At 40.0% G+C, this 72,089-nt stretch overlaps 5 protein-coding genes across 9 annotated transcripts; 4 read left to right on the forward strand and 1 right to left on the reverse strand.

Moving 5' to 3' along the window:
• Positions 1 to 2,280: 2,280 nt before the first annotated feature.
• LOC147850093 (uncharacterized) lies at positions 2,281 to 9,060 on the forward strand. 5 transcript variants are annotated; one of them, XM_087336911.1, is made up of 3 exons: positions 2,281 to 3,065; positions 7,691 to 8,227; positions 8,911 to 8,956. In XM_087336911.1, the coding sequence occupies exons 1-3, from the start codon at positions 2,447 to 2,449 to the stop codon at positions 8,919 to 8,921; spliced, it is 1,167 nt and encodes a 388-aa protein (XP_087193037.1). In that variant the 5' UTR covers positions 2,281 to 2,446; the 3' UTR covers positions 8,922 to 8,956. The 5 variants fall into 5 exon arrangements, with proteins under 5 accessions (XP_087193037.1, XP_087193036.1, XP_087193033.1 ...); XM_087336910.1 differs by lacking the exon at positions 8,911 to 8,956 and adding an exon at positions 8,386 to 8,580; XM_087336907.1 differs by having other exon boundaries at positions 7,691 to 9,060.
• A 3,807-nt stretch (positions 9,061 to 12,867) lies between these two features.
• On the forward strand, positions 12,868 to 16,073 carry LOC147850094 (uncharacterized). The gene is made up of 2 exons (XM_087337050.1): positions 12,868 to 13,057; positions 13,158 to 16,073. The coding sequence occupies exon 2, from the start codon at positions 13,239 to 13,241 to the stop codon at positions 14,550 to 14,552; it is 1,314 nt and encodes a 437-aa protein (XP_087193176.1). The 5' UTR covers positions 12,868 to 13,057; positions 13,158 to 13,238; the 3' UTR covers positions 14,553 to 16,073.
• A 4,304-nt stretch (positions 16,074 to 20,377) lies between these two features.
• Positions 20,378 to 21,260, forward strand: LOC147850095 (phytohormone-binding protein CSBP-like). The gene is made up of 2 exons (XM_087337009.1): positions 20,378 to 20,664; positions 20,751 to 21,260. The coding sequence occupies exons 1-2, from the start codon at positions 20,481 to 20,483 to the stop codon at positions 21,074 to 21,076; spliced, it is 510 nt and encodes a 169-aa protein (XP_087193135.1). The 5' UTR covers positions 20,378 to 20,480; the 3' UTR covers positions 21,077 to 21,260.
• Positions 21,261 to 24,860: 3,600 nt separating this feature from the next.
• LOC147850096 (phytohormone-binding protein CSBP-like) lies at positions 24,861 to 25,757 on the forward strand. The gene is made up of 2 exons (XM_087337008.1): positions 24,861 to 25,145; positions 25,230 to 25,757. Exons 1-2 carry the CDS (start codon positions 24,962 to 24,964, stop codon positions 25,553 to 25,555), a joined length of 510 nt encoding a protein of 169 aa, XP_087193134.1. The 5' UTR covers positions 24,861 to 24,961; the 3' UTR covers positions 25,556 to 25,757.
• A 22,993-nt stretch (positions 25,758 to 48,750) lies between these two features.
• Positions 48,751 to 49,509, reverse strand: LOC147850097 (phytohormone-binding protein CSBP-like). The gene is made up of 2 exons (XM_087336916.1): positions 49,250 to 49,509; positions 48,751 to 49,155 (listed from the first exon to the last, which is right to left on the reverse strand). The coding sequence occupies exons 1-2, from the start codon at positions 49,431 to 49,433 to the stop codon at positions 48,830 to 48,832; spliced, it is 510 nt and encodes a 169-aa protein (XP_087193042.1). The 5' UTR covers positions 49,434 to 49,509; the 3' UTR covers positions 48,751 to 48,829.
• Positions 49,510 to 72,089: the final 22,580 nt, after the last annotated feature.

A 72,089-nucleotide genomic window follows, 5' to 3' on the forward strand; every position in this document is an offset into this window, starting at 1 on the left:
CTAGTTGTTCGAAAAACCATTATTATATTTTGGGTTCCCAATATGGCACCATGTGCATTAACCAAGCTCAAGCATGTCATATGTTTAAACTGGGGTAAACGGGAGAGCTTATCCTCCCATACCAAAAGATGAGGTGTTGCCAAGACATCAATTGCAAGGAATTTGTATTTTCCTTTTCAAGTGATTGATGTAGTCTAAAAAAATCAAAACACTCTATCAAGAAGCCAATAAATATTGAGTTATCGATGACCTTGCACATTTAATGTCTATCACTATTTACCACATGCCACAAAGAGCCTATAATTTTTGTCTTGTGTTAACTACACATTGTACATAAGATTATTCACGAGGACATTGGCACCATTGTAAGCACCGAGCTCAATGGAACATTAGAGGAAAAGAGAATAGAACAAAAACTCATTTCCTTTCACAACTCTACGCCAAAGCGCCACCCCAATGTAAAAGAGGCCAAATCTCATTATAAAAAGTTATAAAAATATTATTGGTGACTTTTTAGCTCTTCTTCTCCTTGACTTTTAGATCTTGATATAGCTTAAGCGTAAGAGCTCTCCTCCTTAATCTTTCACTTAAGCGAGTAGAGTGATTAAGGTTAAGTGCCTATCTAGTTATATTGTTGTATGTGTGTTGTAAGCTCTTCTAGAAATATTATGTGTCATTGTTTTTATGTATGTGTGTTTGTTCCTTAAGTTAGTCTCAATACTTACTTAGTCTCTTAATCAAGAGTTAATAAGAAGAAATGCAAGTGAGTGCATTCACACAGTCAGGGCTGTGGAACTAGTAGCTCAAGAATCATTGACAAGTACTCTTGCTCGGTTCTCTACAAATTAGGTTTCTGGTGGTATGAATCCCTTGGCTCACAATATGGACGTGGAGGAAAAACTTAGTCGATTAATAGGCATACTCTCTTTATGTGCATGTCCCTCTAACAAAACCTTAAGAAAAGAGAATCTTCAAGCCACCACATGTTCATATAGATTTAAAAGTGCCACTTTACCATGTATTTTTTGGAGCACAAATATGAATCCATGTTACCGAAGTAAGGCATGATCTTTCTTTCCTCTTCCATAATGTGAACCACGTTGAGGTTGTTAACTTCTCAACATTCTTTTTTCTTTTTAGACCAAGGAACTAATGGTAAATAATATGATATGAATCATGATTGATTTGACAACTTTTAGTCTAGCATGAAACAATTAAGCGTGTGATTTCCAATACATAAATTTGTCTACAATTCAACTAGATATCCAATCTAGGATTTTCACATTTGGCACATCCCAACCAATAGGATAACCTAAATGCCGACAAGTCATGCCATGTTGTACTACCACCCTTATCAAACCAAGATCATCTAAATTTCTTTCTAAACATGAGATGGTAACTTATTTATCCATGTTAATCTTCAATATGAAAGATGTAGCAAACTATTCTAGCACCTCCATAGCCTTCATAATGTTCTCTCGCAAGGCCCCCAAAAACATAAAGCGATTATCAAGTAATGCTTGCACAAAACATGATTTTTCCAATGGTAAGGAAAGTCCCACCAACTCTCTATCTCTAGCTACACTATGTAATATTTTACTAAATTCGGACGAGTCACAATACCAAAGCGTAAATAACTTAATGGGCATCCTTTGGTTTCGTTTTCTTCCCGGCGTCTTGTCTTCTCTCATTTTTGTGAATGAAAAATGAATTTGTGGTTCATGAAATCTCGAAGAAAGTAGGAAGCAGCAAGGGTCTTTGAATCTAGCTTCAGAAATTCAAGATTCTCTTCGTTGATTCTTGGGTTTCAAGATATGAAGCATAACCATGACAAAAAACTATGCTAGCCTCTAGGTGTTTGTAAGGCACAACATCCTTAGCTCTAAGTTGGGTATCGAATTGATTTCAAAATTGGAATGGGTCGGGTAATTCCTTCATTAAACATTGTTGTAGAATGCTTAGCATACAATACACGCAGAATAAATATGCTAAGTATTCTAACATTTAAAAAAAAAACTTAGAACATGTATGTATTTTACTGATAAAATAAGTTAAATACTTAGCATACATGTAAAAAACATTAAATGTTAAAGGATGCTCAATTTGATCACTTATGTATTGAGTAATCTCTTAATTCTACGGTTGGTGAATCCCTCTGCATCAGACCCAGCGACCATATTCGGCGACCCTCCCCTATGTCTGAGCTTCACGGCCGCCGCAACAGAGGAAGGGAAGCAACCACTGGGCTACAAATTCGTTCTGCTGTGCTACAACATCTCTACCAACAGGTTTGATTTCTGCCTATATTAACTTTGTATCCATCGAAGCAGATGAAATTAGTGGTGGTGGTGATTGGGGAAAAGTAAGGAGAAAGATTTGGAAGAGAAGAGAGAACGATTAATTAGGAAGTAGGGAGTCTTACAAACTCAGGACTAGAAGAGAGTCGATGTATACACCGTCTTCGTCAATGCCCAAGGAGCGATCCAGCGAATCGGCCCCTGCTTCTCCTACGATTGACGGTACTATAGATGTCCAATTGGCACCGGAAGATGAGCTCACTGTTCTCAATGAAGTTAAACGATTGGAGCGGTGCTCTGTTGTTGCCCAAGTCCTGGGAAAACGACCGAGTAGAGGGGATCTCCGTCATCTTCTCCAGGCAGCCTTAAAGGAAAAATTGGATAAGATAACTGATATTCAATTGATGGGCCGAGGTTGCTATCAATTGGAGTTTGAAGATCATTCTTCCGTTTGCAATATCCTTTCCATCCACTCGGTAGAAATCTCAGGTGCATGGGTTCTTTTTTTCCCATGGACCCATGGTTTTGATACGGCAGCCCTACAGGTGGAGGCAACGGGATACTTTACGTGTACTGCTGTTTTTCCAGGTTTAGACAAGGAGTGGAGGGAGGTTCTTCACAAAATTGGGGCAGCAATAGGTAGAGTTTTACATGTTAACTCATCTACATTCAAGGATATTGTAGAAAAAGGAGGAGCTCCGTCGGTCAAGTTACTTTGCAAGAAAGATGTAGTGTTACCTAATTGGATTCGCCTTCCAAAACTGCAAGGTAATATGTTTCAAAAAATTCAGAAAGTACTTTACTTTGGGTTGCCCAACCAATGTTTTTCTTGTAAAAAAATTGGTCATTTAGCAAAAGATTGTTTGATTGTCCATGGGAAGCCTATTGTAGCTATGCATAAGCAAAATAATAATGTGGTCACTTCACTGGTGCCTCATGAAACTCAACAAGTAAAGGGTTTTGATATATTGTTAGCTAAAGTGGGTAAGGGAAAAGGTGTTGATATGAGTTGTTCCAATGTCCCTCAATTTGCACTATCGGAAGGTAGTATGGACACGTTGAGGCAAGATTTAGGAATGTCGATTTCTGCTCCATCTTTGGAGATCATTCCAGCCATTCCTCCTCCCTTAGTGTTGCCTGAATGTAGTATGGACGCTTTGCAAAAAGATGTAGTTATGCCGGTTTCCGTTTCCTCTTTGGAAATTGTTCCAGTCATTGACTCAATGCTAGAACAAGATCCGACGAAAGTTAAGGCGTCAGTTCAGAAAATGATAACATCGTTTCAACATAATGATGCAAAGGTAAATGCTCGATCATATTCAGATGTTTTGCAGACAGGGGTGGGGCAATCACCATATGTTTTTGCATCTGCAAAGGATACTATAGAAGCGCTTGGGAATAGCAAAAATAGGGTATATAAAGACCATCGTGTGTTAGTCAAGGATTTCCGTGTGGAAAAAAGAATAACAAGAGCAGTAACTTCATCTCAAAAGGAGAGACAAGTGGTTTTGACTGATAAGAGGTCTTCTCCATCTCAATCTTGATATGTATTATTTTAATATTTTATCTTGGAACCTTCAAGGGTTAGGTACGAGTCGTTGTAATAGAGTAAGATGTTACTTGAATCAAGAATTATCTTTACCTTCAATAGGTCAACTTGATATGCTATGCTTTCAAGAACACCATCTTAATTCACAAAGGATAGCATCGAATAGAAATTTACTACGTGGTAATTGGATTTATGAATGGGTTCCGGCTTTTGGACCATCTGGTACTCAAGGTGGCCTTTGTATCGCACTTAAAATGCAATGGCAGTCTAATGTACAAGCTAAAGGAGTATTGTTTGGTGGTAGAGTTCAATATATGCTTATTCTTATCTCCGGAAAATTGATTGGTTTTTTGAATGTATATGCTCCGAATTCTGTTACTGGAATAATTCGTTTGTGGAATAAGTTATTGCAAGATCTTCCTGTGGCACAACATTGGTGCATGTGTGGTGATTGGAACATGATTGAAAGCCCTAGTGATAGATTAGGTGGATCTTCTACTACTATATCGGGTTTAGAATTGCGTGAGTGGGAAAAGTTAATTTTCAAATATGAAGTTACTGATTTGTGGCATATTCCAACCTTCTCTCGCATGCCCGATTCCTTATTATACTCACGTTCCAATCGAAGAAGTGTTGCTCTTAATCTGTCGAGAATAGATAGGTTTTATGCAGATTCTTTTTTTTGGGATCGTGGAGGATATGTGGGTATTATATCAGGCACTTCGTTCTCAGATCATGCCCCGATTATGCTCAAATTCTGTATGAACAGCCATACTTCTATTTCTCGATTGTATGTGCCAAGGTTTATTGTTGATGATATGAGTTTGCAGAATACAGTTTTGTCAATTTGGAGAATGGCTGTAGGGGATTCTAATTGTCAAAAATTACAGAATGCTCTTCTCGCAGTTTCCAACTTCTTTATACAACAAGTTAAGTTAAAACAAAGTAGCTACACTAGAAAATTGCTGAATGCTAAGAGAGGTTTGGCTTCTCTTCAAATTTTGCAAGAAAAACAGCCTCATTCTCAATATATTCATTGTGAATTACAGAATGTTATGATGCTTATTTCTTTTCTGCAGCAAAAACGTGCTCAATTTTTTCTTCATGCATCTGCAGCAAGATGGTGTACAAAAGGAGACACCATGTCAAAATTCTTTTTCCAACATGTTACGCCTAAAAGAAATAAAATTCAGATTGTACAATTGAAAAGATCTGATGGTACAGTTACTATGGATAAAGATGAAATGAGTAACATTGTTGCTACTTATTATGAGTCGTTGTTATCAGCAGATACTCCAAGTGTTGAAACTCAACAAATGCGCCAAAAAGTATGGGCTGTTACTGTGGTTAAGGTAACATCTCGGATATCTCTTCAGCTTCTTCGTCCATTTTCATCCTTTGAAATATTACAAGCTATTAAAGGTGTTGGGCCAGATGTGTCCCCGGGAGTAGATGGAATGGGAAGAGATTTTTTCATTACATATTGGGACTTGATTGCTGAAGATCTATTGGCAGCATTTCAAGAAATGTTCAATACAGGTATTATGCCACAAAAGTGGAAAGAGGGATTAATATGCCTCATTCCGAAAGGTGAGGTTGTTACGGATGAGGTGAAGGGTTGGCGGCCCATTACTTTATTGAATACAATTTACAAAATCTATGCTAAGTTATTGGCTTTGAGATTACAACCTTTTCTTTCAGAGATTGTGCATGACTCACAGACGGGATTTATGCAAGAACGTAGTATTTTTGACAATATTTTTTTGTTTTGGGAATTAACAGGGATGGCAATGAAAACTAAAGAAGATCTAGCGGTACTTTTATTAGATTTTGAGAAGGCATATGATAGAGTGGATTGGGACTTCATGGAAGGTTCATTATTGAGATTAGGTTTTCCTGCGCAGTGGATTAGGGCTGTAGCTTCCTTGTATCGTGAGGCCTTTAGTTCAGTGTTGGTCGCTGTCGTAGTGTATTTCGTACACTACGTGAAAAAGTAAAAATAATATAACCGATTTAATTACATATAAATAAATAAAATAAGAATATCAAGATATTTATCACCAATAAATAAAATAAGAATATCAAGATATTTATCACCAATAAATAAAATAAGAATATCAAGATATTTATCACGTGCATAGGGCAAGATTTGAACCTTGTACCTCCACATAGCCAAACCTCAACTTTACCATTATGCTACCTTATCTTTAGTGTTCTATAAATAGATTTAATAACTATAAGTGCTTTATTTACACCTACCTTTATTAAAAGGTAAATCGTGCATTTTTAGAGTGCGTGAATATTTTATAGAAAAACGCAAGCAACTAAAAAGTGACTCATGCACATCTAGCGTGCATGAGCACTATATTTAGCAAATAAAAGCAAGGATTAGAAAAGCATCACATCCACATTTAGTGTGCATGAACATATTAGAAAAAAAGCATGTAGCTATGCTTAGTCTCTCCCATCACTACATAAGGATGGGGAGCACAATGTAATAGGTGTGTGAAATATTTGGAAATTGGATATATTTCCGAAAACACCAACCGATTAATATAATCGTGGGATTCACGAAAATAATATAATCTATACTTGTGGGATTCACAAGTTTCTTATATCTTTCTTTCAATCTAAATACATATTCTTATCTAAATATTGATTAATCGAATAAAATACACTCGTGGGATTCACGAAATTTCTATCTCTCTTTCTAATAATCTATTCATTACTAGCCTCATCTCATATTCTTCTTTCTCCTAGTCCAAAACCTCAGTGGTTCCCACCCGACTCACGCAACGATCCGGAGCCGAAAGGCACGACATCGCCGGTGGGCAAACTAGAAAATTTTCTATCTCGCGTTCGGTTCGTCAAGGTTGTCCATTGGCCCCATTCCTGTTTTTGCTAGTTATGGAAACATTCTCAATGTATTTAAACTCCTCTCAAGTTGCTTTGAAGGGTTTGCCTTTGCCTGCCACGCAACAACAAATGTTGGATGCAGAATTTGCAGATGATACTGCAATTTATGTTCAAGGTAATGATGAAAATTTAAGTAAATTGCAAGAAGTAGTGGAGGAATTTTGTTTGGCCTCTGGAGCAAAGATAAATTGGCATAAATCTCTTGGCTTTTGGGTGTCACAAAATTCCTTGCCTAATTGGATGCCTTCGCAGGAATTCAAGTGGGTTCCTAATGGAACCACTACTCGTTACTTAGGCTGTCAAGTGGGACTTCATGTTACTGCAGATATGTTAGTTGCTCCTCTACTTGTAAAATTAAGAAGAAAATTGTTGCTTTGGGATTCGGTTAACCTGTCACTTGCAGGTCGTATACTTGTAGCTAACCAAGTGTTGTTAGCGACTATTTGGTATGTTGCTTCAACTACATTGTTTGCTAGATCATGTATTTTACAGGTGCAACGCCTCATTCGTAACTACATTTGGGGAGGGAAAACAGGTCAAGGTAAAAGGCCTAAAGTAGCTTGGGCAGTATTGATTGCTCCACGACAAAATGGTGGGATGGGGCTGGTAGATCCAGATGCACAGTGTAAGGCTTTGCTTTCTAAATTTGTGTGCAGAGCTATGCTGCCAATGCAAGGTGTTTGGAGTCGTTTGATGATGCATAGGTTGTCTACTATGTGCCCATCAATAGGAGGAAAGTGGCAACCATCTTTAAGATGGGGTTTTATTCAGAATTTTCATTTGTTTAAAACAACCTTATTAGAAGATAGGTTTTTTAATGGAATTCTCACAAGTTGGTCAGCTGTCAAAAAGTTTCTAATTCGGAAGGTACCTTCGACAACGGATGACTTGTTGAGACAACCCTTGATCTGGAATTTTCTCTTTTCAGATTCAAGGGGTTTTCTGCTTGGTAGCCGTCCTCGGTTGAATTGGGCTTCTATGGATGCATCAATAGCAGGTAATGTTCAAGCATGGGGATGCTATGTTATGAATCAACAGTTACAACCTTTGTCGAGGCCTTCAGTTCGAGGAAGTGCTATTATGTGCGATAATATGCAAGTGGCATTGGGACAATTTATGGCTTCATGGTCCCCCTCTAGCAATCAGATTTGGTTTGGTTATTTCTCTCCTCTAAAAGTGATTTTAGGAGCTAAAGTAACTAACACTATGGGTGATGTAATATACTTTAATGTGGATGATGATGGTAGGTTGTGGCATGTATTTTCTGAATCAGATGTGTGGATATCCGCCAATGTTTCAGCGATTCGAGTAGTTGCAAGATCGGGAAAAAAATGGCTCTTGGATCCACCATTTCAAGAATGCTTACGGTGTTGTTCGTTGTGGGTTTTTCAAAAAAAGCCGCTTTATAATTTGGATTGGGATCCAGCTGATTATCAATGGAAAAAACCGAATGCTAATGGAAATGGTAAACACTTAGAGTTCTTTCAGTATTCAGTTAAGTTAGGTAGAAATTTATTATTGCAATCAAAGTATAAATGCCCGGCTGCCATGAAGCATTGGATTGCAAATAATGTGAATGAACTACAACTTACAAAATTTTGGAAATGGTTGTGGAGTATGCAGTTGCCGAAAAAAGTTATTTGTTTTCGTTGGTTGTTGATACATTATGCTCTTCCTGTTGGTGATTGGTTGAGGCAAAATCAGCAATATGCTTGTGGAATGCATTGTGGTGAATCTACGGAATCTATTTTGCATTTGTTTTGGATGTGTCCCAAAATCAAGCAATTCTGGAGTAAGTTGTTTTTATTACTAAGAAACCACTATGCTCGTTCTACTTTCTCGTGGGGTGCAGTATTATGGGGTGTCCTTCATGGAGATGTTATGAATTACGAACGTATGCATGCTTCTCATGTTTTTTACTTTTCCAATGGGTACATCTATCTCACTTCATTTCCATTTGTTATTCCTCGGTTTAGAACTGAAAATCTGGTTATTTGGCGTACTGGTACGTCACTAGCGCTGTGGACAATATGGAAAACGAGATGCGATGCTGTTTTTAATAATGCTCACATACATCTCAATAATATGCTTATTGAATTCTGGTGGTTATTTGTCCACACCATACGTGGACAATATGATGATTTGCAGGGTACAACTGATGCTCAAAGGCAACGTCAAGTGGACTTTAAGAAACGGTGGCGACGGCTTCACTTATTTTCAGATACGTCTCCTGGTATGAAGTGGAATTATTCCATTCCTCCTTTTTTATTGCATAGCTTGTAGATAGTGTTCCATTTGTTCCTATTGTGATATCATCTGTATCATCAGATGTTGGTATGAGGTTTTGTATTACAATAGAGGTGAGATGAAATGTCTCCCTCTGTTTTCTATATGTACATTTCTCAAGTAATTTACTAAGGTGTATCTTTTTAACAAAAAAAAAAAAAAACATTAAATGTTTCTTAAAAACTATTATTTTAAGATTATAAAAATTTTAAAACTTTTTTGAAATGTTAAATACTTGTTAAATATGAAGAATATGCCAAATTCTTAGAATATGTGAAAATTTGAAAAAAGCCAGTTCTAAAATGTAGAATACGTGAGAATACTTCAAAGTATTCTAAAACATATTCTAAACGTAGAATATGCGTTTTTTAACAACTATGCCATTATGTATTATATGAGAAATAGCACCCATCCCCAATGTGTATATCAATCTTGACATACGTTCACTAAATCCCATATGGGCCAATGACTCCCTGACAAAGAATCCGCATTGTCATAAGTCATTTCTAGATCTAATTGTACCATGACCAACACATGTATGATGTACATTTAGAATATTATGTATCGATTCTCATGATAAATCCATATTGTGTGTTGTAAATAAGTGTGGGCTAATTCTTTTGTGACCTATTAACAATGACCTTGGCAAATAACTTGTATACTCCAACTTTATTTATTAGAAGATGATAGAGAAAGGAACCTTCGGCAACAACTTTATCAAACCAACTTTCCAAGATTGTGGCATGTGAATTCCAAACTTGTTGAAACATAATTGCAATTGGTCCCTTCAACTATTGTACATGTTGTTTAAAAGACTCATTTGTAAGTCCATCCTAGCCAAAGCTTTTATGACAAGACAAATGCAACATCACTTTCCACCTCATCGTTTGTAAAATTTGCCTCAATGACTTACATTATCTTGAGACGTATGACCTCACATACTCCTAAAAAACATATTATGAGCATTTGTAGCACTTATCGTCAATATTTGTTTCTGAATCAAATAATTGTGTAAAATATTCCTTACACCTTGTTACAATGAATTATGGATCTATATGCATTTGTCCTCTCACTTCTAGCCTTACTACATTGTATCTAGCATGTGATACATGCAAGGCATGAAAAATTTTATGCAATTGACAATTATTATTGTCTAACTCTCGCATCATCTTATAAACTTGAGCTTGTTGATAGTTAATTGTGCATTGCAACGAGCTTTATATGTCTTGAAGCACCGCATCTTAGGGCCAATAATTCAACAAATTATTACATTTGTCCATCAAATCAGTCATGTCAATTAATTTTTGTCTTCTTATTGAAGTATGTTGATCCCATAATGTCTAGCCACTTTTTGCACATTGGTAACAAATACATCCCATGCAACACATCCTTCAAGTTGAAAAATGTTCCATAAATGCAACCAACAATTTTTCCATGTGTCTATAGAATGCTTCACAATGGGGAAAGATTAGCTAAAGCTCATATAGGTTTTTGCTAAATGTCATGAAATTGAACCACCGAATGTTGCGAAGATTCAAATTCAATTGGGAAATGATCGGACAAGACTTGACCATGATAAATTGTAATATCCAATATACTTGGTAATAAATCAAAATTATGCATTATGTACATTCGATTTAATCAACTCCATGTAGACCTATATTGCACATATTGAAATGTGTATCTAGGAATCGTCACATTTCAAGACTTCAACCTCAAATGCTTGTAATTCTAGGGCATCCGTCAAAGACTGTGGGGATGTGGATTACTCTACTTGGCAACATACATTAAAATCCCCCATGATGATCCCTTTGTTGTCTATGTCAAAGAACAAGAGCTAAAGATTGCCATAATAACCTCTGGACTTGAGATGCATTCCATGCATGTATAATGTATTCCAACTAGCCGTATTAATTCTCCTTCGTATGAAAAAATCTAGCACAACATATCAGCCTTGAACATCTCATGCTATGACATGTGGTTGAAATTGATCCCGTATCATCTCTTAAAACTTATGAATAATCATCAAGCTTTACCCCACCATAACTTTCTATAAGGTTACTTTCAACATCAGTTTGTATACTTGTGGCCAATGTGGAAAGGCTCCCATAAAAGCATAGTGAGAACCATCATGAGCATATCCTCTTTTCCTTACATTGTAGACATTTGTGGAAGTCTTGGGGGGGGGGGGTGGGGTGGGGGGATATTTTGTCATAAATATACGAGACACTATTTGCAGACACCAATGCATTTGATATGATTTTTTGGCTTGGGAGGTGAAGTTTTGTAATCAATAGATTTGAGATAGGCGAAAGCTTCAGTTGTTTGTACACAAAAGATGATTGTATCACCAAACAAAAACAAGGAACCATAGTTTTGCTAAGTTGGGGTTTTTTTTTCATATGAATAAAGCAAGGTGGGATTCTAGAGTCCGATAATAAAACTGTCGCACTATTATATACTCGATCAAAGAATTGTATTTCCCGATGGATTCAGGCACTCAAGGAACACTTTTTCCAACAAACACGGGGCATTACAACAATGAACAATGGTGCGAGAAGGTATCCAAGAGGAGAGTGCGAGGATGCTAGGAATTGAGGGGGTACGATGATTTTCGGAATGAATCCGAGATGACCACGAGTTTCGGCATAGGACAAAAACAACACCACCACAATTCATTGATAATACACACAAAAAGAGTTTCGTGGATTTGGAAAGCTTTCTCAACACATTGTATGTGGGTGTGTAAATATTCTTAAATAAATAAATAAATAAATAAATAAATAAATAAATAAATAAATAAATAAATAAATAAATAAATAAATAAATAAATAAATAAATAAATAAATAAATAAATAAACAAACAAACAAACAAACAAATAAATAAATAAATAAATAAATAAATAAATAAATAAATAAATAAATAAATAAATAAGTAAATAGATACCCAAATAAATATAAATAGATAGCCAAATAAATATGAACATAAATAAATAAGTAAATAAATAAAAAAGTCTGTAAGTAAATAGCAAATAAATATCAATAGATAACCAAATAAATATAAATAAAAAAGTAAATAAATATAAATAGATAAGCAAATAAATAAAAAAGAAAAAAGTAAATAAATATAAATCGATAAGCAAATAAATAAAAAATAAAAAAGTAAATAAATATAAATCGATAAGCAAATAAATAAAAAATAAAAAAGTAAATAAATATAAATCGATAAGCAAATAAATATAAATAAATAAGTAAATAAATATAAATAAATTAGTAAATAAATATGAATACATAAGCCAATAAATGTAAATAAATATAAATAAATATAAATAAATATAAATAAATATAAATAAATATAAATAAATATAAATAAATAAAAATAGATAAGCCAATAAATATAAATAAATAGTAAGTAAATAAATAACAAACAAATTTATAGATAAATAAATACTTACTTACTTACATATTTATTTATAAATTATTATTAGACTTGGAGATATGTATGTAAGTAAGTAAATAAATAAACAAGCATAAATAAATACTTAAATAAAAGAAAAAAGAAAAAGGAAAAAGAAAAAACCGGGATTGCCGGTGACTTAACCGACAGCTGTCACAGACATAAACCTTAAATAAACAAGCCAACAAATGAATGCATAAATAAATAAAAGAAAAAAGAAAAAGAAAAACACCGGCCGTGCCGGTGACTTTACCGACAGCTGTCACAGACAGAAACCTTAAAAGATGAACTGCTGGAGCTTCCATGTCCTGTTTGCTGTGTGTTTGCAGAAGCCTGCTTTTCCAGGAATTAGGGTTTCTCCTTCTCCTTCCCTACCTCTTTGAAATTAGGGGTTTTATTTCCTCTTCTGCCTTCATGGAACAAGTAAGCAGAACTTGTGCAGAGATCATCCCCCCCTCCAGATCTAGGGTTTGTGGCTGGAAATTCAGGTTCCACGATCCTTAGTCTTCCTCTTTGAAAAATCATCAATCGCGGGCTCTGTCAAATCTACAGGTTAGTTCTTCTTCTTCTTCTTCTTTACAGATCGTTCCTCAGAGCTACAGGTCTGAAGAAATATGACCATTTGTTTTCTTCTTCTCCTTGTTTTTAACAGGAGACAAAGATCTTCAATTTTTTTTAGGTTTTCCTTTTTTTTTTGTGTGTTGGGTTACTGTAAATTCATTTTGTAAAGTTCATGGGGACTGTGGTCTTGCTTCCTCGAGATGTCCACCATGTTGATCGAGATGCACCAGCATCATCATCATCATCAAATAATGTACCAATTCATGCAACAAATGATTATGCATCAAGGCATGCAACAAATCATCATGCATCAAATGCTCTGATTCGGAGGGGCAATGAAGGAAAGCGACCGAAGATGAAAAATTTGTACAAAGTTGTCAAAAACTCACCCCCGAAATCCAACGATGTCCAAACCCTCACAATTTTGCAAAGACCCAAACTGCCAGATGCAGTCGATTTTCAGATGATTTCCAAGTTCATGGTGAAGACCGATAGTGCAGATGCATCCAGTACTTCAAATGGAGTGAAGAAATCAGATCCTTCCCTTTGTAACGAGAAAGAGGAAACAAGGATACTTGATGGGTCCAAAAAAGGTTATGGAAAGGCTCATCCTCCAAAAATTGCAATAGAGATGGAAAAGGATGGGATTAAGGCCAAGAAAGTCATTTTGGATGTGAAAACTGACAAATCAAAGCCATCCAAAATTAGTCATAATTCGATACCCAAATTTCAGAAGGATTCAATGCTGAACAGTGGAAAATCTGACAACAGCAAAACAAACTTTAATGTTCTGGAGAATCCTGAAAATCTGCCTATTAGCAAGAATACTCTCAATTTTGTTGAAAAGAACCACCAAAATACATCGCAAAATCTGCATCTTGCAAAGACGGCTTCCAAAGTTGTGCTAAAAAGTCAACAAAATGCACCTGGAAATCTGGTGAAGCTCCGAGGAAATGTTTCAACACCTTCAACTGAGGTCAAATTAGAGCAAGAAATCTCGAATAAGAAAGTCAAAGATGTGGATTTAACCTACGATTTCCTTTCATATCCACACATGGTTGGGGTGGGCTTGAGACGTGCCTCGACAGACCCTCAATCGATACAACGTTTGGCTAGGGAGATGACTAAGATCTCATGCAATACAGAAGCTAATAATTATGAACCTTCATCCCATTCGACAAAAAATGATTTGGTCACTAACTATGAATCATACAACGAGAAGTGGGCGGGCCCTGCATATTCATCATCGCCGGCCCCAAGTGCGTTACCCCTTCCCAAGTTCACAATGTCAAATATGAGGTTACCATTGCCAAGTATGAAGGCATCTTATGACTTTAGAGACAGTAGAATCATACCAAAAATGCCTGTTGAGCAAAGTAACACTTCATATGGTGTTGGACCATCTATCTGCTCTGCCTCTGTAGGGGCATATGATGTGGTCCTTGCCACAAAGAGTCTTCGAAAAATGCTAAATTTGGACCTCTGACATCAAGAGGTTGTGTATACTACTATTACTACTATTTTCTACCATTACTACTACTACAACTACAACTGCTACTACTACTACCACTGTCATCACTAATATTACTACTACCATAACTTTTACAGATGTTGTGATTACTATTACTACTACCACTATTACCACCACCACCACCATAACTTTTACAAAGGTGTGTATAAATTGGCCACAATCATAAATATATATTCTCTAGACCCTAACCTTAACTATCATCATAACTACCAACCAACCCTATTGCATAAATAATAAATCTTAACACTATAAACCTTAACTTATGATAACTCTTCTTTGGGTTTTCTAGGTTGAACTTCGTTACCATAATAGCTATTTTTTTATCATCGACATTGCCAGTGTATTATAGTAGTTTATGTTATAGAAAGAAGTAATTTGTGTTTATTCTTAGCTATAGATTTACGCATATGTACTATAGTAGATATTATGAGTAGGTATTTTTTACCATTTCTGTTCTTTGGTTTCTTACTGTAGAATCATAAGTCTAGGGTTCTTCTTTGTAACATCCCTACAAAGAGTAAGGTTTCTCGAGCAAGTTTGCTTTTTGCATGAGTTTTTGTGACATGCATCAAAGGAAGAAAGTCTCTTCTTCTTGGCTTGCCGAGTACCTGAAAATGTGTTATTTTGCTTCTTTGGGTAGTATTCTCCAACCACTTTCCTATTTTGGGGCAATTATTCTGCAATGAATTGCATACCTACTTTTTTCTTTTCTTTTCTTTTCTTTTTTGGGTTAGCAATCAAATTAATAATTTGTGTAGCTACTCCCCTCTTTTGGGGAACATGATCATTACAAAACAAAAATGTTTAACTGAAAGGACACGGACATGGAGAACAATAAAAACTGATGAATGGACAAGAATTTGAGAAGGCCCTGAGGTTGGAAGCATATCGTCCATTGGATCTTGGATTTGATCAAAGGTTTTTGGAGTGCATCAGCCATCAGATGTGGGCTGTGATCAAAGGTTAGAATCATCTTGGCCTATGGGTCATCGGGTTTGATCAAATGCTAGATATTTATTTTGGCTGTTGGTTCGTCGGGATTTGTGCAAGAGGGTAAGACACTTGCTGGCCTGTTGGATCATCAGTTTGGAGCTCAACTGGACAGTTTCATTATGTGATGTTTTGGGCTCTTCATAAATGAGTGGCTGTGCAACTCTCATCTCTTCAACTATTAGTTTCTAATAGTTTTATTGATTTGTTTCAACTTAATCGTAATTGTATTAGTTCCGAAGGTGATTAGTAAGTAACGAATTTATAATAAGCATATGAGGATCTATCTACCTCATATAAGAATAATGATATGCTATTTACTTGCTCAAGAGACATGTTTTGAAGTTTGCATTATGTGTTTTGGCAAGCTTAAATGTATCTCCTTAGTATCCTCAAAGCATTTGGCATTTTGTAAACCTTCAGAACTTGTTAGTACTACAAGACTTGTTATCCTTCTCTTTTTCTGTAAACCTTCAGGAAGTTGTTGCAGTAATTATTCTTTACCTTACTGATCTCTTTTTTGTTTATTTGATTGTAGCTTTCATCACTAATTGCTGAATATGTCTCAGACCCCAAATTCCCATTCGTGGGTGACCTGTGTGAGTATGCAAGTATGTTTTGTGCTAACAATCGAGGAAGGATGAAAGGAAAAACTAGCAAAGAGTATTGTTGATATGTGAAGGTTTGCTTCCTACTATGCTCATTATAGGACATGGGGATTTATTTACAATCATTACTAGAGTTGAATATGGCCCATTTTTATGGGATAAAAACTTGCATCCAAGCTATGAGGTAAAGGCTACCTCTTCCTATTCCAAGGTGTTGAAAAGGCAAAAAATGAATAAAAGAACTCGTAGATCTTAACATTTGGTTTGTGCTAGCATTGTGATGTGAAGACACCCATGAACAATTCACACATCCATGGTGTAGTAGAACATGTATGTGCATGTTGACAGGAAATTTGTAGGCATCTTGCCCCTAGTGGAACTACCTTTATGTGAGGTAGTAGAACAATACCTTAAGAGGGTGATAGAGTTAGCAAAAAGGTTTTGTATTGTCACATTGTTCTAATGTATGTATGGAGAGAGAGAGAGAGAGAGAGAGCGAGAGAGAGAGAGAGGTCTCGACTCTCAATCATGGCCCTTCCATCTACAACTTAAAGTGGTGCAAAGAGGTGCAATGTTTCTTGATACCTATATATTATTATGTTTTTTACCACTAATCCCATGGATCAAGAAGGCATTACAAACATTGTCGCAACCTCTTTGGTTTATGTTATGGTGGAAGGTAGAAACCATTGGATTTACATGGATTTCATGGTACCATTTGGCTACTCCAAAATGTTTAGTTGTATGGCAATATTGGATTTGGAAATGCGTTTGATGGCTCATAGTTTTGTATTATTGCGAGATATATGTCAACAAGATTAACTATGGATATTTGTGATGCAATATTTTATTGAGCATGAAGGATTGGTGCATGGGAAACAATGATTTAAGTGTTGTGGTGGCCATTACTCAATGAGTATATTTCTCTAAAGATTCAACATTTTGTATGCGGGCAACAATTGTTGAGGTTATGGAAAGATGCATTATCTTTTTTTGAGTGGGCACCATCAACTGATCAAGAATTTCATAATTCATTGCAAAATGAATTGCTCGTTTCTTCTCTAGTGTTGCTTTGTCATGGAAAATAGAAGTTGAGATCTCAATTCAATCATTTGTTTCGATTGGGGGTTGTAGATTTAGGAGATGTGGTTAATAATGAATTTTAAGATTGACAAAATTTGAAGATGTCAAATGATGCTATGTTCTTGCAAATTATAGATTTATTTAGGAGAAATTACAAGATATACCATGATGTTTGCCTTTAAAAACAAATATGCACCTTTGGTAAACTCGTGGTTATAGGATGGTACATGCTTGTTACAGGTCATTACAAATATGTTGTGTCATCATGCAATGACATCATTATCTTGGTTATCGTCTAAAGCAAAAAAGGTGTGGAATGTATATAAATCGAATGTAAGGTAGTGGCAAATATTGCAATGTGGTTGGCACTTCCATTGCCATTTCGTGCAAAGGTATTAATATGGAGTCGTGATTGGTGGGTTCCCATTGTGGGAAATGAGGATTAGGGTTAGATAGGTACATATTGCTTTTGCACCATTCCATTGGAGGACAATATACACAGATTCATTAAATGTCCTATAACATGTATAATTTGGAAGTACTTATTAGACGTTTGACAAGTTTTAACTAGTTGTTATTTGAGGCCTCAACAATGGGTTTTTTCTCAGTATGTTCAAAATGTTCCAAATGATGAGCTAGCGATATTGTTCCAATTTTTATGATATTGGGACTCCAACACAATTGGAATATGTGTAATACGTTCATGTTTAATGATAGATATAGGGTGAAAACTTATATGAAGAAGTTGAAAAGTTATTCTTATGTGGAATTTCTAAATGTTAGAGCATATTCAGCTTTTATATTAGCTTTATAACATGTATGTCCCCTACATAGGTTAGGTAAGGAGACTAAGAAGTTGTAGAAGTGGATTTTACATACATTTAATATAATTGTGTGCTTTTACACACACACACACACACACACAGTCCTAACATTGTGGCTAATGTATGCCTTTTGTTGTAAATTCACGATATCATTTGTTTAGTTTTTTTTTTCCCAAAAAACACACTACTTCACATTAGTTAGCAAACAAAGTACATCATAGACCAACAAATTTCAGCAACCCTGACACTGGCCTTCTCACCAAAATGGTCATAGTCCCCACCTCATTTTCAACAAAAGTATCCCAACAATTCCTATAACCTAGTAATTTCCCAAAAAAAACACTACTTCGCATTAGTTAGCAAACAAAGTACATCATAGACCAACAAATTTCAGTAACCTTGACACTGGCCTTCTCACCAAAGTGGTCATAGTCCCCACCTCATTTTCAGCAAAAGTATTCCAACAACTCCTATAACCTAGTAATTATTGTACCATATCTATAGATATTTACAACACTTGGTCACTAATGGAAGCCATTGGCGGAAACGGCCATCGGGGTGCTTGGTAGTTCCATTTAGGCAACCCAGATTGTTAATTGTCATAGCAAAGTTTCATATGTTTGGTTTCTTCATAAAACATGACATTGAATTTCTTTTTTAGAAATCACAATTTCATCTCACCCAACAACATGTAATCTTATAGTTTCTTTTTACAATGGGCGTATTTATCAATTTGCTTCTTTTTTAATTTAGTGAAAATTTCCAACAGGAGTGTCAATATGCATTAGATAAGAAATAGACCCACGTTTTTTGGAAAATCAAGGTTATGAGGATTGGGCCACATATAACACATTAGAAATGATTATTTGACAATGTGCATACTCATAATAGTCCTCTTAAGTGTCTTTTGGGATGCAATCCTCCATTTGGCATGACAAATGCAAGTTATGTAAAACCATAGGACCATGCAATCCTCCATTTGGCATAACAAATGAAAGTTATGTAAGACAAAACGTAGGGTTGTAATAGGGAAAACTTGAATAACCAATGTGGATCACACCAAAATAGTTGATTGTGATTAGTCCATACAATCCTAGAGCCTATTATTGGACTATGGAAAAAAAGTTTCAAACTCAAATGGTGAAAGGACACCGAGATGGAAGACTTCTATAATTAATGATTTGTGAACTATGTATTGATAGTAGATAACTTGTCGTAAGAAAATTATTGAATGTGGACAAGTCTACAAGAAGGGTTTCATTTGTGAGTCCGCGCACACACATACTACAAGTAGACTTACAATGATTCCTTGATTGTGATCTTAATAACAAACCAATAAGTTCTAAAGAGATTTGGGAGCCTCTAGATTAAACAAAAATTTCCCTCTAGCTAACAATTCACTTCTCATTATTGAAGCCATATTTTAGTGTTAAAGATACTCTCTTAATAGAGAGGAAAGATAACAAATTCTTCCACACCGTCTCCCCATATGACTTACCATGTCTTCCTAATAATAATATGCATATGGTATAAGTCAATCAAGATATTTGCTAAGTGTAATCAAATGTCCTTAAATTTGTTTCCCTTATCAATGGCTCTAAAAAATAGTCATTGTGTAATTTGGCCATTATTTTGCGAGTAACAAGTGATGAAGCATTTATTCATGTTGATTCCCTTATTTCTAACTATTCATCTCATATAACAATATGCTTATTTCTTGTGAAAGTTTCATTAATCATGTTAAAGATTCTAAAGAAAAACAAAGATAAGTCCGAAGGAATGCAAAAGAAAATATTCTTTTCACGTTCATTTATATTTTATTTTTGATTGATTTAATGTAAAACCATATGTATCATCATAGAAGAAGAATATGCTTCGGAGACTTGTTCTTGCATATAAAACAATGCAACAATCTTATGCCTTAGCCTATTCGAGCATAGACCAAGTATAAGTTGCTTCATGAAGAATGTGAGGCAATGGTGATGTGTTAAAAACCAAATTTAAGGTGAGTTAGACATTGTTATCAACATATCTTTCATTTATTGGAATCAATTTTCGCCCTTTTCCTCTTCCTTCTGTTTGAACATTATTTAGCACAAAATGTAGTCTTAGAAGGCTCAACTCTCCCCACTTGTATTACACTTTTGAATTAAATTACAAAAGCACGATTCAAAATAGTTTCTTCTAGAAAACTCTCAAGTCACAATATTTTCTATGTTGAATGCTTTCAAAATTTAGAAAAACTCAAAAGTGATGTGACTATAAATGTATGTTAAGGGGAATGAGAAGATTAGAATTTGTATACATATTTTAGCAAGAAAGATCGAGTAACACATACTAATACAAAAACTATTAGACCATACACATTAACACATGAGATGGCCGTAGAGGTGTATAGCGACAATGTGGAGTTGAAAGTGTCTGCCAAGAGGGTTTGGAAGGCTGCATTTGAGGATGCCCATTCAGTTCTACCCAAAGCTTCCCCTAATGTCGTAGAGAGAGTGGAGTATGAGGGCGTCAATTTCGAAGTGGGCTCTATTCGTACCATCCACTTCGTGAAGAGTATGTTGTTTATTTATAGTTTACATTTTTTTTCGCTCTTTAGTTACCAATTGTAACACCTTCCCTTGTTCATCTCTACCCCCTAGGTTTTGTCGAGAAGAACTCTGTGGAGAAGCACCCTGGGCACACTGTCTTGTTCACTAAGGAGAAGATCCTCGAACTCGACTCACACACCTTTTCTGTGAAGGTTGATATAATTGAAGGTGGCTTTGTTGGTGTCCTTGTTAAACACTACAAGGGCACATTCCATGTCAAAGAGACTGGACCTCACACAAGTAATGTTCATTTTACCTTTGAGTATGAGGCCCTCTCGGAGACACACAAATCTCATGTCCCAATTGCCCTCAAGGAAGCTGTTCCCAAGAGTTTCTTTGATATTGAGGCATTCCTTCTTGCCCACCCTGAGTATTGATGATGCCATTAACACTTCCTTACCATCAAACATCAAATAATACCGAAATGAAGAGTGGAATCATTCACCACTTCTTGGCTTTTCAATGTTACAAGTGTGAGAATACATCGATTGTACTCTACGAATTGTTTTTTTTTCATATGATCATATGTTAATAAAACCATCTTAGTGTCAAAGAAACAAATGGTATTAATGGGGTGCCTTTATATATTTTTATGCAATATGTTGACATGAGAGAGGTCTTACACTAATCGTGCAAGATTGTTAGTAATTAAATCGTGAACAATTTATTCCTTTAGGATTGGTTGTATAGTAATTAATCGGTTAGGATTGGCCACATAGTAATAATTTATTAATATGATTAGAATTGATGAAAATATCCTAAAATCTATGTGTATGTATCATGTATTTAACTAGTTCTTATATAAAATTTAGATTTTTTTCATGTGTTTATGACTTCATGTGAAGGAAGTGCTCACATTATCCCGAATCCACTAGATTAGTCCATTCGTTGTCGTAGTGAAATAACCCATTCACAGTAGTAATTAAAAATTTCAGTGTTATTTTGTGATTGGAAATACTAATAATGACAAGAATTGCACTATAACATTTAAACTTTGTACTACAAATGATCCATCTCTAATTTTACACACATACTCTAGTTTCTCAAACATTTCAAGGGTTACTTTGGGTAAAACCAAATGAGCATCCTCAAATGTTTCATTCAGAACAATGTTGGGAGACACTCCAACCGTTATCTTGCCATACATCTATGAACATGTTTCCTTCAAATGGAAATCATGACTTACTTGTTCATCAACAACATACATACCAAACTCTTTCTTGCTAGAACATGCGTATATGATTCTTCTAATCCTCCCATGATTTGAATTATTTATAGTCATAATCCCCATCTCATTTAGGCACATCACTTTGAGAGTTTTCATACATTGAGGAGCTTATCGTCATTGTAGAAAACAAAAGATGAAGAATCCCATTTGTCTTAGTCACACATCACTTCGAGTTTTTTTTACAATTTGGATAGACCCTTAGAAGAATCTAATCCATTAGCTAATACATCCCCCCTAGTCTCATTGAGAAGAGTAAGTGAACCATTCTCTCTTTCTAACCGATTGTGTTGATATCCACCCTAATTTATGAGCACTCATTAGTGGCCAACTCCAACTCAATAAATGTCATCGAATTCGAATGGAAAAATATAATTAGTAAACTTTTAAATTTTATACAAATTGAAAACAAATATAAACAATTAAAATAGTGTGATGTATCTAACAAAGTTGGCTAGTTTTGCTCATTCTTACTATGACCCTAATGGTACTGGGCGACAATTGTGCATTTCTTAACCCACCAAAAGGCCAGGATGTCTATATCAATGTCTTTAGCCACTATCTTGTAGACATTCACCTATCAGGATTGCGTCTTTTGTTTCGGTTTGCTTATTATATAGATTTAGGTTTTGTAATTGTGGACATGTCAATAGATTCAATCAATATGATTATTTTGAGCATCGAATGGGTGTTCTTCTCTTTTTCTTGTAGCCTCAAAGTTTCCATAGGGATTATGTTAGTAAGAGTTAGGGGACTAGGTACTATGGATTGGATTTTACACTCAACTATTAGATCATGCACGAATAATGCTTGCTCAATTCCTTCTAGCATTCAAAAATATATTGTTTGGGTGGTAGCTGCGATCATACATTGGCTATTGTTGTAGCAATCTTATCTTAATTTATCGATGTATTCTTTTTTACTATAGTAAGAATTCCTAGAGTGAAGCGTCGATATGTAAGACATAAGGCACAACCTTACATTTTGTGAAAGTAATCTTCAACCCATTGAAGATAGAAAATTTGATTATAAAGAGCGGGACATATGAAAAGATTATTTGACGATGCATATATTAGCTAGTCCTCTTCAATTTCTAGGATATGCATTAAATTATCCCATTACAATTTACCATAGCAATTAGCAAATGCAAGTTATGTAAAACCAAATGCTCATCCCTTTCTTTTTACCACTACTTTATCACATTATTGTTACATGGTTAATCTTGTATTAGCAAGGCATTAGATTGCAAGTGGGAACCTAAGGTCTTACCAAATTAGAAACATTTAAAAAATAAGGCATCAATTTTATTGCCAATGTCATATCAAACATATAAAAAAAGGTTGTTTTAAGGATAACTCGAATAACCAATGTGGATTGGGAGATTGTGAAACATTTAACTAATTGCAATTAGTCCATAAAATTCATAGAGCCAAGTATTAGGATTCAAGACCATGCAAAAACAATGTCTAAAGTCAAAGAGATGAAAGAACTTCTAGAACTGATGATTTGGAAAATCTTAAGTGTAGGCGACAAATAACCCGTTGTCAAAAAATTATCGTATGTGGACTAGTCTAATGTAGACCAAGAAGAGTTTCATATGTCAAAGCACACACACCTCTAAGTGGCTAAATAATTATTCCTTGATTATGCAACATACATATAGGTTCTAATGAGCTTGAGGGGTCTATAGGTTTCTTGTCAACAATGAACCAGTTAAACTCAACGATTAAATTATTCTTTCCCTCAAGAATCCTTCTTTTGACAAAGGATACGAGGAAATTTTGATTAGTGATTAACAAACCTTAACCTATCATAAAGTTTTGGCAAGGGACTTTGATAACTACCGTTCTCTAAAGAAGCAAAATGTTGAGAAATCAGCGACGATACTTCTTGTTATCTTGATTGATGTTGTTGACACTAGTACCATTCCTACCTACAACTTTGCTTCTCTCATTTTGGATAGTACACAAATCAATCTATCTTAATCATACTTTGGTTTTAAAGATACTCTATCAAATTAAGAGATAAAAAAACCTTTAATTGTATGGACCCATCTAAGGCGCACAGTTGATTACAAATATCCCGACAATAAATCAAGATATTTGTTAAATGTAATCCAATCTCCTTCGAGTTGTTTCCTATATCAATGCGTCCAAAAAATAGACATTGTGAAATTTGCACATTATTTTGTAAACAAGTGATGAACCATTAATCATATTGATTCTATTGTTCGTAAACGTCTTCTTCATGCAACAACACATTTATTTCTCTAGAAAGCTTCATTAACCATGTTGTAAATTCTAAAAAGAAGCCAAATACGATCGAAACAATGTAAAAATATGGTTCTTTTTACACTCATTTATATTGCCATTTCCATTCATTTGATGTTAAACCATCCATACTTCATGAAACACTAATATGTTAAATAGACTTATTCTTGCATATTGCCATTTCCATTCATTTGATGTTAAACCATCCATACTTCATGAAACACTAATATTTTAAATAGACTTATTCTTGCATATAGAACAAACAATCAATGTTATGGCTTTTTATATTTGAGCACAAAACACGTGTAATAATATACAATGTGTAGTAGCAAGGTGTCGAAAACCAATTGTTGTGTAAGTAAAATGTTCCTATTAGCAAACTATTAATTTCCTGGAATATTTTTTTGTCTTTTTCTTGTCCTTCCATTTGTTTGAACGTTATTCCACCAAAGAAACGTAGTCTTACAAGGCTCAATGCTTCTCACTTTATTAAACTTTTGAATTAAAGTATGAAAGTGGATTGTGGGGGTTCAAAAAGTTTCTTCTAGAAGACTCACAAGTCATTATGTTTTCTATGATGAAGGTATTCAAAACATAGCAAAATTCTCAAAGTGATGTGACTAAGTGAGTGGGAATTGTTAGTATAAATGTGTGTAGGGGGGCGAATGTGAAGATCAAGAGAAGTTGTATACATATTCCAGCAAGAAAGAGCGAGTAATAAAAACACCAACAACAAATCTAGTACACCACATACATTAACACATAAGATGGCGATAGAGGTGTATAGCGACAAGGTGGAGTTGAAAGTGTCGGCCAAGAGAGTGTGGAAGGCTGCATTCGAGGATGCCCATTCCGTTTTACCCAAAGCATCCCCTGACGTAGTGGAGCGAGTGGAGTATGAGGGTGCCAGTTTCGACGTGGGCTCTATTCGTACCATCCACTTTGTGAAGAGTATGTTGTTTATTCATAGTTTACATTTTTTTTCACTCTTTAGTCACCAATCATAATACCTTCTGTGCATTACCTCTTCCCTAGGCTATGTTGAGAAGAACTCTGTGGAGAAGCACCCTGGGCATCATGTCTTCTTCACCAAGGAGAAGATCCTCGAACTCGACTCACATGCCCTTTCTGTGAAGGTTGATATAATTGAAGGTGGCTTTATTGGCATCCTAGTTAAACATTACAAGGGCACGTTCCATGTCAAAGAGACTGGACCTCACACAAGTGTTGTCCATTTTACCTTCGAGTATGAGGCCCTCTCAGAGACACACAAATCTCACGTCCCAATTGCCCTCAAGGAAGCCGTTCCCAAGAGTTTCCTCAATATTGAGGACTTCCTTCTCGCCCACCCGGAGTATTGATCATGCCATAAATACTTCCTTTGTTTCAAACATCCACACTAAATAAGTTTATTGCATCAAATGGCACCCCAATGGTATACTAGAACATGGAAATTGAATAAAACATTCACCACTTATTGTCTCTACAATGTTAAGTGTGTGAAATACATCGATTGTGTTTTCCACATTGTTTTTATTAATATGATAATATGTTGTTAAACCATCTTAGTGTCAAAGAGAAAGAAATGATATCACAAGAAAATTATATGATAAGGATTGTCTATATTGTAAATTTGTAATTATTGCAAAAACCACGCAATGTATGATTAGAACTTTGGAAAATATCTTAAAGTCTGTGTCTATGAATCAAGTAATTAACCACACTTGGTTATAAAAAGTATGGTAGAGACTAATTAGACTATCATTAATTATAGCTATTTCTTTAGATAATTTTAGGATCGCGGCATTTTGTAGAATTCTTGCATGTGCTTATTTCTTCAATCAAAGGAAGTTTTGATAAATCATACTATGCTAATATGGACAATGTAATCATATATTGCCTTTTTTTTTTGCTCTCAATGTTAGAGCTTTAAATACGAACCTTGTGAGTGCTTTTTACCATTGCCACTACATTTCAAAGCTATTGCAATGCATGTAGACACTTGATTTCCATTGCCACTACATTTCAAAGCTATTGCAATGCATGTAGACACTTGATTTCGACTAGATATGAAGACATGTGTTCTTTTCTGAGATGTTTTTCAGCCTTCTAAACTTTTCACATGATGTTTTCACACTTAACGAGCTTTGCTTGTTATTGAAATACTCGTGTCTAACTAATAATGCGTGTGTCTAAAATAACCCGTTCATGGTTGCCGCGACAAGTTTTCGATGTTATTTTGTAAGTGTATATACTCATAAACATTGCACTATAACAATGAAATATTTTAAGATGGATTAGGTTCTAACTGGGTGCACGCATACTCTAGTTTCTCAAACATTTCAAAGTTTACTTTAGGCAATACCACATGGGCATCCTCAAATGTGCCATCCCAAACCATGTTGGCAGGCATTTTCAACCTTATCTTGTATGATAAACCTCAATGATGATGTGAGTGGCAATGGTGGCTTACATGTTGGTCACCAACATATATACCAAACCATTTGTTGCCAAAGCATGTATATATGACTCCTTTAATCCTAACATGATCCCAATTATTTATAGTTTATCGAGACACACCTCCACTACCATGTTTCCTTTCAATGGATATGATAGCTTACATGTTGGTTCACAACATATATACAAAACCATTTCTATCTAGAACATATATGATTTGTCTAATCCTCACATGATCCCAAATTATAGTTTATCGCCGTAAATCCCTCTCACTTAACCACATCACTTTAAGAGTCTCATACACTTACAGTTACACCTCCACTACAAAAAACAAGAGATGAACAATCCCAAATGTCTTTGTTTCACATCATTTTTGAGTTTTTTGTACAATTTGGATAGACCCACCTTAGAAGAGTCTAATCCATTCTTCTAATACATCCCCCCTAGTCTGATTGTAAAGAGTAAGTGAACCTTTTAAGTCTAGTTTCGTTGTACTAAATGTGCACATGAAGGGGGAACAAAAAGGGAAAAGACAAACCCAAACCACGTGTACCTTAGAGGAAGGATTTGTTTCTCACAAATAACACATAGAGAGAAAGTAAAATTTTGTAGCTTATATAAGATACATTCTCTCTTTCTAAGCCATTGTAATGATATAGCCATAATTTACGAGGAATCGATGGTGACAAACTTTGTTAGACTATTATAATGTCTTCTAACTATAGAGAAAAAAACTAAATTAGCACACTTTTTAAATGTATATAAAAACTTTTTCTATTGTGAGGTATGTAAACAAGTTGGTTGGTCTTGTTAGTGGCTTCACGCTTCGTTACCTAAAATTCTTTACCATAAGCCTAATTACACAACAAAGATAGCAAACATGAGCCCAAATAGATAAAAATAAACTCAATATTAGTTGGAGATATTGACATCATCTTGATTATTTGAGGCTCACAATATTTAAAACTTTTGCATCAAATAATGTTAACTAATTGGAAACGGTTTTTTTAACAAACATAACAACTAATTTGCAAATGTTTTAAAAAAGTAGAAAGTAAGGAAATTAGGGTCCTCAATACAAGCCTAGGCTTGAGAGAAAAACATGTATCATTTTGGATGAAAAAACTCAATCTAACCAATTTTGGGCATGGGCATGCATGCACATTTTTGAAGATTACATGACCATATACTCTAACACAAACAATAGTGAATGAGGTATATAGCTACAAGGTGAAGTGGAAAGTGTTCATCAAGATTTGGTGGAAGGCCGCATTGGGGATGCTCATTCAATTCTAACCAAAGTTTCCCTAAAGGTGTAAAAGAGTGAAGTATATGGTTGTGTATTTTGAAGTAGGCTTTATTTGTTGTGTACTTTACATTGAACTTTGCCACTCCCTCATCACCAATCATAACACCTTCACTTGTTTGCCTCTTCCCTAAGCTATGTTGAGAAGAACATTGCAGAGAAGCACCTTTATGACCATGTCCTGTTGATCAAGGATAAGATCCTTGAACTCGATTCACTTGCACTTTTTGTGAAGGTCATTTTCATTGAAGGTGGCTTTCTTTGTGCGCTTGTTAAAAAATACAAGTGCCTACTTCAAATTGGACCTTATACAACTGTTGTCCCTTTTTTCAAGTATTAGGCCCTCTCAAAGACACACAAATCTCACATTGTATTTGCCCTCAAGGAAGTTGCTCCCAAGAGTTTCTTCTCTACCATGTTGTTTATTGGTAATCCCATAAACATTTAATTACCATCAAATATACACATTAAATAAGCTTTGTACATCAAATTACATCTAAATGACATACTAAAGCAGAAAAGTCTAATAAAGAATATTCATCACTTCTTTTGTCTGTCGATGTTAAAAGTGTACCAATGATTCTATTGTATTGTAGTTGGATAACAATGTTATGTTTATATCTACAAATGACCCCCTATATTTTCCCCAAGTTAGAATGTAATGTAACAATTGTTATGTATTCTATCATCATCTTAGGTTTGAGTTGTCTATGTTGATTTGATAGTTGGGGACTGTTTCACTCTCCTTAATTTGCACAAACACACTTAATAGGAAAAATACACCATGCTTCCCAAGGCTTAGTTTAGACTACTTGACGACATTTTACTTGACTTCCCACTCATACGATATGTTTCACGAGTATGGGGCGACACTCTAAACAATATTCCTCCTCAAATACCCCTACTCCAACAAAAACACTCTTAATGGACAAAACACATTATGCTTATCGAGGCTTCAGTAAGTTTAGACTACTCGAAAGCATTCTACTTGACATCCTACTCTTATGGTCCTTTGTGTGAGAATGGTATGATAAAGTAAGCAATGTTCTTCCTCAAATGCTCTTGCCCTCAACCATTGGTTATAATCTCTACTGTACATTCTTTACAAACCAAAGAATGGTACATGGAAGTGTGAGGCGATGACAATACATCATGACACAAAGGATAAACACAACTTTACATAGACAAAGAATGAGGATTAGACAATAAGTAACTCGAAAATCACCATTTGAGGTGCTTAAATATATTTAAACAACAATTCTCTATCCTGCTATGTAACTTTCATATTTATTCATTGGGTCAATAGATTAGGAATTCCTTTTACAATAGCAATAGCCCTACAACCTAATTAAATATGCTTAGTTGTATTGCTAATTTACAATTCGATCCATGTGATCATTATATACCCATTGGATGACCATGAGGCACATATGTGAGGATTCCATTGCTTTGATGTAGAGTATCCAAAGGGAGAAAAAGGTTGAATTATCAAGGTTACATCAGAAGGAAAAGGGAGGAGATGAATATTAAGTTATTAATAAAATGCATCTCAAATGGAAAGAGTTCGTCATTCAAAGAATAGGGTCAAGACTTTGAACCCTACTCATGGGAATGGAGGAAAAAAGATTCAAGCTAAAAAGTGTAAATGATAACATGCAACAAGTGTTAAATATGAACGTGTTAACAAACATGTTCCTAGTATCAAGTGCCCATGCGAACATAACAAATGAAGTCACAACTTTTGAGAATCATGAAGGTGTTGTTGTGATGTGGTGTGGCTAAAGGTAGAAAAGGGGTGCACAAAAATATACATACATACATACATACATACATACATACATACATACATACATATATATATTCCCCAAAAAAACTCCTTCCATTAGTTATAAAATTTTACAAATGAGACGATTATGTACAAATCCCTAAAGGGACGTGATAGTTCCATCTTATGTGGATGCCCACTGACTCAAGAAAGGGAGAGGATGACCATTGTTGGATGAAGGCTATTCGTTCTCTTTCAACTCCCTCGGAGCCGCCTGTAAGGCCATCATATTGGCTCTTCAGAGTGGCTACAATTTCACTCCATATCTCTTGTAGTAACCTTGTTGGATGTGTGGTTTGGTTGGAGAAGACTCGCCTACATTGTTGTTTCCATAGAATCCAAAGAGTTATTGGGCTGACCAATTCCAACATCTCTTGAGATTTGTCATTAAGAGGAGTGGAGTGGACATTGCCGCTAGAGGATAAAAAGACCTCTTGTGCTTTTATCACCAAAGTCATCCCCTCTTTGAAAAAATTATATTAAATAAAGGTTAATAACTTAGTGGTTAGAATTATTGACCTTATACTATAAAGTGCAAAGTTTGAATCTTTGTAACGTGGTGCAAATTAAGGATTATTTATTTTCTTTTCATTTTCAAAGCAAAAAGGGAATAAAAGCATTAAATGTCGAAATTAGGCGCCTCTTTTTCTATGAAAGGAAGAAAAGAGGGTTTATTTCAGGTCACTCATTTTGTGTTTCAAGAGTGCACCGTTAGGGTTTTGTTGTGCTTTTCTTCTTCTCCTCAACGTACTAGAGGTCTTAGGGTTTTTTTTTCCCTCTTTGTCGTGAATATTAGGGTTCTTAGTTCTTGTTCTACTTATTGTTCTTCTTGTTCTCAAGCGTACCTTGTTCTCCTCAACCATTGCATGTTGGTGAAATTCAAGGAGAGGTTTGGCAAGTTCGCACACCAATCGTTTGAAGGGAGGACCAAGTGGCCCGAGAACACTACTCTAATTTGAGGCATCATAGATGTCAGAGGTAGTTGCGGTCTCGATGGCCCACTCGACGCACCTACTCTAGGAGTGTCAACCCTCTTACTTTTGTTTCCATTTGTATTAGTGGCTAACTTGAAGTTACCAACTTACCACCATTCTAAACTTCCTCGTAAATTGTAAACCCTATTTTATAAAGGGAATTTCTTTCGTAATCTATCGCTTTCAACCTAAAAGAAGGCCCATTTTGGACTTAATATTGTGAAATCCCATCATAACGTCATGTTCTTTGGGCTAATCGCGTGTTTTGATCTTAACCTCGCGCATTAATCGTTCTTCGACTCATCACTCCCTTCGACTCCTACAAGCCTTCAACTCTCTAAATGTTTGCACCCTATTAGTCTTTGCATCCTCCCTAGTCCAAGACCCTCGCCGTTCTGCTCAAGTAGTACACGCTGTCGTGACGTAGTTGGCCTAGAAGCGTAGCATTGCTTGGATAGAAGATAACGTGAAAGTGAGGACAGAATCATGGGATTTTTGGATGGAAGAGACGAAACGAGTAGAGATGTAGTAAAGAGAGATCAACGAGATATTACAAAATAAAATGTAAAATGATATTTGAGGGAATATAAGAAATTTATAATTATTTCATGAAAGAGTTACAAAATGGTTGTGAGCATTCGTATTATTGAATCTTTGCACTTTTTCTCACAAGGTAATCACTCTTCTCTTTCTTGACAATAGACCATAATATTCTCTTCTATCTTTCGATGAGGATAAGACTTCTGCACCCTTTCATTGCGAGTTAAGCACCACAATCGCCAAGCTAGTTCTTCTCTTACATCTTTAGTTTTTATAATCTCTTTCCTTCTATTTCTTATGATATATCTTATAATATAATTATTTTCGATATCCCTTGTGAGGACACTTCTTATTTTATAGGAAAGGGATGCTCTTACATGTGTGCCATATGGTGGATGCGTAGTACATTGCATGGTTTAGACTACACAAGATTATTTTAAATAAAGTATATGTGGGTGTGTGTGTGGATATGCATATGTCTTTAATATTGGTTATAAGGTGGAGGTTGTAGGTTCAAATCCCCGTTTGCCTATACAATATAATTTTTTGCTTCATTCGTCTCTTCATATAATATAATATTATCATAGTGCTTTATTAAGATGACCTCTATGTATACTACAAATATGGCCTAAACACTATCAAGATTCATCTTATTTTAGTTATGTATTTATTTTATTGTGAAGCCTTCCTACTTCATGACAACGCACACACATTTTAGCAACAACGTGTGGGAGGCCTATGACAACCAAGGTAATGTGGTTGTCGATGTTAGATTCACCAAAATGAAATTGAAATATATCCACCAACACACATTTATTCTTGTTTCGTCCTTCTTGTAATCTTTACATCCTATGTAAAAGGGAGTTCCAACTTATGTAATTAGAATTATTTGAACCATATTGCTGAATTTGATGCGGCTTCGTGGAATCTATTAACACAGTTCTCCTTGTGTTTTATTTTTTACATTTATAATTACTTATTTTTTACATTTATAATTTTATAATCAGATAATTACTTATTTATTTTTTTCGAAAAGATATGCCTTGGTATTATAAAATCATAAGAACTACAAAAGTTGTGTTGGATAAACAAATATACCAACAGATTCGCTTGTACTCTCATCATGGCTGAATTGATGAGTATATACAATAACCACACATAGTTTTTTGTACATTCCTTGCTTTCTCCAAGCCGTGAGCTTGGGTTCATGATGCTTGATTTGTGACGTCAAGTCTCCCTAGATGTTTGCATTATGGGTAGAAATTTCATTGCATGGTCATCAACATCCACGATATATTCATGTTCATAGGTTGCAGAGTCATGTTCCCTTATATACAACCACCATCGATATAGAAATCCCTGTTAATCTCATCAGTAAAAGCGTCCATGACATGTTCATTGATATAGATATCAATGGTATGTTCATGTTTATGAGTTGTCAGAACCCACCAAATTCATCAATTCATCCATGATCATTATATGCAACCATAGTATGCTCATTGACATAAACATCCATGGCATTTTCATATTCTTGTTTTCGCCAAGAATAATGTTTTATTCAGATCATGTTACCAGGACTTCCAAATATATTAGCCATGAGAACATATGACACTGTACCATTATTATGTAGTTGTATTGCAAAGATAATCTCCAAAGCTTCTCATTTCCCCATTTCCTAGAAGCACCCAATAGTGAAATCCATATGACTGAATACTCAAAAAATGGCATTACCTTGATCATTGAAATAGCCTTATCATATTACCCCCCACATCCAAATACTACAACCATGCAATTAAGATGCTCTAAGTTTGGAGAAATACAATATTTTGTGGTCATAATCTAAAAAAGCATTTTGGCATCGTTTACGAGCCCAAAGTGACCACATGCACTCATCACACATACTAATGTTATGCTGTCAGGAGATATGCCCTCACTTTCCCTGTGTTTGAAACACTTTAGGGCTTCATGTGCTTGTCCTTATTGAGCATAGCCAACAATAAGGGCGGACCAAGCCAACATATCTCAAAGATGAAGCTCTTCCAATACTTTTCTTGCTTTCTCAAGCATACCACATGTAGCATACATATGAACCAAGAAACTACATCTCGGAATGGAAGCTCATCAAGTACATTTTGTGCTTTAATAGTCAAACCACAATCGGCATACATATCCACTAGTGCATTTCCAAGTGTGATATCTTTGAATAGAAAGCAATTAGAAACAATCTTTACATGACTTTTTATGCCCATTTCTACATCTCTTGCTATGCTACATGCTTTGAAGATGCAAATAAAGTTAATGGTATCAGGAGAGATGCTCTCTTTTTGCATCGTTTCGAAATATTTTAAAGCTTCATAAACTCGGTCTTCTTGTGCATAACCTGAAATTAAAGCATTCCACGATATAGCATTTTAGGTTGGCAACTTTTCGAGCACTTTTTTACTTTCAAAAGAGCACCACATCCACATTTAGCATACATGGTGATCAAAGCGGTTGCTAGATACAGGGTTCTTTCAAGCAACCCTTTTCTCATAATATATGCATGTATTTTAGAATCTCCACAAAGATCCTTCCTTTGAGCACAAGCTTTGAGAAATGCCACAACATTGATGATACCTTATCAATGGCAGTTTTTTCCTTGTTACTGTTTGATAAAACTCGCATTGAAACATTGTCATTCTAACAATATCTCTAATAAGTCCTTCACTTGAATGCCAAAAAATACTAATTTTTTAACTAAACTTTGAGCAGTTTGTTGTTGTTTTTGGATTTCCGCTTATTCAAATTCTGATTGATGTCTCTCTTTTATAATCCATCTTGCAACTTGTGCAACAGCAACAAATTTCCAAAGCCGTTCCTCATAGCCGATTCGATGTGTATATACAAGAACTATACATATTTGCACACCATATCTCCAAGATTTTTATCGTCTAATCCTCCCAAACTGCAATTGAGCATACAATGTAACCCATACCACCAAGATTTGTAACAACAAAATGTCCATAAACAAAGTTAGTAGACATTGTTTAGGGTTTAGGACGGCAACAGTATACATCCAAATTATGTGATCTCCATCTTCCCTAAAAATGAGTATAGAGTCCCATAACCTTTTAAAATGCATTTGCTTCCTGAAAATAGCATCAACATTGCCTGTGAAACTTTCATATTGATCACGTAATGTATGAATAAGTAACAACCAAAATTCAGCAATTATAACAGAGCCATCTTGACTGGCATTGTCAAATATTGTTGTGCATTGTGCCTTCCAAATTACCCACATCAGAATAGATGAAATTGTCTTCCAAATAATATCGTCCCTAAATTGCAAACTATCACTTATAAAAGGTTGGACCATTTATATATGATGAGGAAGTATGTGAAAGGCTTCCACTATATCCTCCTTTTCATATAACAAGAGTTGTCCCTTTAGAATGCCCCAACTAACCGCTCCCCAAGTGATTACGCAATTAGTATGTATCAATATCAACAACCTTAATACTCTTTGCCATACTTGCATAATTTTAGGACAAGAACACAATACGTGCTTAATTGATTCTATCATACATCCACAACCAAAACCACATGACTTACTATCTAATTGCCGCAACCAAGCCCGAACCGGTAGTGCATAATGGATCAATAACCAACAAAAAAGGACAATCTTCTTGGGAATTTGCATACTCCATAACCACTTCCAATATTTAGATGCATCCATTAAAGAGGCCCCATTCACCAACCACACTTTCATAGCGGATGGTGGATGCAATTTCCTACTTAAGAGCAACTTTCGTCCCAACTTCATAGAATATTGAAAAAATTGAAAAAATTTAGTATGAGACGAAGGATTTGTATATTTCCAAAGATAATCAGAGGATCCCAAAGAAAGTCCATCAATGACTTTTAAAAAAAAAACCCATAGTTGGGGCTGTTTGCCAAGTTGACGATTCCACATAAGTCTGCCATAATCTTCCTTCCTCAGACACATCAAAATAGTAACAGTCTCCTTGAGATGTCGTTCCTTTTGCTCCTAACATAACACCAACCGGAGTAAAATATCCGAACCAAACATGCTCAAAAGAAGGTGACCAATTAGATAGAAAATTCCCTAAAGATAATTGAATTTCATCAAACATAAGTCTAAAACCCCTACACATGGTAGCATCTAGTTGTGAATTATTAAGATGATAAACATAATTTCCCCAAGAGACTACCGTGGCAGCTATACCATTATCCAACTTAGCCCACTGTAATCGCGGTCTACTGCTAAGAAATACACCCCTTTCATCAGAAAAAATAAAATTCCAAATCAAAGGTTGCCGCAACAGTTCTTCATTCGAAGAGGGGCATCTACGAATAAAAAAAAACTTTACAACATCCCATGCTTTACAAATGCCAACCATAAAACCATCTATTGGACCATGTATCGGTCTTGTCTCAAATTTGACAAGAATACCCATCTTAGAGATGGTTTCCAAATCCCCCTCGAAGACGGTTTAATATCAAGCAATCGATTTAAAAGCAACTTTGACCATATACCTTGAGCAAGCAACATAGCCCTAACAATAAATTTTGCCAAAAGAGCCTTACATAGGTTGTCTGGGTCTACCAACCCTAAACCACCATCAAAAAATTGCGCCGTAAGTGTCGACCAAGCTACCTTTGCACGAGCATCATTATGACTTCGTCCTATCCAAATAAAGTTTCAAACCAGTCGTTGAATACATAACCAACAGGATCTAGAGAACAAACATGTGGATGCAATATACCACATCGATGAAAGGAGAACCTGATTAGCTATCATTACTCTGCCTGCTAAAGACAACTATGTAGTGTCCCCAAATCAACAATTTTTTCCTAAGTGATAACATTGGAGGAGCTAACAATCGTTCCTTATGCATATTTATACCAACATGACAACCTAAGTAATGAATTGAATCTCCTTCTTGAATCCAACGGAAAGACTCAGATGGTCTCCATGATGGCAATGGCCGTATAGAAACCCAAAAACCCACTTATTCACACCAATTCACTTTTGCACTAGAGCTAACACAAAATATTTCTAATGCAGCCTGTACTTTACACAAATTACAAAGTACACAAATTACCTTCTTTAGCATGCATGTATAGTGTTGTATCTGTCATGAATCCGTGAACATTATGTGGCTTCATTTGAGCTTGAACCCACGACCTTGTAATACATAATCAAGAACCTAACCATTAAGATAACATATGATTATATGAAATAATAAAAGCTACTTCTTGTAATAGACTGATATTGTAAATGTTCTAGAACATCCTAGAACATTCTAGAATATCCTAGAACATCTTAGAATATTCTAGGTCTAGAACATTCTAGAACATTATAGAAATCACTAGGTTATTCTATAGGAACCTATAAATATGGATATACAATTCTTCTCAAAATCAATTCGAATCAACACCAGCCTTAAGCTCTCATCGCCTATCTTGTATCCATTCTTATTCTACTTTAATACATTCATTCTTCTCTTATCATTTCATTCCTCTTCTTGTGATCTCTTTATATCTTTCTTCTATCACTTTACCTTCTCTCTTGGTTCTGACGGTTTGATTCAAATTGACATTTTCCGAGATTTTCTAGATATCTTTCTTATCATCTATTTAGATGACTATTGATTTACTCTAGAACACAAGCGGTGCATGATATACATGTTCGGAAGGTACTCCAACGCTTAAGAGAGTATGGTCTTTATGCCAAACTAGAGAAGTGCAGTTTTGATCGCAAAGAAGTTGAGTTCTTGGGTTATACCATTTCATCCAAAGGTATATTCATGGATCCAACGAAAGTTCAAACAATATTGGAATGGCATACTCCAAGTTTCGTTCGCGATGTCCAGTGTTTCCTTGGATTTGCCAACTTCTACCGCAAATTCATATGGAATTATTCGAAGATTGTATTGCCGCTTACTCAACTCACCAAGAAAAATCAAGCATTTGTTTGGACTCCTGAAGCAGACAAAGCCTTTACTCAGTTGAAAGAGGCATTCACATAAGCTCTTGTCTTAGCTCATGTTGATCCAGAAAAGCCATTTATCATTGAGGCAGATGCATCCGACTTTGCATTGGGGAGCATCCTATCACAACCAGGTGAAGATGGGCACTTACATCCAGTCGTGTTTCACTCAAGAAAGTTTATTGTGGAGATCAACTACAAGGTGCATGACAAAGAGTTACTAGCTGTGGTCGACTCTTTTGCGCAATGGCGACATTTCCTGGAAGGTTTGCCTCATCAAATCATCATTTATAGTGACCACAAAAATCTTACATATTTTCAGATGGCTCGAGTGCTAAATAGGTGACAAGCTCGGTGGGCGCAATTTTTAACTCGTTTTGATTTCAAGATCATTTTCCGCCCAGGGAACCAACAAGGTCAAGTAGATGCTCTATCTTGACGCTCATATTTGGCACTTCGCCTTGGAGATCCAGCTTTCGACAATCAAAAACAAGTTCTCCTTGGTCCAACAAAGCTACAAGCAACCACAGTTTGTGCCACGCCATTGGATTCAAGTCTTCTTGATACTATTCGACAACAACTTAACTCTGATGATTTTGCTAAGGATGTCTTCACCCACCTTGGTCCAAATCATGCATTTTGCTCCATATTGCTAGGGACATCTCGACGCTATAAGGAGTTCAAGTGGCAAGATAACTTACTTTTCTACAAGAATCTACTTTATGTCCCTGATGGATCACCACGCCTCAAGTGTTGGAGCATTTTCATGATGCCCGTATGGCCAGACACTTTGGTATTGCCAAGACCATGGAGCTAGTGAAGCGATCATTTTGGTGGCCTCATTTACAACAATTCGTTGAAGATTATGTTCGCACATGTGACACATGTTGTCTAACTAAAATGCCTAGGCATCATCCTTATGGATTGTTACAACCATTGTCGACTCCGAGCAAGCCATGGCAATCAATTACTATGGATTTCATTACAGATCTGCCACCATCACAAGGTTTTGATGCTATTTTAACCATAGTGGATCGGTTTACCAAGATGACACATTTTCTACCTTGCGTAAAAAGCATCAGTAGTCAAGAAACAACAGATATCATTATGCGTGAAGTATTTCGCCATCATGGTCTTCCAAACGACATAATTAGTGATCGTAGACCACAATTTATCTCTCACTTTTGGAAGCACCAATGTGATGGGCTCCGAATCTCTTGCAAACTCCCTTTAGCATATCATCCCGAAACTGATGGCCAAACAAAGCGCACAAATCAAACACTTGAGTAGTATCTTCGATGTTTCATCAATTATCAACAAGATGGTTGGAGTCATATATTGCATCTTGTAGAGTTTGCATACAATAACACCATACACTCTTCTACCAAGGTCACACCTTTCTATGCCTATACTGGCAACCATCCTCGATGGTGTCTCTTGGACATTCCAGTGATCTCACCAAACCCTAGTGCAGAGCAACACCTCCACTGACTACAACACCTTCAGTTTGAGTTGTCTTCACATCTTCAGAAAGCTCAAGCCCAACATAAGGCCCATGCAGATCGACATCGTCTTCTGCCTCCATTCAAGGTTGGTGGTCGGGTATGGTTGTTACGCCGTCACATAAAGACTACTCGACTGTGTGATAAACTAGATTATAAGCGCTTGGGTTCTTTTGTCATCATGAAGCGGATTAATGATGCAACATTCCGTCTTGATCTTCCTACAAGTTTGCGGCCTCATCCAGTCTTTCGCAGCTCTCTTTTGGAACCTTACCACACCAACTCGATTCCCAATCGTGTTGTGTTGCCACCGCCTCCTCTCCAACTTGCTGATGACCTAGAGTATGAGGTAGCCTCCATTCTTGATTCAAAGATTGTGCGCAATAAGTTGTATTATCTAGTTGATTGGCTAGGCTATACTTCGAGCGATCGCACATGGGAACCCGTCGATAATGTTTGTAATGCTCAAGCTCTTATTGACGACTTCCATAATCGCTATCCCAACAAACCCGGTCCTTCATTGTTAACAACTCTTTCCACTCGTTGTTTTAAGAGGAGGGATAGTGTCATGAATTCGTGAACATTATGTGGCTTCATTTGAGCTTGAACCCAAGACTTTGTAATACGTAATCAAGAACCTAACCATTAATATAGCATATGATTATATGAAATAATAAAAGCTACTTCTTGTAATAGACTGATACTTTAAATGTTCCAGAACATCCTGGAACATTCTAGAACATCCTAGAACATCTTAGAATATTCTAGGTCTAGAACATTCTAGAACATTATAGAAATCACTAGGTTATTCTATAGGAACCTATAAATATGGACATACAATTCTTCTCAAAACCTATTCGAATCAACACCGGTCTAAAGCTCTCATCGCCTATCTTGTATCCATTCTTATTCTACTTTAATACATTCATTCTTCTCTTATCATTTCATTCCTCTTCTTGTGATCCCTTTATATCTTTCTTCTATCACTTTACCTTCTCTCTTGGTTTTGACAGTATCATCTGCAAACTCCACATCTAAAATCATCTTGTTAGAGATCGGTGCGACCAGCCTTTGGATCCCCGCACTTGCTGAATTTAAATATGAGGAAAATACCTCCGTAACAATAAGAAATAAGAAAGGGGCTAACGGACACCCTTGGCGAACAGATCGTGACATTTGAAATCTTCGTCCTCTACCTCTTGCTACTAAGACAAAACTATAATCTAATCTATACAAAGCTGACACTGCAATAATCCAAGCTTCTGGAAACCCTAATCTTCTCATCACCTCTTCTAAAAAGTCCGAATTCACTCTATCATAGGCCTTTTCAAGATCTAACAATAAAATTACTAAGTCCTCTTTCTTTTCCATAGTTGAGGTGGACAACTCCCAAAACAAAAAAATATTATCAAATATACTTCTATCTTGCATGAAACCTGTCTGAGAAGTATGAATAATATCAAGCAATAAAGGTGGCATACACAATGCCAGTACCTTAGCATAAATTTTGTAAACTGTATTTAGTAATGTGATTGGCCGCCATGCCCTAATGTCCTCTTAAGCTCCATCCCCTTTAGGGATAAGACAAATCAACCCTTCTTTCCATTCCTCTGGCATAGCTCCCGAATAAAAAATTATTTGAAAAGCACTAGTTAAAACATTAGCTATAATATCCCAATACTATATGAAAACATCTCTTATTAGTCCATCCTCTCCTGGGCAAACCTCGGAACCCAAAGATTTTAGTGCTTGTAGAACCTCAAAAGGGCATAAAAGAGTTAGAACCATTCGATCTATAACACAAGGCTTTGTTGTACCGAAAACTATACTGCTCATTGCCAATACATTTTGACTTACCTCATCAGCAGAAAACAATTGTTCATAATACCGCGATACAACTCTCACATTTCATCTAGATCTGTTGAGAGAGTACCATCATCCCTCTTTAATGCACCCAGCTGAAACTTCCGCGGTCTTGGAGTAATTACATCAAAAAATAATTTAGACATTTTGTCCCCTTTTTGAGACCATTTTGCTGCAAATGTAGAGTATTTAAAATCAACCATTTTAGCTTGCATAAGAAAAATCTCATCTCTTAACTTCCGTAATTTGTTTTCAAGATAAATAGAGTTGATATCTCTTTCTTGCAAGCATTGAATCAAGGCCAACCCTCTTCTTGCATTTGCCAACCAAGAGATGAGAAAAAATTTCTTATCGTTAGCCTTACCTAAAAGTAGTTTCTTAAGCTGAAATAAAGCCACGAAAACCTTAGTTAACTTATCTTACTCCATTCTTTCTCCAAACTTGGGAAACTGATGTACAAGTGAACATCACAACTGAATCCTCTTGTAATGCAATTGTATTAAATCCGTGACGCCAAGGATAAAACACCGCCAATGCACCCTTAAGATCCATTGAGCCCAATGACAAGAGACGGGAAACCGATTCGCCATTCTCAAATTCCAATCGATAATAACCACGTCCTAATGTTTGAATGTCAATAATTCTATCCAAATCTGATTGGATTGAAGCCTATAACAAATGTCGAAGATCCCCTTTGCTAGGCCGGCTTGTTGAGAAACAAGCTCAACAAAGGTATGTGATGCATATTGGTAAGTGAGATATTCTATAGTAGCCATTAGTAAATTAGCTACTAGTGGCCATAAAGGTGAAACAACTATTTAGCTATGCACAACTATTTAGCTAGTCACAACTAATTAGCTGCATATATAAGTCACTTATAACTTAGGTAAAAAGTAAGAGTAGTAAGTTGTAAGAGAAGAAAACAGAAAACTAACGAGAGCGAGTTGAGCTCTTCATGTAATGAAATAAAAGCTTTTGGTTTTGCTACAGAGAGGTAAGTCTCCTTCCCCCTTCCTTTTCTGTCTTGAGCACACTAAACGATCCAGCAAATCATGATCCGTTGTGCACAAAGAAGAGTCAGAGCGCGTTCGTAACACGACTTCCCAAGACATGTACTACTATTGAGACGACCTGAAGACGAACCACCTCTTGCATAACAATCACTTCATCCTTTGGTGCAAGGCTAATGTCTAAAGTCCCTTTGACAAAGATTGGATTGAGAGCTCATGCACTGGATCGCTCTCGGGGTGTTGATGTCGACGGTCCCTCCATGACTGAGTATGTACTTCCTTAACGTATTGTCCTTCTCTCTCCCTTTTGTATATTGTAACTTCCCTAAATTTTGGTAAATAAATCTGCTATTAAGAATAAAGAAGAGAATTACCAGGATAGATCAACCCTTCTCTACTAATCCTTGCTGATTTTGGCGATCACTCGCTTCTATAGGAGAGGAAATAGGTTGTGACGGGGCAGTGATAGTGAAAGAGAAGTTCTCAGAGGCCGTTTGATGTGGAATTGAGTTGCTTATTTTCTGGGGTAGTGAGAATTTTTTCTGAGAGAGGAAGATAGGTTATACAGTGGCAGCGATGGCGACAGAGAAGCTCTGCACTCCTTATAATCAGATAATTTTGTTTCAAATTTCCAACCTATTGTTATCCCATGAAAATTGTACCCATAGTTCTCCCATAGCCCACTCTCTAAATTCTATTAGATATACTAGCTTGAATTCATAGGTGGTTTGTTTGAGGGAAGAGATATCGAGGAACCAGATTCTATTTGTGAGACCATTTATGTTAGAGATTATTTCTAATGTAAGCATGAAATAAGGAAATAAATTATAAGCAATAAAGAAAAAGAGAGAATGAAGGGTGTCGATCCACTCGACCACCCCTGAGCAAAGGGATCGAGACGGGTTTGAGCCTTGATTGGCGTCTCATACCACCATAACATCAAGTCATATATGTTAGAAATATTGAGAATCGATTAGATAGGTATATAGAATTACAACTACAGAGATGGGATATGGACCAACTCACTAGAAAATTAGTGGGGACTGATAATCAAGCCAACCACTGTGAGAAGGAAATGGATTGCTCTCTATGTTTGGTCTAAGTATAACATTAAATGTGCAAGTCAGTTGATAGCAGTGGAGATATTCCTTTTCTGTCAACTGACTTGTCATTTAATATGACCAACTCCCTAGGTACAGGCTAGTGCTAGATAGTACTTATCTTGAAGTCAATGACGCATACTTCAAGACTAAGTACATCATAACTTGCCCACAAAATATTCTAATTGACTTGATTAGCCAATCCTATTACCTATTTCTCTCTTTCCTAAATATATTGTGTCCTACGCATCTAGGGTTTCCTAGATTAACACCTTATCGACCCATATGGTCGAGTTGCACACTAGCCGCTCCTCATTTGGGGCGCTATCACAAAATGTGCACTCTAAGAGCACATATGGGGATAGATTTACAACTTGAGGCTGATCATTGATTATATCTAACATGCCCCCTCAATGATCAACCCATTGAGTTCACTTGGAATTGGGCCAACTCCTAGTTGTCGAAGGTGTTGTTGTAACTGTTCTGCTCCAAGCGCCTTTGTGAAGATATCCGCAGCATTTTCTGAGGTCGGACAATACTCAAGCTCCACAGTCTCATCATTTATTAGCTCCCACACATAGTGATATTGAATCTCTATGTGTTTAGTACGTGCATGAAATACAGGGTTCTTGGCAATGGCCATGCAACTCTAATTGTCACACCTCAATACCGTTGCCGTCCTTATTGGAAATGCCACATCCGTAAGGATTCTTCTTAGCCAAACTACCTCGCATGCGGCCATGCATGCTGCTTTGTATTCTGCCTCCGTTGAAGATAGTGCCACTGTTGGTTGTTTTTTACTACTCCATGAAATAGCTCCAGAACCTATTGAAAAACAATATCCAGAAACTGATTTTTTGGAATCACTATCTCCAACCTAGTCGAAGTCGCAATACCCACTAAGTTCGTCAATTGTTGGCTTGTAGAAGATTCCATAATTTAAAGTACCCACAATGTACTTTAATACACGAAGAGTAGCTTTCCAATGAGTCTCCTTTGGCTTGTTTCTGAATCGATTCACCACATTGATTGCAAAACAAATATCTGACCTAGTGTTGCATAGGAAAATTAGACTTCCTGCTAGCTGTCTATACTTCCTTATGTCAACCATTGGTGATGGGTCGCCTTGGGATAGTTTGCAGTTTGACTCCATTGGAGTTGACTTCGACTTGCTGTCCATCATCCCAAAGGTCTTCAAGATCTCTGTTGCATACTTTCTTTGTGACATGAAGATGCCAACTGAAGTTTGCCAAACCTCAATTCCTAGGAAGTAGTGTAGAATCCCCAAGTCTATCATTTCAAACTCAATTTTCAAACACTCTTGTGTTTGGCCAATGCACTCTTCATGGTCACCAGTAAACACTAGGTCATCCACATAAATGATGATGACGACTTGTTTCCCGTCCTTCATTTTGACATACATACTTGCATCCGAAGCACATTGCTTAAAGTTGATTGATCGGAAGAAGCTGTCTATCCTCTTGTTCCAAGCTCTTGGTGCTTGCTTTAGACGAGACAACGCCTTCTTCAGTTTGCATACTTTGTTTTCTGAATTCAGCATCTCAAACCCCGGTGGTTGCATCACGTATACCTCCTCCTTGAGAAATGCCGATTTGACATCCATTTGGTAAATCAGCCATCCTCTTGAAGCAGCCAACGCTATGACCATTCGAATTGTTGTCATGCGAGCTGTCGGGGCAAATGTTTCTTGTACATCGAACCCTTCAATTTGGGAGTATCCTTGGGCTACTAGCCTGGCCTTGAATTTCTCCAAAGAACCATCAGCTTTATACTTTACTTTCTACACCCACTTCGTGCATATCACCTTCTTCTTTGTTGGCCTCTCTACCAACTCCCATGTGTCATTTTTCATGATGCTATCATATTCTGATATCGTTGCTTCTTTCCACTTCGGGTTGGCCATGGCTTCCTCCACCAAGGTCGGCTCACTCACTGAGCCGATGATGTCCACCATCAGAGCCATGTTGACAATGTGGTTAGAGGTTATCCCTTGCTCCTGTATTCTTCTTGATCTTCGTAATCCATCAGTTGAAGTTTTAGGAAACTCAACTTTAGGAGTACGGTCATTGAAGAGTTGTTGAGCTCACTTAGGTATTTTCTTTACATGTGGGATTGGCATAGGCTGAACTAGTGAGCCATTACCATAAGATGATTCAGCTTCTTTTTCTGGACAATGGGTCGGGATTGGGTAAATTACCTCTTCAGTTGATGAGATAACTTGAGAATCATTGTTCTCAGCTACCTGTGGTTGTTCTTCATCAAACACCACATCGCGGCTTGTCAATATCTTTCTTGCCTCTGGATCGTAGAGTCGATAGGCCTTTGACTCTTCACTATATCCGAGAAAGATACACTTCTTGCTTTTAGCCTCCAACTTCTTTCTGCTCACATTTGGAACATGTGCGTAGCATGTACACCCAAAGGTTCTGAAGTGCAACACTGAAGGTTTCTTGCCTAAATAAGCTTCGCGGGGTGTTTTCCCTTGAAGTGCCTTCGTGTAGCTCTGATTGAGGATGTAAACTGTTGTATTCACTGCTTCAGCCTAGAATGGGTCAGGCAACGCTTGTGCCTTCAACATACACCTAGCCATCTCGACAATTGTTCGGTTTCGACATTTGACAACACCATTTTGTGGTGGGGTGTAGGCAGTTGTAAGTTGGCGCTTAATTCCATGCTCTTTGCAATACTCATAGAATTCTATTGATAAGAATTCTCCACCTCGATCAGAGCATAACTCCTTCACTAGCGTTCCGGATTCTCGCTCAACAAACTTATGCCATCTTTTGAAGATTTTAAAAGCTGCAGCCTTCTCCCGAAGGAAGTAAACCCACATCTTTCTACTGAAGTCATCGATTAGCAGCATATAGTAGAGAGATCCACCCATTGCAGGAGTCACCATTTTTCCAGGGAGGTCGATGTGTATTAGTTGTAGAGGAGTCTTTGTTCGATTTTGACTCTCTTTTGGAATAGTTGATCTTTAATGCTTGCCCATCATACAAGCATCACAAACATGACTTAAGTCAGATAGGATTGGCAACCCAACTACCATATTCGACTTCTTCATCTCTTTCAACACAGCAACATTGAGATGCCCAAATCTCTCATGCCATTGTTTTGTGTTAGTACTTGTGTTGTGGTCAGTAGAAATGGTAAGTGTGCTCAGCTCATAGAGATTGTTGCGCCTTACCCCTATTCCTACAACCTTGCCAACAGAATCTGTTATTTCTGCACCCGACTTCTTGAATCGAACATCAAGACCCTTGTCGGTCAGTGTAGAAATGGACAATATATTCTTCTTGAGACTTGGCACGTACAACACTTGAGAGAGATGCTTTGTCCCTCCGGTCGTTGCTTTGAGGGAGACGGTTCCGGTTCCTTTGGTTGGACATCGAGCATTGTTCCCGACCACAACATTGATGGGCTCTTGTAGAGGTGTCCAAGAGCTATACCAGTCACAATTACTGGTCATATGTCGGGACACTCCACTATTGAGAATTCAAGAGTCGTCGACAACTTGGGTGTTAACTAAAGAACACACTTCTTCAGTTGCGACCCATAACTCAAGCTCATCTACGACGTTGTTGGCGGACTCGGGCTCTCTCCAAGAGGTCTTACTAGAACCATTCTTCTCGTCCGACATCTTCTTCCGACAATCCTTGATTGTGTGACCCTTCTTGTCACAATAGAAACACGATCCATTGAACTTCTTCTTTGGTATCCTATTCACATTGTTTGAATTGGATGCCCCTTTACCCTTAGTCCTAGAGACAAATGCCGAATCTTCCCTTCCTTCTCTTGTCTTCAGCCGAAGCTCCTCTTCAAGCAGCATCACACTTAGTTCATCAAATTTTAAAGGAGTGGGTCGAACTTGAGTGTTCAATGCTGTCACAATGCCATCATACTTGAAAGGAAGTACTCGAATGCACCAACGAGCCATATCCTCTTGAGAGATGACTACTCCAACAACTGCCAGTTGATCTTGAAGATCCTTAATCCTTTTTACAAAGGATTCTACTTTCTCTCCATCGGCGAGCTTCAATGCAGCAAGCTTATTTTCAAGGTTTTGTATCCTTGTATAGTTTTTGGTCTCATACTGGCTGGCCAATATGCTCCAAGCTTCATGTGCCTTGGTTGTATGTTGCACTAATGTTAGTACAGAGTCACATACACCAGTGACTATGGTACACAGTGCATCAACATTCCTTCTCTTCCAGGCTCGAAGTAGATCAACATTTGGTGGGATTGATGTGGTAGGGTGTGTAGGGTCAAAGGTCGTCATGGGCTCAGGGTCTCCTCCTGTGGGTCCCATGATTGTCTCCAACAACTCGTAGGAGTCCAAAATGGCAGACATTTTGAACTTCCATAGAGTGTAGTTGGTTCCATCTAGCTTTCTATTAGACAATGGAGGTGGGCGAATGCGCAGTGGAGCAGCTGCAACATTCATGGACAAGGCCATTGATATTCTCTCTCTCTCTCTCTCTCTCTCTCTCTCTCTCTCTCTCTCTCTCTCTCTCTCTCTATTTCTCTGTGTTGCTAGACAACAACTGCCCGTATATACCTAATCTAGATTAACCTCTTAGCTCTAATACCATGTTAGAAATATTGAGAATTGATTAGATAGGTATATAGAATTACAACTACAGAGATGGGATATGGACCCGCTCACTAGAAAATTAGTGGGGACTGATAATCAAGCCAACCACTGTGAAAAGGAAATGGATTGCTCTCTATGTTTGGTCTAAGTATAACATTAAATGTGCAAGTTAGTTGATAGCAGTGGAGATATTCCTTTTTTGTCAACTGACTTGTAATTTAATATGACCAACTCCCTAGGTACAGGCTAGTGCTAGATAGTACTTATCTTGAAGTCAATGACACATACTTCAAGACTAAGCACATCGTAACTTGCCCACAAAATATTCTAGTTGACTTGATTAGCCAATCCTATTACCTATTTCTCTCTTTCCTAAATACATTGTGTCCTACGCATCTAGGGTTTCCTAGATTAACACCTTATCGACCCATATGGTCGAGTTGCACACTAGCCGCTCCTCATTTGGGGCGCTATCACAAAATGTGCACTCTAAGAGCACATATGGGGATAGATTTACAACTTGGGGCTGATCATTGATTATATCTAGCAGTACCTTGTGCTCTCATCCTCTCTACAAGAGTTTGTTCACAACAAGATCACAGTCTCGACGTAGTAAAATGATTTATCTGATGAGGGTAGCTATGCCTCATATTTATAGCCAGACTTAAGGACCCTACGCAAGTTACACTTGACCCTTATGGGTTGTCTCAATTCCTTGGATGGAAAGTAATCCTCCCTTCTTTACACTCTTAGTTAACACTCACACTTTTATCCTCTTGTTTAGAATACTACGGTACAAACTGCCATGCCCGTAATAATTTATCCCCAACCCTCTATTGGATGAGCTTCAATGAAACAACGATTTGGATTGCACATTAAAACTTCACAAGCGGCAATCAACTCACATCTTTAAATTACTTAAGGTCTAGCACACTTCCATTGTATAATGTTTGTATTTGAGAAGGGCACATCCATTGTGGGTATGCCATTGAACCATCATGTCGACATATCCACACGATAAGACAAGAATTATTAGGTGGACTTGACCATCAAAGGGATGCCTTCATGGTAATTCCCCTTATGGTTTGCTTTGTGGAAATTTCCATAAACAATATAAAAACCATGGTAGACAACGACATTGACCCGATTGCTTGTCATCGAGTGATGAAGACAAAGCAACGTAGTAATTCCCCATGGATGAAATTGCTACTACGTGATGGCAACTAATGCATAATGTAGAGCCGCGCGCGCACCCACACACACACATTTGTACACATAACAGTAAATATATTATCAAATTAATACAAACAATGTGTACAAACAATCCTTGCATTTTCACTCTTAACGTTGTGGAGACAATAACCAACGAGTGTTTTATTAGAATTTTCCACCTCATTATCTCATATAGGTGTTATTCAATATTTGAAGGTCAGGGAGTGTTGAAGGCATTATCAATACTCGGGGTGCGAGAGAAGGAAGGCCTCAATATTGAGGAAACTCTTGGGAACGGCTTCCTTGAGGGCAATTGGTATGTGAGATTTGTGCGTCTCAGAGAGGGCCTCATACTCGAAGGTAAAATGGACAACACTTGTGTGAGGTCCAGTCTCTTTGACGTGGAACGTGCCTTTGTAGTGTTTAACAAGGATACCAACAAAGCCGCCTTCAATTATATCAACCTTTACAGAAAGGGCATGTGAGTCGAGTTCGAGGATCTTCTCCTTGGTGAACAAGACAAGTTGCCCAGGGTGCTTCTCTACGGAGTTCTTCTCAACATAGCCTATGGGGAAAGGTAAGGTAAATAAACAAGGGAAGGTGTTACAATTGATGGTGAGAGAGCGAAAAGAAATGTATATTATGAATAAACAACATACTCTTCACAAAGTGGATGGTACGAATGGAACCCACTTCGAAACTAGCACCCTCATACTCAACTCGCTCCACAACGTCAGGGGACGCTTTGGGTAGAACTGAATGGGCATCCTCGAATGCGGCCTTCCACACTCTCTGGGCTGACACATTCAACTCCACCTTGTCGCTATACACCTCTACCGTCATCTTTTGTGTTAGTGTGTATGATATAATAGATTTTGTATTAGTATGTATAGTTCACTATTTCTTGATGGAATATGTATACAACATCTGCTCATCTTCACATCCATTGCACACATATTTATAGGCACAATCCCCACTCACATTGTCATAGGACTTTAGTTTTTCTATATTTTGAATACATTCCATATAAAACACATTGTGGCTCGAGAGTTTTCTAGAAGAAAAGTTTTCAAATCTCCACATTCCACTTTCATCCTTATATTCAAAAAGTGTAATTCAAGTGGGGAGAGCTGAACCTTGCAAGACTACACATTCTCACTTGAATAACATGCAAACAAAATGAAGGAAAAGAAAAGAGCAAAAAACCATTCCAATCAATGGAAGATTTGTTAATGACAATGTTTTGGTCACACAACAATTGGTTTCCGCACACACTACTACACATTCTACATGAAAATACTTTATATTCAGTTCGTGATCAAATATGCTAAGCCACACATTGATTGCTTGTCTATGTAGTATATTCTTCTTTTATGAAGATAAGGATTATTTAACATTGAATGAATGGAAAAGACGGTATAATTGAATGTAGAAAGAATAATATTTTTGCATTGATTTAAACGTACTTTATCGTTCTTTACAATCTTCAACATGGTTAGTGAAGGTTTCAAAACGTGACCATAAAAGTACTATACGTATGAGAAGATAGAAATAATGGAATCAAGTTATCAATATAAACAAATGGTTCATCACTTGTTGCTCACAAAATAAAACAATTTCTATTTTTTAGAGCCATTGATCAGAGAAACAAATTGAAGGGCATTGGATTACATTTAGCAATATCTTGATGGATTTATATTGTATGCATATTGCCGATTCTCTTGAATTGCGCTAGCTTATTATTAGTGAATTTCCTAGCAAAAAGGAATTTTCATACATTTTGTAATTATGTGTGGCATATGTAAAGTCATTGATTTTTAGGAAATGACAAGTCAAATGGGCATCGAGAGTCAGGTGGCCAAATTCGGTAAGAAAGCCGAAATGGGATTCGATTGAATGGGAGTCGGCCGAATAGAAGTTCAAACGAACATATACATATATATGTATATGAGATGAGTTAGTATATATAGTGAGAGTCGAACTAGCTCCGTTTGTATGTGGGATAACTCACTGAGAGTAAAAATAGTGAGTAAAAGCGCAAAAGTGAACTTAAGTGAGTAAGTGAGCGCGTGAGGGAAAAATAGAAGGTGTTGCTAGTGTAGAGTGATATAGAGAACGACAAAGAGCTAACATAGTAGTGGTTGTGCGAGTGCCATACTTCAAAAGCTAGCGTGAGAGGAAACAAAGGAAGAAGAGTGTAAAAGAAAGAAAAGAAAAGACAAATCAAGAAGCCCTATAGGCTTCGAAAGAGATAGATACCTACGAGTTAGGGTTTGGTGCACTCGGCTGAAATTGTGGTTTCAGAGTACAACCATACCAAATCAGGTTCTATCATTCTGTGATTGTATTTCGTTTTATCTCATAGTGGAAATTTCTATTCCCGTGGTTTTTCCCTGAAATCAGGGTTTTCCACGTAAATCATGTGCTACTTCTTTTATTTCTGTTTGTGTCTAAGTTTTTTGTGACTTCCGTCTGAGTGGAAATCATAAGAAATTGGTATCAGAGCAAGGTTCTAGATGGAAGGGAATGTGAGTGGATTTCCAGGGATGATTGTCCTAAACTCACAAAAACTGGAAGATCTTCTGATAGTCAAAGATCTGTATGAGCATATAGAAAAGGAAGACATACCTAGAAGGGTAATAGAATTTGAGTGGAAAACTCTAAATAGAAAGGCAGTTGCAACCATAAGACAGTGTGTAGACATTACTGTTCTACAACATGTGGGGCTGGTAAACTAGTTAGCATCAGCGAAGTTTCCTTTAGATGATGTTATGCAAGCCACACTACTACTATGTACTTTGCTTGACAATTGGGAAAACCTAATAGTGACACTCAATACGTCATGTAAAGAAGACAACCTATCTTTACAAGTAGTAAAAACAAGTATTCTAAATGAAGAGACAAGAAGAAAGGATAAAAGTGCCTTGTCTCAATCGGAAGCTAATGTGACCCAAGAACTTAGTAGAGGAAGAAGAGAACATAGAAGTTCAGAAAATGGAGATAAGTTTTATGGAAGGTCGAAATCTAGAGGAAGACCTACATGCTTCTATTGTGGGATGCCTGGTCACTTCCAAAAGAATTATCGACACCTTAGAAAGGACAAAGGCATGGTTGATGAGGTTGAACCCAAAAAATAATCTGATGATAAAAACACCTCAACCATTGCAACTAGTGAGGAAGAGATGTTATTTATTTGTGAGCAAGTTAGCGTGAATCTTGCAAATGCAGAGTGCTCATGGGTAGTGGACTCCGGTGCATCATTCCACCTAACTCCCAAAAGAGAATGTTTCCCATCTTACACAACCAGTGACTATGGCTACGTAAGGATGGGAAATGACGGTGAATGCAAGATTGTGGGCATAGGAAATGTGTGTTTGCTAACATCTACTTGTTGGATGTTAACATTGAAGGATGTACGCCATGTTCCGGATGTCAGATTGAATCTGCTATCGGCTGGACGGCTAGATGATGAAGGCTACAGTGGTAGCTTTCAAAATGGTACATGGAAGTTCTGTAAAGGGAGCCTAATTGTGGCTCGAGCCCAAAAACAGAACACATTGTATGTAATGAATGTAAAGTTGTGCCAAGATGAAACAAATGTAGTGGTTGACTCAGATGGTGAGTTGTGGCATAAAAGGTTGGACACATGAGTGAAAGGGGAATGCATATCCTTGCTGAAAACGATTTTCTACCAGAGGTGAAAGGAATACACCTTGAAAGGTCTATGGACTGCTTGGCTGGAAAGCAAAATAGAACAACCTTTCACTCTAGGCCTCCGATGAGAAGAGAGCATACCTTAGAACTGGTTCACACAGATGTGTGTTATGTGGATGCCCCATCACACCATGGTGGAAATTACTTGGTCACATTTATTGATGATTTCAGCAGAAAGGTGTGGCCATTTGTATTGGTGTCTAAAGACCAAGTGTTGTCGGTCTTTAAAGAGTTTCATGCAAGGGCAAAAAGAGAATCCGGACAGAAGTTGAAGGTTGTCCGAACAGATAATGGTGGTGAGTTCAGAGGCCAATTTGAGATGTATTGCAAGACTCAAGGCATCAAACTTGAGTATAGGGTGCCGAAGACACCTGAGCTAAATGGTCTAGTAGAGAGAATGAATTAGACCATAATGGAAAGGGTAAGAAGCATGTTGGCGCATGCAAAATTACCAAAGATGTATTGGGTTGAGGCAATGTTGACGACTGTCTACCTTATAACCAAGTCTCCCTTAGTACCTTTGAAGGGGGATGTCCCACAAAGAGTGTGGACAGGAAGGAATGTGTCTTATCAACATTTGAGGGTGTTTGGATGCTTGGCCTATGTACATGTTGCTAAAGATTAGAGGTCAAATCTGGACAACAAGTCCAAGCCTTGTATATTCTTGGGGTACTCGGAAGATGAGTTCGGGTATAGAATGTGGGATCTCCTTGATAAGAAAGTGATAAGAAGTCGAGATGTTATATTCATGGAAGACAAGACAATTGAAGACTTGAAGTAACAAAGAACAGAGTCGTCTTCCCAATCGACTACTGTTATGGAGTCAACACTAGTCGATCCCACTCCCACACAACTAGTCTGCAGACAGCAGCCGGTTGATGAAGCCGAATTTGAGAAACAAAATAACACAATTTCTATTTTTTAGAGCCATTGATCAGAGAAACAAATTGAAGGGCATTGGATTAAGTTTAGCAATATCTTGATGGATTTATATTGTATGCATATTGCCGATTCTCTTGAATTGTGCTAGCTTATTATTAGTGTAATTTTCCTACCAAAAAGGAATTTTCATACATTTTTTAATTATGTGTGGCATATGTAAAGTCATTGATTTGAAGGAAATGGCAAGTCAAATGGGCATGGAAGAATTTGTTACCTCTTTAAAAATGTTACTTCTCTAACTTGGGATATTGCCACGAAATATGCAACATGGATGGATTCGCACAATCACAAATTCTTTTTTTGGAGAGTTACTTTAAAACTAAAATAAGAGTTAGATCAATCAGTTTGTGAATTGCTAAGTGGATTTGGTGATAATGCCCACAACATCTTGGTACAATCACAAATTCCTTTTTATGAGAGTATCTTTAAAACTAAAATAAGACTTTAGATCAATCAATTTGTGAATTGCTAGGTAGAGTAGGTAATAGTATGAACATTTGGGTATTCTATTTGTGGCTTCTACAAGGTAGCGAATGGAGGGTAACCTTAGATGATATGGAATTGACCAAATCCACAACTTCATTGATATGGCGGTATGGATCTTTTATTAATAACAATAAGTAGCTTCAATGATGTCTCGACATTTTACTTCTTTACAAAACGGATGTCATCAAAGTCGCTCAACAAAACTTTATGAAAGACACGTGTCTTTTGCAGTTGGATCACATAGTCAAATTTTTTCGTATTAAAACTAGCACATAACAAATATCCTTTGTCAGAGGAAAGTTTAGTAAGTGGGGAAATGCTTTAGTCGTTGAGTTGAGATGGTTCGTTGTTGATAAAAAAATCCATAGCCTCCTCAATCTTGTTACAACCTATTGGTAGACTAGTCCACATAATTTTTTACAAACATTTGTGATCAACCTACTTTTAGCTTTCCTAGCTCATACTGAGTCGACTGACTTAAATTGGCCGAAAAGCCAAAACGGGAGTCGGTTGGCCGAATTCGGTAAGAAAGCCGAAATGGGAGTCGACCGAATAGAAGTTCAAACGAATATATACATATATGTTGAGCGGCAAGCTCAATTGGAGCCGGATCGGCTGAATAAGCCTGAGCTGGTGAGCGAGACGGATCGGTGAGCCGGTGAGCACCCGGTGAGCAAAGAGTCGGTGAGCTGGGGAGCTGGTTAGCCGTATCCATCAGTAACCGGAAGCCTAGTAGCAGCTAGACTACTAGGGAGTTATTACTCTCGTAGTTAGTGTCAGACGCTCGAGTGAGCATTGAAGTACACCGTACTTCTGTCAGTCCGTATGGCCTTGTATAAAAGTGTTCGCTGAACACATACTATGTACAGAGTGTTGATATAATTTTTTGAATAGTGATTCTCTTTCTGCTCTCTCTGTGTCTCTCCCGCGTACTATTAAGCTCTCCATTAAACATGTTCTCTGTTTTCTGTTTTCTATTGCTTTCACACGCTATTTGTTTTTACATGGTATTAGAGCGCGAGGGTTGAGAACCTTTGTAGTGACATACGCTTTCGCAAGAAGAAAACCTAACCTTTGAAAAGAACAAAAAAAAAACAATGGATTGAGGAATGGCTAGCTCGCTTCCTGTGCAGAAGCTCGACAAATCTAAATACGCATCTTGGTCATACAAGGTGCACTAGTACCTGCTTGGGCATGGCTACTGGAGCTATGTCAACAGAGCTAACGACATAGCACCTGATGCGGCACACAAGGACTTCCCGGTGTGGGAACAATCGGCAAGCAGAGTGATGTACTGCTTTGCATCCAGTGTCAGAGACCAGCTGTTGAGCCACGTCCGAGATACCAAGACGCCGAAAGAGGCTTGGGGAAACCTAAAGAAGGTGTTCGCCGCAAGCACTACAGCTCGGAAGCTGCAACTCCGACAGGAGTTGAGCAATGTCCGACAGAAGGACATGTCGGTGGCTGATTACACGGCCCAAATCAAAGAGATTTGTGACTCGCTTGCCTCTATCAACGTCACGATAGAGAAAGACGAGATGGTACAGATCTGTCTTGGGGGCTTGGCGTCTAAGTTCTGAGCTTTTCGGACAGCTATATGTACGAGGGAGAATACGCCGTCATTTTTCAACTTACAATCGATGCTCCTTGTAGAGGAGAACCACGCCGGTGCATCAACAAGTGCACCCACCGACAACCGGATGTTGTACACGAAGGCGGATCAGCCCCATGGGCATGGTGGACGAGGCAGGTTGGCACGCAATAGAAGCGGCCGGCAAGGGCAAGACCAACAACACAGAGATCGTGCCGACAACAGTTTCGGGACTTTCACAAGCAAGGGGAGTCAAGGTGGAGCCGGAGGCCGGCAAGACAAATCCGCCACGGAATGTTGGTACTGTGGCAAACAGGGCCATAGAGAAAGCGAGTGCTAGAAGAAGCGCGTCGATTCGGACAAATCTGGATCCGGCAAAACCGGTCGGGAAAACCGGCAAAGCTCGCACTACGCGCAAGGATCGAAAGGATCCGGAACCGGGAAGACCGGTAAGGGGCCAGCCTTGGTGATGAAACACGAGGCTAACTCGATGAAGAAGACCACTTCCAAATCGAAGGAAGTGTGGTACGTTGATTCCGGTGCATCAAATCACATGACGAACCACAAAGAGTGATTCTCCTTCTTGGAGAAACCGGAACAACCGGGAGTTGTCAAAACCGGAGATGACACTCCTCACCCAATCGTGCATGTCAGAGAAGTTCCCCTGAGCCACGTCGGACAAAGGGGGAAGCTGATGAATGTATTACACGTTCCGACTATCACGAAGAACCTAGTGTCGGTCGGACAGATCGTCGACCAAGGAATGCAGGTGCGGTTTACGCACCTTGGGTGCTTCATCGAGGAGGAGGGCCAGATTATCGTGCAAGGGCGCAGAAATGGGAGGATGTTCATCCTCGACACCAATGACGTCGGCACCGCTTTGTTCGCCAAAGGACAAAAGGTCGAATCGGACATCGACCTGTGGCACAAGCGGATCGGCCACATCAATTCCCGGCGGCTTCAAGACTTGCAAACGAAACAAGTTGTTTTTGGTTTGCCGAAGTTTAGTGACCGGAAGGCCCAAGTATGTGAAGCCTGCCAACTCGGGAAGCAACACTGGCTTCCATTCCCCACCGAACAATACCGTAGCCGTAACAAGCTCGATCTTATTCATTCGGATGTATGGGGACCGGCATAGAACGTGAGTCTTGGCGGGAGTCGATACTTCGTCTCCTTCATCGACAACTATAGCCGACACACATGGATCTACCTCATTGAGCGGAAGAGCGAAGTCTTCAATAGTTTCCAGAACCTCCAAAGCATGGTGGAACAGGAATCGGAAAGGAAGATCGAGTGCTTGTGGTCAAATGGCGGAAAAGAATACTTTTCCGGCCAATTCAACAGTTATCTGCAGCAAACAGGAATTCGGAGAGAGTTCAGCTGCAAATACACACCGGAGCAAAATGGTGTGGCCGAAAGGAGGAACCGGTCGCTTGTTGACGCGACAAGTTCAATGTTGGAAGAGAAGAGCATGCCCCATTTCTATTGGGCGGAAGCGGTCCAAATGGCCATCTACATCCAAAACTGGATCAGTGACAAGGTGTCCGCGCATGAGCTGTATTTCGAACGCAAGCCGAATTTGAGACACCTTCGGATTTTCGGCAGCATAGCATATGTGCACGTGCCGGATGAGAAGCGGAGGAAGCTAGACGCAAAATCAGAGAAGTGCATCCTTGTCGACTACTCACATGAGCAAAAGGGGTATAACTGTTATAACCCCCCGACGAAGCAGGTCTGAGTTAGCCGCCATGTTGAGTTTGATGAGACGACATCATGGTATGCCTTACCAGCTCCGACTTCTGACCCCGACCTGATATCGGAGGGTGAGGCTAGTGAGCCTGAACCGGCCCATTTAGAAGATGATGAATCCGGGACTCAAGAAGAGAGTCCGGAATCGTTTCGGTTGAGTGGGCCGAATGAGAGACTGGGTCAATTCAACCAGTCGGATGAGGAACCGGCGAGTAGTGAAGACTCTGTCGTGCTCTCCCCGCGCAAGGAACCGAGGAGACGATTCACACGCAAAGAGAAGGGGAAGAAGAAGATGCGGGATTATGAAATCGGTATTGATGAGTTGGATCGGAGCGGATCCCACTCCGGAAAGGAAGATGACGGTTCTTCGGCACCGAAGACCGAACCGGCCAAGAAGGGTCTCAAACCGGGTAACGGTGGGTTACGCCGGTCAACCCGCCAGAAGGAACCTGTTAAGCGGTACGGTTACAATGAGTACATGGCGCATCACTATGCATACATGACCAAGGTGGCGGAAGTGCGTGAGCGGGAGAGCTACGCAAAAGTGGCAAAGGACGCACATTGGCGTGCCGCTATGGAAGAAGAGATGTGGGTTCTTGATGCCAACAATACATGGGATGTTGTAGGCAAAGTCGTCTGTGCGGAAGATCAAGAAGCATTCGATTGCTGTTGAGTACCTGCGTATGACAGTTTGTAGGTCGTTGCACAGAGAGAGAGAGAGACAGAGAGAGACAGAGAGGCACAAAACAAATTTCTATTTCACAAAGCAATAATACAACACCCAACCTTACAAAAAGGTTACAAGGTCACTATATATAGTGACCGACTTAGTGCAACTACCCTTTATGCTAATTACATAAATGGCCAAAACGGGATAGTGTGAATACGTCCATTATACACATGTATTCGACACTCCCCCGTAATGGGCGTATACATGGGTTATCTAAGATTACAGGTATAGACTTAGGTTCTCGGACATATCAGCTTTGTTCGAGTCGGCAGGGTCCGAAGGCAGAAGACCGAACTGGTCGGGTCGGAACAGTTGAAGCCGATCATTAAGGAACTGATGTCGGTTGTCGGGAACCATCCTGCTCTGTGTCCGGCTCTAACCGGACTGGTTTGTCGTTACGCCCATCTGATGCCGAAGAGACCGAAAACGGTCTGCCGAAAGACACTTGGTCATTCCATCTGCGACATTGTCGGTTGTGGATATTTTCTCTAGACCGATTTTCCCTGAAATGACGCATTCCCGAACGAAGTGATATCGAACGTCGATATGTTTGGAGGCGTTGTGGTGAACCGGATTTTTCGACAAGGCAACAGCACCTTGACTGTCGCTGTAGACAACTGGAGCCGAGTCATGGTCGACTTGTCGAAACGTGTGCGCCAGCCGACCGAGCCACAAAGCTTCTTTTGCTGCGTTGGACGCAGCTACATATTCTGCTTCGGTCGTTGAGGTCGCTGTGCACTCCTAAAGTTTCGACTTCCACGAGATTGCTCCATTGCCGAATTTGAAGCAGTATCCGGTTGTTGATTTCCGACTGTCTATACAGCCGGCGAAGTCCGAGTCGGTGTAACCGACTACGCCTGAGGTTCGGTTTGGACCGAAAAGGATGCCGTGGTCTTTTGTGCCAGCCAGATATCTGAACACATGCTTGACTGCGTTCCAATGCGATCGGCCAGGATTGTGCATAAATCTGCTAACGACTCCTACGGCGTGAGAAATATCAGGCCGTGTCGCGACCATCAGGTACATAAGGGAGCCGACTGCCGGTGCATACGGTACCGACTTCATATCTTCCCCCTCCGGACCGGATGTCGGGCAGTCTCGCTGAGAGAGCCGAAGATTCATGGGGAGCGGGGTTGAAGCAGATTTGGCTGATTGCATGTTGAAGCATTCTAAGACACGTCGGGTATAGTCGGTCTGAGACAAAAAAAGATGTCGTTTATCGCGATGCCGACTAATCTTCATGCCAAGGATGTGTCGTGCCGGACCGAGGTCCTTCATGGCAAACTTCAACCGCAGTTGCCGAATGAGATCGGCAAGGTCGCCCGCGTGGCGTCCAGAAATTAGCATGTCGTCCACGTAAATGATGAGGAAGATGGGTGATCCATCTTGAGCTGTGTTGGTGAAAAGACAATGGTCCTCATCGCTTTTTGAGAAGCCGATCGATTGGATGAAGTCGTCGAACTTCTTGTACCATTGTCGCGGTGCCTGTTTGAGGCCGTATAGACTCTTCCTGAGTCGGCAGACTAGATGTTCTTGGCCAGTCGCCACGAAGCCTTTTGGCTGCTCCATATAAATTTCCTCGTCAAGATCACCATGGAGGAAGGCTGTTTTGACATCTAGCTGAATCAGCTCCAAGTTGTCGGCTGCCACTACGCTGAGTAGGAAACGAAGGGTTGTCATTTTCACCACTGGTGAAAAAATCTCGTCGAAGTCGACGCCATATTCTTGTCGGAAGCCCTTCGCAACTAATCTGGCCTTGTACTTTGGGGTGGTCGAATCAGATGTCTCTTTTAGTCGATAAACCCACTTGCAAGGAAGAGCACGTCGGTTCCTAGGTAGTTCAACCAGATCCCAAGTCTTGTTTGCCCGAATGGAGTGCATTTCCGACTCCATCGCTAGATGCCAGGTGGCTGAATCGACAGATGTCGATGCTTCTTCGTAAGACGTCGGTTCGCCGGCGTCGGTGAAGAAAACTCCAGGAGAATACCTCTCCGGAGGTTGCGACAGTCTCTCGGATCGTCGAGGTAAGATTGGACTGGTCGCATCGGGTATCAAGGTCGGATGGTCCGAAAGCGGATTGTTCTGCTGTGCCGAGTCGGGGTCGTCCGAGTCGGTAGTGTAAGGTTCAGCTACCCGTGAAGCTGACCGTGTGTTGAGAGCGGGGCCTTCTTGAAGGGTCGGCACATCAGAAAATGTTACCCTTCGGACTTCGATCGGTTTTTCGACTGATGGATTCATAGCCGACTCGTTGAACACAACGTCCGAACTTCGAACGATTTGTCTGCGTTCGGGGTCCCAGAGTCGGTATCCCATTTCGCCATCGGATCCATATCCAAGGAAAATGCATTTCCTGGACCGAGGTGCAAGTTTTCGGCGATCATCTTTCGGAATAAGGGCGTACGCCTCGCATCCGAAGATCCTCAGCTTGTCGTAATTCGGCTTACTGCCGATCCATAGTTCCTGAGGAATTTGAAGTCCTAGAGGTCTACTTGGCGACATATTGATTATGTGTACTGCCGTGAGTAGAGCCTCTGCCCAGAAGCCATCCGACAGTCCGGAGTGTTGGAGCATGGAAACTGTCCGTTCTTGGATTGTCCGATTCATGCGTTCGGCAATCCCGTTTTGCTCCGGACTGTGTGGTGCCGTAAATTCACGTCGAATGCCGCGTTGTCGGCAGAATTTGACGAATTCTTCGGATTTAAACTCTCCCCCATTGTCTGTCCGAAAGCATTTCAGCTTTCGGTCGGTTTGATTTTCTACCATAGCGAGCCAATCGGTGAAGATCGAGAAGACCCGATCTTTGGTGCGAATTGGATAAGCCCACACCTTTCGAGTCGAATCGTCAATAAAAGTGACGAAGTAAGAGGCACCGCCGAGAGACTGATGCGGCATTGGGCCACAGACGTCCGAGTGGACCAAATCGAGAGGTCTCGTTTCTCTTGGTGCTGATGTCGGGTGTGATCCGGCTGCTTGTTTGCCATACTGGCAATGCTCGCAGAATTGATGGTCCGAGAAGGAGAGTTTGGGGATGTATCCGGCTCTAGATAGGTGCGTGATGCCGGCCTTGCTGAGGTGTCCTAATCTTCGGTGCCATAGTGATGACACAGGAATATCCACCAAAAACAGGTTACCCTCTCTGAGCGTAACATGTAACGGATACAGTGAGTGTATCTTGGGTCCTCTAGCAAGCAGGAGGTTCCCCCTGTGGAGTGTCCACCCTCCCGAAGAAAAACCGGCACGAATGCCGTCTTCATCTAGTTGTCCGACTGAGATCAATGGCCTTGAGAGCTCGGGTACATGTCGGACATTGTGGAGTACAAGTGTAGAGCCACCTGCAAGGTTGAGCTCTACTGTGCCAATTCCGATGATGTCACAGTGTTGTGAGTTGCCGACTCGAACTGAGTCGGAGTGACGGATCGTATATTGCCGAAATTGGGATCGATGAGGAGTCACGTGAAATGACGTGCCCGAATCTAAGAGCCATGTGCTCGATTCTTCAGTCGTGAGTAGAACTTCTGATCCGACTGGATTTTCGATTGATAGTATATTCGGGTCGTCCGGTAGTACATCCGCTGAGAAGCTGACGTAATTGATCTCCTCATGCCGGCCACTCTTCTTGTTGTTCTTGTTCTTGAGTGCGCGGCAGTCGGCTTTGATGTGTCCGGGTTTCTTGCAATAGTTGCAGATTCGGTTATCCCGTGATTGGCTCCGTCTTCGCTGATTGTTCGGCGGCCGTGAGGAATCTCTTCCTCGTATGTTCGATCGGTCTGTCGAACCTTGTACTACGTAAGCGTCTTCTGTTGAGTCTTTGGCGAAAGACTTTCTCCGAGCTGCTTCGGTCAAGATTGCGCTCGTGACTTCGGAGTATTTAACAGCCGTGGTTGACGCGTTGCACACGGTTGTGACGAAAGTTTCCCATGATGAGGGAAGGCTGCTCATGAGTGTCATTGCTCTGAGTTCATCCTCGATTGCCGTCCCCTGTGACGAGATTTGGGAGCTTATGCTTTCGTACTCATTGAGGTGTGCTTGAACCGAATCGGATTCTTTCATCCGCAAGTTGTAGAGGCGCCGAATCAGAAACATCTTCGTTGCGGCGACCTTCTTTTCGTAAGTGTCCGACAGTGTTTTCCACAGTTCGAATGCTGTCGTACACGATTGCACCGTAAAGTATACCGATTCCGATAGGTGCATCCGAATCGTGGCGCGGACAATTCTGTCCAGCTTCTGCCACTCAATGGGTTTGTATCCTTCTGGAGGTTCTTCATTTTCGATGGGATCGATTTGCCCCTTGACTATGAGATAGTCCTGCATTTGTTCCTTCCAGAAGTTGAAGTTCGATCCATCGAACTTTCGTAGACTCATTTCTGACGAGCCGGATGTTGATGCCATCAAGTTCGGTTTTGGTTGACGAAGCTCGGTTCGGAGTTGACTACGAACCTTGTTGGAGTGCAGCCAGTTGGCTCACCCGATATCGTTCTAGTCGGATTTGAACCCGAGTCGGTTCGGCTTCGGAACTTGCTCGAATTGACTCCGGTAACTTGAGGGACAGAACCGACTGGTCTTCCCGAATGTTGCCGAGTCGGAGTGAGCCCGGTTCGCTTCGGATATATATGCCGAATACCGATTATTGAAACCGATTATCTGGACCGATTCTGCTTCGGGTGGCTGCAGCGACGAGAGAGACAGATCCAACTGATCCTCCCGAATGTCGATCAGCCGGATGAAGCGCGAATTGGGGTTGTTGTCTTGAGACCGATCTGCACCGAGTGGTTACAACGAGCAGCGAGCAGCGTTTAATGACCTTTTCGGATGCCGTTTAACCGAGTGGAGCACGATCGTGTCAAAGTTGCACAAGGGGATTTCACCTCGAGCGGTTACGATCACAAGGAACGGAGTACAACCTGCTGGCTTACTCCAAGCAAAGATGATCTAACGCGATGAGATGCAGGCCTCGTTTTTCTTCTTCTTCTCTCTTCTTCGAATGACGCAGGAAACCGAATGCTGAGACGACGGCCGACAGCGGATTGAAGGACCGACTACTGTGCTCGCTCTGATACCAGATGTTGTAGGCAAAGTCGTCTGTGCGGAAGATCAAGAAGCATTCGATTGCTGTTGAGTACCTGCGTATGACAGTTTGTAGGTCGTTGCACAGAGAGAGAGAGAGAGAGAGAGAGAGAGAGAGGCACAAAACAAATTTCTATTTCACAAAGCAATAATACAACACCCAACCTTACAAAAAGGTTACAAGGTCACTATATATAGTGACCGACTTAGGGCAACTACCCTTTATGCTAATTACATAAATGGCCAAAACGGGATAGTGTGAATACGTCCATTATACACATGTATTCGACATGGGACCTGGTTGACCCTCCCCGTCACAGTAAACCGATCGGATGCAAGTGGGTGTACAAGGTAAAGTACAACGCCGACGGTTCAGTTAACCAGTACAAGGCCCGGTTAGTGGCGAAGGGATACGCAAAGACCCACGGAATCGACTATGACGAGACCTTCGCTCCAATAGCGAAGATGACGACGGTTTGTGTGGTGTTGGCGGTTGTTGCGGCAAGGGGGTGGCATCTTCACCAAATGGATATGAAGAATGCATTTCTTCAAGGAGATCTTGAAGAAGAGGTCTTTATGATACAACCCCCCGATTTCCAGACGGAGATGAACAAGTCGGTGGTATGCCGACTGAAGAAATCACTTTATGGCCTGAAGCAAGCCCCCCGAGCTTGGAATGCAAAGATCATGCACCGGTTGCGTAAGATGGGGTTTGCGGCCTCCAAAGTCCGACTCTTCGTTGTTCATCCGGCAAGGTCTGGACGGTCCGGTTTGCATCTTGTTGTATGTTGATGATCTGGTCATCACCGGACCCAGACTCGATGAGATCACCGAGTCAAGTCCCAGTTGTCGGATGCGTTTGAGATGAAGGACCTGGGGGACCTTCATTATTTTCTTGGGATCGAGGTGATCCGAACCCCCGACGTCATATTGCTCTCACAAAGGCACTATGTGTTGAATATGTTGTACAAGTTCGGCATGACGGAATGTCGATCTATCTCTACTCCCCTGGACCGGAACCAGAAGCTCCATCCCGACTCCGGACCGGCCAGCGATGAGAAACGGTTCCAACAAATTGTCGGAAGCCTTATATATTTGACCATCACCCGACCCGACATCACTTATCCGGTCAGTGTGATTAGCCAATTCATGCAGAAGACGACCGTAGAGCATCTTCAGTGCGCGCACCGAATACTGCAGTATGTGAGCGGCACGAAGGACCGGGGACTATTATACCAGCGACGTATAACTGAAGAGTTGGTCGGTTACACAGATGCCGACTGGGCCGGCAATGCATCAGATCGCCGATCAACCTCCGGTTATATGTTTTCCCTAGGTAGTGCGGTTGTTGCGTGGAGCAACAAAAAGCAGCCAACAGTTGCTCTGTCGAGCATTGAGGCTGAGTATCGGGGCGCTACCATTGCCACCTATGAAGTCATTTGGCTTCGGCGACTACTGCAAGACCTATGGATCGAGGTACCGACCCCAATTCTGATCTACCGCGACAACATAAGCAACATGCAGCTCGCCAAGAACCCCGTATTCTATGCTCGCACAAAGCACATAGAAGTGCACTATCACTTCGTGCGTGAGCGTGTCCTGAGCGGTGAGGTCGAACTTCGGTATGTTCACACGGATCGGCAAGTTGCCGACATCTTCACCAAACCACTCGAATCGGACAAGTTGCAGCACTTCACCGAAATGCTTGGTGTTCAGCATCTCGACGTGCCACACTTGAGGGGGAGAACGGGCAAAAACATCGGAATGGGCAAAGGCAAAGAGACTGTTGCATGCGCCGATGAGGGAAGAACCGATAAAGGGAGAGTCAAGAAAAAGAAAGGAGCCGAGTGGACAAAGGAAGTCGACACATCCGAACAAGTCGGAACAAGCGGCAACAGCGGCAGAGTCAAGAAGGACAGAGCCGACCGGAAGAAGAAGGCCAAGACCCGGACATGGTTCGATGTGGTGAAGGGCCTAGAACTAGAAGAAGAATCGGGAGCAACCGATTCGGACAAGAGCTGGAACGAATCGGAGACAGTTGATTCGGTTCAACAGACAGATTCGAAAGAACCGGATCAATTCAAGGTCACGAGGACGAGAAGGTAGCGAAAGTCGACGCCAACACGAAGGAATCGGCGAACCGGCACGCGCCGAAGTCACAACAGCGAGGGAACTGAATTAGGCCTGTTGAGCAGACAAGCCGACCGAGGAGGTCAAGGTGCGCAGAACAAGAGGGGTCGCAGCAAACAAAACCGGACCGAACGAGGAGCACGAGCAAGGCGGAGTGACGCTAGAAGGAGTCGAGCAGAAGTACCGTGTTAATCCTTAGGGCTGGACAATAGCCTAACACAGGGTGTCTCCGAAAGACACTTCACCAAAGGGTTGTTACGGTGAGATAACTTAAGACACAACAATTAATCTGACTTAATAGGCTACCTAGCAATAAGGCATTCACTTAATACACGCGTAAGATATAACAATTAAGACAAAACAGTAATCAATACATGAAGATAAAACCAGACGCTTATATTAATTCTCCGTTAAAATTATACATTGTAACCGGGCCTTTATATAGGTCACCGGTGCTGCGTACAAAACGGTGCCAACCGGCACCTGTTCGGAATCGGTCCGGATCCGGATCGGCATACCGATTCCAGTCCGTCTGTTCACTACATAATTATAATCTAATTTACTTAATTAAATATATTCCGAATAACCATCCTTTTCACATTTTGGTCTCTACTCCTTTGTCGGCCGGGTAACACATGGCACGCCCGTGGGACAGTACCTTGTACGTCGAATCCCACTATCCGGCCCTTAGCCTTCGTCCAAGATGTCCATAATACTCTGCTCCAGGGTATCCAATGGTTGTTCGGAACTCTGTGGTTGTTGTTGTTGTTGTTGTGGCTGTTGTTGTTGCTGCTATTGTGGCGGTTGTTGATGTTGTGGTTGTTGTTGTTATAGTGGTTGTTGTTGTTGCGGCTCCTCCGACTATTGCTCCTGAGAGGGCGTCTGTTCGGCTCCCGGTACCGACGGTTGTGGCGGTGATTCCTCCGTTAGCTGCTCCGCCAGATTTGACTCCGGTTGACTCGTCCCGGCCTTGTCTCTGTCCGGTCCTTGCTCCGGTGATGACTCCTCATCGCTGAGGTTGACGATTGCCGCCTGCTTTGCTTCTTCTCTCTGTAGCCTGGTCCGCTCATAGCTCTCAAACTGGATCCAGTCGATCATCATCTAGCTGGGCTACAAGTTGTCGGACCACTGCTGCCTGCTCCTCCGCCAGAGTCCTCCTTCGTTAGCATGTAGCAGTCGTCGCCATCCTTCTGCCGGTTTTCCGCGTCCGGCCGTAGCAACTGGAGCTCCGTTATGTGCTTTGCCCATTTGTCCCACCATTGCGCGAAGCTTTCGTCAATCAAGCGTTTGGTCTTGTTCCTCCATGCCTGGACAATGAACTGGATCCGCTCCAATCCCATCTTTGATTTGTCCTCTGCGGCTTGCCATTCGTCCTTCAACTGCTTGATGAGTGCCACCGTATCCACCTCCTGCTCCCGGTAATGTGATAGTTGGGTTTGATAAGTGTTCTGCAGCCTTTGCAAGATCATCGTTGCTCTTTCCTTCTCTTCATAATGTTGCTTATGCAGCTCCATCCATTCTTGCGCGGCTTCCTCCAACAGTGTGGTTCTTTCAGCCTATTCCTCCGCCAGCGCCGTCTCAACTCGATTTACCTCTTGTCGGAGCTCTGCTATCTTCTCCTACTGTTTCTTATGCTCCGTATCTAGGTGCTTGTAGTCCCGGTGAAGGTGCTCAAAATCATCGGTTTTTTGCTTCAGCTTTTGGTTGAGTTGCCGGCGAGCGCGGTCTTCCCGGTCCTTTTGCTGACAGAGTTCTTCTTTTAGCCTTTCGATCTCTGTTTCCACCATCTGTCGCAGCTTCTCCTTTTCTTGCAATGCCTTCTCTTTCTCCTCCTTCAGTCGGTCGTAGGCCTGATGTCCTTTCCGCAGATTCTCTTCTGCCCGGCGGAGGTTCTCAGTAGTCTTTCGTTGCTCTTCTTCTGTCGGTTTCTTCAAGTCCCGCTCTCGGGTGCGTAATGCTTCCTGTGCGGCCAGTTCATCTCTTAATTCAGCAAGCTCTTTTGCTTGCGTTGCCACTATCTTTGGGACTGGTTCCGTCTCTGGGGTCTTATTGCTATGTACAAGTGTCGATGCTTCTTTATTCTGTACATCTACCAGAGTCACTGGTGTTTGGAGTTGTGGTCTGGTTAAGGCCATTTTGGCCAATTCTTCTGTGGTCAGATCCAAGTCTTGTTCTAGGCTCCGGGCCGTCTCTAGTTCTCCGGTTGTGACGAGCAACCAGTCCATCTGCGCTTTCTCTTCCACCTTTATGTAGTGTACCACTCTGGCAATCTGTTCTCCAATCCACCAGAGCCATTGGCTATCGGTGCCCTGTTGTTGCGTCTACCCGGAGGGTTGGCTGTTGGTGTCGCTGGCCAGTGGTCGGTTTTGTCCAGTTGCGTCGAGTTGCAACTCTGGCTCTTGTTGGTGACCACTTTGCCGTTCTGGTTGCGGTTCCGTCAGCCGCTCTGCCTCTGAATGCTCTTGGCCTGTCGGTGGGGTCGGCAACTATACTTCCAGCGCTTGCATCTCGAGTCTTGTCGTATCCTGACCCGCCGGTAGAGGTTGGTGTGCAGGGAGCTCTGTAGCCGGTTCTGTCCGAACCGGTTCCGGTTCCATCCTTGGTGCGGGCTGCTCAGGCCGGGGTACAGGCGTTCCATCCTTCTTTGGGTCCGAACGCTCCCCGGCATGTTCGGAGGTGCTTGCCTTCTAGCGCCGCTGGAGGTGCTCTAAAGGTTCCTCCTCTGTTTCCTCCTCCTGAGTCCCGATGTTGATTTTTGCTACCAAGGGGTCCGGCGCTTGTTGAACCGGTCGGCTAAGCCTGATTTTGATTGGCCGTACCGGTTGCTCCTCTTGCGTTTCCGCCTGCCGCTTCCTATTGGCGCGCTCCTTTGCCGCCTAGTCCGTGTCGGCCGCTTTCCCTTTGGTTGCCTTAGAAGCTAACAGTTGTTGCCATTTCGAGGCCGTTTTCGGGGTGCCTTCGGTTGTCCTTCCCTGCTTCGTGGTCTTGACGGACTTGATAGGTGGCGCCAATAGGGTGAACCATTGCGCCACTGTCGTCCATATCTTCAGATCCTCTTTGCCTCTGACAGAGTCGATGGCCGCACAAAGTCCATCTGCAATCATTACCGCCCAGTCCACCTTCACGCCTTCATATGTGGCTATGATTAAGCCGGCCTGGTTCTGGGGCATGCAGGGGGGTCGAGGGTATACATGTTCGAATTCATGGAGCACACGGGCAATCTCTCGAAAGAGCGGATCTTCGTCGCCATGTGTCCGGTAGGCCTTGCTTGCCAAAGAGTATTCCCCAAAATATTTTTGGAGCTGTTCCGGGGTAGGGTTGTCAATATTGAAGATTCCCCCTTCCGAAAGGCCAATCAACGCATGGATGGCCTCCTCAGTAATCAGCTCCGTGTCGATTTCTTTGACTATCTTCTCCGCCTCCCGGTGCGGTGGCGTCTCCATGATGGTGAGGAAACCCTCTAAGCCGTGTTGCCTTAGCCACTTCTTGGCTGCTTCAGAGAGCGCTTGGCAGTCCATGGCTTCGTCGAGGTCGGCAAGCGCTGGTGAGGGTTGTGTGTGAGGAGTCTCTGTGTGCATGGGTTCGCGTCTGCTCATCTTCAATCACCTATCTACGTTTCTGCTCCTCTGTTCACGAAATGTGAGGGTTTCTATGTGGCGGGGGTCTTCTTGTTGCATGTTGGCGCCTGTTTTTTTTTTTATTACCCGCGCGTGTGCACGTTGTCGTGAAGATTTTCGTCCACAAGCGGAAACCCGAGCAACGAGAGCCAAAGAGCGATGTGCAACGTTGCACACGTACATAATGTATTTGTAATAGTAATGAGGGTAAAGTGCATGGTGCTAGAAATGCCCCCCATAAGATCCCTAAGGTATAAAGGTGATGTGGTCTTGTGCGCACATCCACGAGAGAGAGAGAGAGAGAGAGAGGTACGCGGTACATAGGTACCTAGTTGTTTGTGTGGAGGTGGGAGTTAATGGGCCATCAATCTCACCCTCCCCCAAATCAAGGCAAATACCCCCTTTGAATGAAAGGGGATATTTTAGTCTCACTTTTGTAAACGGTCTTCCCTCCTTGTGCTATAAAAGGAGAGGGAAGGCACCATTGTGGGGGTTGCCTATTTTGAGTGTGCGAGGTATACCACATAGGTCGAGCGTTAGGGTTAGGGTTTCTTTATCTTGATCTTCATCTTCGTCGGTTAGGGTTTCGAGTAGTCGTTTAGTGCGGCCTATGCGGCCACCATTTTGTAATCGTTCACTTCGTTTTAATATATCTTGTTGATCATCTTGTCTCCATCTTCCTCTTGTTCGATCTAATCTCTTGTTCATTCTTCTTCTTCTCGAGCAAAGCTTCCATTCCATGTCTGATTCCTTCTCCTCTACTCCTTAGTCCAAGACCCCCGTGGTCCCACCCTTCTCCACGCACTCGCGTAGCAACGCGACAACGTCGTGTACTAAAATAGAATGACGTGCCATGTGGCGGCGGTTTAATACCCTATTAATAGCCAACTACGTACCTTTTCAAAGTGCATGTTCACTCCTTGTTTTTGCATGTGTCCGTTCACCCCTTGCCCTTGCATGATTTACTTTGATTTGATTTTATTCGATTTCTTCTTCTTTTTTCTTTCTTTTTTCTTTCTTTTTTCTTTCTTTTTTCTTTCTTTTTTCTTTCTTTTTTCTTTTTTTTTCTTTTTTTTTTCCTTTTTTTTTTTTAAATGGTTTTGCTAATTAGCAACCGGTCCCACTGGACCCCTATCCGGATTGTGATCCTTGCCGGTCTCTGGACCGCTTGCCGTCGCTTCCGACTTACCGGTGTCCGGTTCTGTGTCGCCCTTCACTTGTTCAAATGGGTTTCTTGGCATGGGTCCATTGTATGGTTTGAGTCGGACCATTGACCCATTTACCCAGAACCTCGCCAGCGAGTGTCTCTAATTGGTAGGAACCGTTGAACTCTCGCGTAATCCAGTATGGTCCGATCCACCGAAACCATAGCTTTCCCGGCATCTTACCTATCCGGGTCTGGAACACGAGTATCGGCTTACCGATGCCAAACATCTTTTCGTTCCCTTTTCGGTGACGATCCACGAACGCCTTCCTTCGCCGCTGGTCTAGTTCTAGGTGCATGATGTTGGCTAGCCGGTGTTCTTCCAATTCACACAGCGCGTTTAACAAGACAGCTTCCGATTCCTTCTCATTTAGGCGTTCCCAAATCTGTATTCGTAAACTCAGTACCTGGAACTCTACCGATATCACTGCTTCCAATCCGAATGTTAGGCGGAACGGTGTTGTGCGGATACTTGTTTTATATGTTGTTCGGTAGGCCCAGAGTGCATTGTGCAGCTTTGTATCCCAATCCGTCTGGTTCTCGTTGACGATTTTCCGCAAGATATTCTGTAGTGTTTTATTTGTTGACTCTGCTAATCCGTTGGCTTGCGGATAATAGGGAGTGCTCCGTTTGTGCACCACCGCATAAAATGTTGTCAAACTTTCCACTACTTGCCCTAAGAAGTGCCCACCTTGGTCACTTATGAGCTCTATCAGACATCCATATCGGCACCAGATGCATTCATATATGAAAATTTTGCCGCTGATGTCGCGGTGTTGTCGCGTAGCGCTTTCGCTTCCACCCATTTCGTGCAGTAATCCGTAGCGACGATCACGTACCGGTTGCCGGTTCTCATTGCTGGTGGTTTGAACGGACCGAAAAAATCTAGCCCCCATTTCTGAAATGGTTCTAACGGTAGCACGGGCTGGTGAGGCATTCTGGCTTGTTCGGTTGGTTGCCCCATTCGTTGACATAGGTCGCATTCTTTAGCGTACCGGACTACATCTTTCAATGTTGTCGGCCACCATAGTCCACTCTGCCATATTTTCCTTGTCGTAGCTTCTCCGACATAATGTCCTCCGGCCACTGTAAGTTTATGGACCTTACGGTCGGAACAAGGAGTGCGGAATGGTCGATTATCGGCGGGTAGAGGTAGACGAGGAGGAACACCACGCTCGATTTGAGCGCACCCGAATCGAAGACGAGGTAGAAGAAAGGAAAGGGAGCCGGCATGATTAGGAATAACAAAAAGGAAGAGGGATAGGGGTTTAAACACTAAGATTGGAAACATAAACACTAAAACAAAAAACATAACCCAAAAACTAACAAACATAAAATCTAAATCTAGATACATGAACCTAAAAATAAAGTAAAGGGTGGGGTAATTAGAAAGAAATTAAAAGATAGGCTTAAGGGGAGAGGGATTAACATACTAATTAAAATAGAGAGAGAGAGAGAGAGAGAGAGATTAAAACATAAATAAACCTAAGATTAAAACTAAAGAGAGAGAGAGAGAGATTAAAACATAAATAAACCTAAGATTAAAACTAGAGAGAGAGAGAGAGAGAGAGAGAGAGAGATTAAAACATAAATAAACCTAAGATTAAAACTAAAGAGAGAGAGAGAGAGAGAGAGAGATTAAAACATAAATAAACCTAAGATTAAAACTAGAGAGAGAGAGAGATTAAAACATAAATAAACCTAAGATTAAAACTAAAATACGAGACAAAAAACATAAGTAAAATTTAAAAACAAGGGTTACGGGGAGGGAAGAGGATTACTTCCTTCCGACATAATGTCCTTCGCGCGATATTACTTCCTTTTTGTCACTGCGCACTGCACGCCGCCATATGCCATCTGCGCCTTTGTGGTATAGTGTGTCCTGCAATAGACAGAAGTGCCAGCTTCGAACCGCTAAGCGTTTCCTTTCGTCTCTGTTCATCTCCTCCAAAGGTAAACCGGTGCTTAGAAATTGGTGCATGTTGGTGAGCCACTTGTCTTCCTCTACGATCGAACTATTCGTTGCCGTTTTTGTTGTAACTCTAAACAGCTCTGCATCCAAAAAGTCGTCTGGGACTCCGTCACCGGTTTCGCCGGAATCCAGTCGGCTTAAATAGTCCGCCACCGCATGTTGTATGTCGGGTCGGTGGAATATCTCGAACTCGAATTCTTGCAGTAGTAACGTCCATCAGGCCAGCTTACCGATGAGTGATGCTTTGGACACCAAATAGAGGAGCGCCGAATGATCTACGTGAAAGGAAAATTTCCTTCC

This window comes from Azolla caroliniana, unplaced genomic scaffold (genome assembly GCF_043228905.1).
Source record: "Azolla caroliniana isolate FFs.n. ecotype wild unplaced genomic scaffold, voAzoCaro1.0.p SCAF_22, whole genome shotgun sequence".
Lineage (NCBI taxonomy): Eukaryota > Viridiplantae > Streptophyta > Polypodiopsida > Salviniales > Salviniaceae > Azolla > Azolla caroliniana.

Excerpts from the sequence above, each read along its gene's own strand:
- LOC147850093 (XM_087336907.1), top strand. The coding sequence starts at position 2,447 with ATGTATACACCGTCTTCGTCAATGCCCAAGGAGCGATCCAGCGAATCG. Across the intron at positions 3,066-7,690 it reads TCGCCTTCCAAAACTGCAAG|ATTCAAGGGGTTTTCTGCTT; the intron begins GTAATATGTTTC and ends TTCTCTTTTCAG.
- LOC147850095 (XM_087337009.1), top strand. The coding sequence starts at position 20,481 with ATGGCCGTAGAGGTGTATAGCGACAATGTGGAGTTGAAAGTGTCTGCC. Across the intron at positions 20,665-20,750 it reads TACCATCCACTTCGTGAAGA|GTTTTGTCGAGAAGAACTCT; the intron begins GTATGTTGTTTA and ends TCTACCCCCTAG.
- LOC147850097 (XM_087336916.1), bottom strand. The coding sequence starts at position 49,433 with ATGACGGTAGAGGTGTATAGCGACAAGGTGGAGTTGAATGTGTCAGCC. Across the intron at positions 49,156-49,249 it reads TACCATCCACTTTGTGAAGA|GCTATGTTGAGAAGAACTCC; the intron begins GTATGTTGTTTA and ends CTTTCCCCATAG.
- LOC147850096 (XM_087337008.1), top strand. The coding sequence starts at position 24,962 with ATGGCGATAGAGGTGTATAGCGACAAGGTGGAGTTGAAAGTGTCGGCC. Across the intron at positions 25,146-25,229 it reads TACCATCCACTTTGTGAAGA|GCTATGTTGAGAAGAACTCT; the intron begins GTATGTTGTTTA and ends CCTCTTCCCTAG.
- LOC147850094 (XM_087337050.1), top strand. The coding sequence starts at position 13,239 with ATGGGGACTGTGGTCTTGCTTCCTCGAGATGTCCACCATGTTGATCGA.